At 43.3% G+C, this 71,655-nt stretch overlaps 2 protein-coding genes across 4 annotated transcripts; one reads left to right on the top strand and one right to left on the bottom strand.

Moving 5' to 3' along the window:
• Positions 1-36,097: 36,097 nt before the first annotated feature.
• TPRKB (TP53RK binding protein) lies at positions 36,098-42,162 on the bottom strand. The gene is made up of 6 exons (XM_065409926.1): positions 42,055-42,162; positions 41,788-41,896; positions 40,432-40,624; positions 39,481-39,603; positions 38,137-38,313; positions 36,098-36,736 (listed from the first exon to the last, which is right to left on the bottom strand). The coding sequence occupies exons 3-6, from the start codon at positions 40,573-40,575 to the stop codon at positions 36,650-36,652; spliced, it is 531 nt and encodes a 176-aa protein (XP_065265998.1). The 5' UTR covers positions 40,576-40,624; positions 41,788-41,896; positions 42,055-42,162; the 3' UTR covers positions 36,098-36,649.
• ALG10 (ALG10 alpha-1,2-glucosyltransferase) lies at positions 42,162-54,791 on the top strand. Of its 3 annotated transcripts, none has more exons than XM_065409919.1 (3): positions 42,162-42,465; positions 45,464-45,661; positions 54,186-54,791. In XM_065409919.1, exons 1-3 carry the CDS (start codon positions 42,301-42,303, stop codon positions 54,192-54,194), a joined length of 372 nt encoding a protein of 123 aa, XP_065265991.1. In that variant the 5' UTR covers positions 42,162-42,300; the 3' UTR covers positions 54,195-54,791. The 3 variants fall into 3 exon arrangements, with proteins under 3 accessions (XP_065265991.1, XP_065265976.1, XP_065265984.1); XM_065409904.1 differs by lacking the exon at positions 54,186-54,791 and adding an exon at positions 47,398-49,513; XM_065409912.1 differs by lacking the exons at positions 45,464-45,661; positions 54,186-54,791 and adding an exon at positions 47,398-49,513.
• The last annotated feature ends 16,864 nt before the right edge of the window (positions 54,792-71,655 follow it).

The following is a 71,655-nucleotide window of genomic DNA, read 5'->3' as shown; positions in this document are numbered from 1 at the left end:
ATTTTTACCTTTTGCTTTAATTAAAAGCCTTCTTTTTAAGAACCTGATTGATTTCTCCTTGTTTTAAGATCCAAAGGGGGTTTGGATCTGTATTCACCAGGAGTTGGTGAAAGGAAGGAGGGGGGAAGGGTCAATTTCTCCTTGTTTAAAATCCAAGGAGTTTGGATCTGTATTCACCAGGGAATTGGTGAAAGGTTTCTCAAGGCTTCCCAGGGAGGGAATTCTTAAGATGGTGGCAGCGGACCAGAGCTAAGCTGGTAGATAAGCTTAGCAGTTTTCATGCAGGCCCCTACATTTGTACCCTAAAGTTCAAAGTGGGGATACAGCCTTGACATGGTGGCACAGCGGTGGGATCGTTTTAAACCCAAAAGCCAGTAAGAGATTTTTTTTCCCTTCTAGCTGCTTGGAGAGCAGAGCTGAAGGTAGATGCATATCTTATCTCTCCTTGCCTGAAGGCAGAGGTGTTAAGTTTCTTTAACAAGGTCCTTTGTTAAGAGAAGGGTTCAATTAATGAGCAAACAACTGGTAAAGATAATTTACAAGCTGAATTGTGTTTTTTTTCTTTTTTACATCCTCGGAAGTAGCTAGTTAGAAACTCTCTGTTAACTCAGCAGCACTCAGCAGGAGCCTGAGCTAAGTACATCCCAGTTTCAGTCAACTGCAGAGGGGTGTGACCCAGCACAAGAAAACCAGGAAAATGACTACCAAAGAAGAAAAAGCTAAAGAGGAGGCCCACAAGAGAGCTATGGAGCTGAAAGAAAAAGAGATAGAGCTGAGAGACAGAGAAGAGAAAGCCAAAGAGGGGGCCCACAAGAGAGAGATGGAGCTGAGAGACAGAGAAGAGAAAGCCAAAGAGGAGGCCCACAAGAGAGAAATGGAGCTGGAAAAAGCCAAACAGGAGGCCCATGAAAGAGAAGAAAAAGCCAAACAGGAGGCCCATAAAAGAGAGATGGAGCTGAAAAAAAAAGAGATGGAACTGGAAGCAGCAAGGACTAGGCAGGGTGCATCAGACCATCCTAACAACTCCTCTCCAGGTACCACTTCCCATCCCAGGAAATTCCCCACCTACAAGGCAGGTGATGATACTGAGGCCTTCTTAGAAAATTTTGAAAGGGCCTGCCTTGGATACGACATCCCTCCAACCCAGTACATGGTAGAGCTGAGGCCGCAGCTCAGTGGACCCTTAGCAGAAGTGGCGGCTGAAATGCCTAAGGAACACATGAACAGTTATGAACTTTTTAAAAACAAGGCCAGACTCAGAATGGGGCTAACACCCGAGCATGCCCGTCGGCGGTTCAGAGCCCTAAGGTGGAAACCAGATGTGTCATTTACCCGGCATGCCTACCACATTGACAAAAATTGTGATGCCTGGGTATCAGGAGCAAATGTTAAATCTCTGGAAGACTTGGCTAACCATGTGAAGCTAGCCAAGAGGGTGGGAATAGTCACCCGCAGCCAGGCTAAGCAAGCTTTCACCCCCATCCCTGTTCCTGAGCCGTCCACCAGGACCCCGTCTGTGTTACCGGAGACCCAAACACAGGTGGTGGAACCGGATCCCCTGCCAACGACTGCAACAGCCGTAGTGGATCCAATCCCAGAGACCCAGCCAAAGCCAGTCCCAGAACCGGAACTGGCAACGCAACCAGCACCAGAACCATTGCCAGCACTGAGTCCAGCGCTTGCAACCCCGTCTACAACTCCAATGCCAGAGGGCACCAGCGAGCCTAAACTGGCGGAAGCAGCAGATAACCCTACCCAAGAGGCTCAGCCAGAGCCTGAAATACCACATAGTGCACCAGCGGACAGCGGTTCAGTCAATGGAAAAAGCCCCAGCACCTGCATCGCTTCCAGAGGGACCAAGCCCCAGTCCACAGTCCAAGGAGGAACTGATGTCTCCAGCATCAAGGGAACAGTTCCAGGCCGAGCAGGAAGCAGATGACAGCCTTCAAAAAGCTTGGGCAGCGGCACGGAGCACCCCACCGCCTCTCAGCTCTTCTAACCGATCCCGGTTTGTTGTAGAAAAAGGACTTTTATACAAGGAGACTCTTTCTGGTGGGCACCAGGAAGACTGGCATCCTCAAAGACAGCTGGTAGTTCCCACTAAGTATCGGGTAAAACTCTTGAGCTTAGCCCATGATCATCCCAGTGGCCATTCTGGGGTGAACAGAACCAAAGACCGGTTGGGGAAGTCCTTCCACTGGGAGGGAATGGGCAAGGACGTTGCTAATTATGTCCGGTCTTGTGAGGTGTGCCAACGAGTGGGAAAGCCCCAAGACCAGGTTAAAGCCCCTCTCCAGCCACTACCCATAATTGAGGTCCCATTTCAGCGAGTAGCTGTGGATATTCTGGGTCCTTTCCCAAAGAAGACACCCAGAGGAAAGCAGTACGTACTGACTTTCATGGATTTTGCTACCCGATGGCCGGAAGCTGTACCCTTAAGCAACACCAAGGCTAAAAGTGTGTGCCAGGCATTAGCAGACATTTTTGCCAGGGTAGGGTGGCCCTCCGATATACTTACAGATTCGGGAACTAATTTCCTGGCAGGGAACATGAAAAACCTGTGGAAAGCTCATGGGGTGAATCACTTGGTTGCCACCCCTCATCACCATCAAACCAATGGTCTGGTGGAGAGGTTTAATGGAACTTTGGGGGCCATGATACGTAAATTCGTAAATGAACACTCCAATGATTGGGACCTAGTGTTGCAGCAGTTGCTTTTTGCCTACAGGGCTGTACCACATCCCAGTTTAGGGTTTTCACCATTTGAACTTGTGTATGGCCGCGAGGTTAAGGGGCCATTACAGTTGGTGAAGCAGCAATGGGAGGGGTTTACGCCTTCTCCAGGAACTAACATTCTAGACTTTGTAAGCAACCTACAAAACACCCTCCGACACTCTTTAGCCCTTGCTAAAGAAAACCTAAAGGATGCTCAGGAAGAGCAAAAGGCCTGGTATGATAAACATTCCAGAGAACGGTCCTTCAAAGTAGGAGACCAAGTCATGGTATTAAAGGCGCTCCAGGCCCATAAAATGGAAGCGTCGTGGGAAGGACCATTCACGGTCCAGGAGCGCCTAGGAGCTGTTAACTATCTCATAGCCTCCCCCACCTCCAACATAAAGCCTAAGGTATACCATGTTAATTCTCTTAAGCCCTTTTATTCTAGAGAATTAAACGTTTGCCAGTTTACAGCCCAGGAAACTGATGACGCGGAGTGGCCTGCAGGTGTCTACTATGAAGGAAAAAGGAATGGTGGCGTGGAAGAGGTGAACCTCTCCACGACTCTGGGACGTCTGCAGCGACAGCAGATAAAGGAGCTGTGCACAAGCTTTGCACCGATTTTCTCAGCCACTCCAGGACGGACCGAACGGGCATACCACTCCATTGACACAGGTAATGCTCACCCAATTAGAACCCCACCCTACCGGGAGTCACCTCATGCCCAAGCGGCTATACAAAGGGAGATCCAGGACATGCTACAGATGGGTATAATCCGCCCCTCTACCAGTGCATGGGCATCTCCAGTGGTTCTAGTTCCCAAACCAGATGGGGAAATACGCTTTTGCGTGGACTACCGTAAGCTAAATGCTGTAACTCGTCCTGACAACTATCCAATGCCACGCACAGATGAGCTATTGGAAAAATTGGGACATGCCCAATTCATCTCTACTTTAGACTTAACCAAAGGGTACTGGCAAGTACCACTAGATGAACCCGCTAAGGAAAGGTCAGCCTTCGTCACCCAGGCAGGGGTGTATGAATTCAATGTACTCCCTTTCGGGTTGCGAAATGCACCCGCCACCTTCCAAAGACTTGTAGATGGTCTCCTAGCAGGATTGGGAGAATCTGCAGTTGCCTACCTCGATGATGTGGACATTTTTTCTGATTCATGGACAGAACACCTGGAGCACCTGAAAAAAGTCTTCGAGCGCATCCGGCAGGCAGGACTAACTGTTAAGGCTAAAAAGTGTCAAATAGGCCAAAACAGAGTGACGTACCTGGGGCACCAGGTGGGTCAAGGAACTATAAATCCCCTACAGGCCAAAGTGGATGCTATCCAAAAGTGGCCGGTTCCAAAGTCAAAGAAACAGGTCCAATCCTTCTTAGGCTTGGCCGGATATTATAGGCGATTTGTACCACACTACAGCCAAATCGCCGCCCCGCTGACAGACCTAACCAGAAAGAAACAGCCAAATGCAGTTCAGTGGACTGAGAAGTGTCAAAAGGCCTTTAACCAGCTTAAGGCAACACTCATGTCTGACCCTGTGCTAAGGGCCCCAGACTTTGACAAACTGTTCCTAGTAACCACAGATGCTTCCGAGCGAGGCATGGGAGCAGTTTTAATGCAGGAAGGACCGGATCAAGAATTCCATCCTGTCGTGTTTCTCAGCAAGAAACTGTCTGAGAGGGAAAGCCACTGGTCAATCAGCGAAAAGGAATGCTACGCCATTGTGTACGCGCTGGAAAAGCTACGCCCATATGTTTGGGGACGACGTTTCCAACTACAAACAGACCATGCTGCGCTACAGTGGCTTCATACCGCCAAGGGAAATAACAAAAAACTTCTTCGGTGGAGTTTAGCTCTCCAAGATTTTGATTTTGAAATACAACACATTTCGGGAGCTTCTAACAAAGTGGCTGATGCACTCTCCCGGGAAAGTTTCCCAGAGTTAACTGGTTAACAATTGTTCGTGAAATAAAACATATTGTTAGTTTTTATATAATCAGTAGTATGTCTAAAGGTACATGTGTTTTATTAACTCTGTTTTCTCCTAAAGCTCCAGGAAGAAATCACAGCCAGTGTGGAACCGGACGTCCAACACTATCTGTGATTTGGGGGGCGTGTCATAACTATAAAGGGAAGGGTGACAGCTCTCCTGTGTACAGTGCTATGGAATCCCTCCTAGCCAGAGACTCCAAATCCTTTTACCTGTAAAGGGTTAAGAAGCTCGGGTAACCTGGCTGACACCTGACCCCAAGGACCAATAAGGGGACAAGATACTTTCAAATCTTGGGGGGGGAAAGGCTTTTGTGTGTGTCCTTTGTTTAAGGGGTTGTTCGCTCTTGGGACTGAGAGGGACCAGACATCAATCCAGGTTCTCCCCATCTTTCTAAACAAGTCTCTCTTATTTCAAAATTGTAAGTAAAAGCCAGGCAAGGCGTCTTAGATTTACTTTGTTTTCTCAACTTGTAAATGTACCTTTTACCAGAGTGCTTATCTTGTTTGCTATACTTTGAACCTAAGACAGAGGGGATTCCTCTGAGCTCTTTAAGTTTGATTACCCTGTAAAGTTATTTTCCATACTGATTTTGCAGAGATGATTTTTACCTTTTGCTTTAATTAAAAGCCTTCTTTTTAAAAACCTGATTGATTTCTCCTTGTTTTAAGATCCAAAGGGGGTTTGGATCTGTATTCACCAGGAGTTGGTGAAAGGAAGGAGGGGGGAAGGGTCAATTTCTCCTTGTTTAAAATCCAAGGAGTTTGGATCTGTATTCACCAGGGAATTGGTGAAAGGTTTCTCAAGGCTTCCCAGGGAGGGAATTCTTAAGATGGTGGCAGCGGACCAGAGCTAAGCTGGTAGATAAGCTTAGCAGTTTTCATGCAGGCCCCTACATTTGTACCCTAAAGTTCAAAGTGGGGATACAGCCTTGACATCTGTATTGGAGGTAAGGCTACGCAGGGGAACCATATCTGGCCTGAATAAGCCTACACTAGTGATGTACAGCCAATATTTTATCAAGCAGCTCCCACAAAAGTGTTCCATTTCCCTGGTTGTGGATGGTGCAGAAAGGAGAGATGAGTGATTAGGGAATATATGCACTGAGTTTTCACTCAGCACAGTAGAGTGGCAAGTTGTAAGGGAGGATTTTACAGCTTCCCAATACTCCAGATATAGCTACACTACCCTAGCCCTGGTGTACACCAGTTAGCAATAGACCCTAAATGGCAGCGTTTGAAATCTGGCGCACCACATGCTCTGGATGTGCCTCTTCCCCACTTTGCCACTGAAATGCTCCCCATGCCAGGGCTGGATGAGGGGGATGGCACAAGCAATGCATATGGTGCCTTTCTACAAGCTGAAAGTTTCCCCTATGTCTGGGAAATTCTCAACTGGCCAAGTCTGGTTGATTTCTGCCCTAATCCCTGGACTACAGAGTCATTCCCACTCTCCCCCTGACCCAGTGACTTTTACATTATAAATAAATACTTAAATAGCCATTAGGCCAGAGGGAAGGGGAATGGGGAATGATTCTGTAGTCCAGGGATTAGGGCACCACCCACCTCAGAGGTGGGAGACCCTGAGTCCTGACCCCTTGCTCCAATCATACTTTCATTATTTATCCACAGTGGAACAGCTTCAATAGGAATGACTGAGAAAGACCCCTATCAGAATATCCATAGCTCAGTAGTTAGAGTGCACTCCTAAGAGGCTGGAGACTCCCTGTTCAAATCCTTTGAATTGAATCTGGGTCTCCCATGTCCCAGGTGAACGCTCTAACTATTTGGCTGGAAATTATAAGGTGGAGGCACCACCTCTAGAGCAGTCACACACCACTCCCTAGCTGCGCAGGTATATTGTTTCAGGAACCCAGAGCAGCCAGCAGACAGGTAAATCACCGCAGGGCTGGGGACAGCCCAGCCAGCGGCTCCTAACCTGAGCTGGGATCAGCTGCTAGTCCTGGCTGGGCTGGAGGCAGAAGAGGATGGGACGGTGACCGAACCCGTCACAGTGGTGGGTTCGGTCACAGGGACTTCCTCTTCCCCTGCAAGGAGTGGCTAGGGCTGTGTCAGACCCACCCCCATAAGCCTCCCTCAGATGCAGGAAGCTCAGCATCCTCCTCTGCTTCCTGCCCCCATCGCTCAATTGCAGGGGAGGGGGTCACTGTACATGGAGCTGCTCCCTTATCCACCCAACCCCCATGCATCCAGACCTCCCATACTCAGACACCCCACCAAGCCTTACCCCATACACCTAGAACCCCCCTAACCCTCCATACCTGAACCCCACCTCATTGATCCTCAACCCCTGCATCTGGAGCCCCCCTGCACCCACAACCCCTGCCTCCGGACCCCAACCCCTGCACCCAAACCACCCCCCCACTGAGCTCCCTGCACTCAAACCTCCACCCTGACAAGCCCCACTCCTCTGCACCACCCTGAGCCCCCACATCCAGACCCCCATGCATCTGACCCCAAATTAGCTGCACCCAGACCCCCACCCCACCAAGTCCCACTCCACCAGCACCCAGACTCCCCTGCTGAGACCCCCACACTCTGACCCCTCTGCTGAGCCCCAATCGCTTTCACTTGGAAGCCCCTGCAGAGTCCCATTGCCCCTGCACCTGGAACCCTCCCAACGAGCCTCTGTGCATCCAGAGCTCCCCAGACCTAGACCCCCTATTGAGCTGCCTGCACCCCCCCAGATTTTCCCACATGGAATCCTCTCACCCCATACCTTAATCCCCCCACACTGAGCCCCTCCACACTTGGATCCTGCCTGGTTGAGCCTGCCTCACACCTGGTGTGCCTCACGCAGAGGGGCAGGGCCCCAGGGTGTTTCTGGGGCAGTCCTAGGCCTTGTGCTGTGTCAGGGTCGGGTGCAGCCTCACCACTGAGTCCATGTCCCTGGGGTAGGAGTGGTGAGGCTATGCTGGCCATGACAAATAAAACTTGCAGAATTTTAAAATATTGTGTGTGGAATTAAATATTTTTTGGTGCAGGATTTTTAATTTTTTGGCATAGAATGCCCTCAGGAGTAACATATAGCATCCCTCAAAAAGCTTTGTTACCACAGATCCAAGGCGCCAGGATTTTGTCAGAACATCAGGAGGCTCAAAGATTAATCAGTCTGCCCTTTTAAGGCGTTATGGGATGAACACATTTGTCATCTCTATAGGTTACATAGCCATCTATTCATGGTACTTCTTAGTATTTAATTTTTCTGTCTGTAAAAGGGAGATAATGATACTGCACTCCTTTGTAAAGCACTTGAGAGCTACTGATCAAAAGTGCTAAGTATTAGGAGGAGTAGCAGGCAGAGCCTCTAGCGCTATCATCTTACACATAAAAAAATAATAATAGTAGTACTATAGGAAATGTGTGCTGGACTTCACTATCCAGAATCCTCAACAGTATGTTAGATGTGTCTGTTTTGTGAGTGGAAAAATGAAGTGTGATGGATGTTAACAGTACACTTCCAGATCTCTGACTTTCCTTACAAAAAATCAAATACTGCATGTGGAGAGTGTACCACAGTCATATTTTTCGGTGCCCAGATACAATGATATAAGGTATTCATAGAATGACTGCCCAACACCACATTCCCCTTTTTTTGCTAGTGTGTGCATTATGAGCATAGTACTTTGTGTTTAATACGATTGAGGGCATTCGGTAATAAGGAAAAAACTAGTGTCAGATGAATCATTATACTTCTTTGATTGATATACTAATTGTTCCTTTGAAGTTTCTACAATATTATTTTTGTTGCATTTTAAATATTAATAAAATGCAGCGTGGCATGGCATTTTTATGTATAGCCTACAAGTAGTAGCAGTCATCGTAGATAGATAGAGTGGAGGAAGTAAATGAGAATAGAGTAAAGTGAGAAATGGAGAGAGAGAAATGGAGCTTAGAGAGAGAGAAATGGAGAAATGGAAATACTCTATTGAGGTGGGTTACCTCTTTTATAGGGCAAATGCCGGACCTTCTTCCTCTTATGCCCAAATTTCATTCCTCACCCACAGAAATGTTAGGGTACACTTACCCCATAGGCTAGTATGTATGTGCGTATTGATGACAGGTATGTACGCACATCAGTCTCTTGTGGTGTATTTGTTAAGTCTGTGGGAAACCCCCCCTATGCCATTTTCAATTGTCCATTGGTTTAGATAAAAGGTCATAGACATAGGTGTGGGTACTTATCTATTTAGGTAACAAGCTATAGGTCAACTTTGCTTTCTGAGTAAAAGATCTTAATATAGATATGCTAACTTTGCCTTAGCTTAACATACAGGATATGGCCTGTAGGTCTCTTGCATTACAGCCAAACTTTAATATAAATCTATAAACCCATTACAATACATCAAATACTTAAACTCTAAGAAAAAATATATATATACAAGCAAGCAGGTTAGTCCTATAGGCTACATCTACCTCACCCTCGACTCCCTCCTGTGGTGGCTCGACCCTCAGGTAGTGTGCGTGGGAGTCCCTGTCACCAGTCCTCAGCCCATCCCTCTCGCTGGTGACGGACGCATTAGCCTGGAGTTGGGTTGCACATCTGGCACATGACATCTGGGAGACCTCAGGACACAAGGTCTCTGGTCTCAAGCGGAGCTCGCTCTCCACATCAATGTCAGAGAGCTGAGATCGGTGCGCCTAGCATGCCAGACTTTCAGAGCCCACTTGGCAGGGAGATATGTATCAGTTATGATGGACAACACCACAATGATGTTTTATATCAACAAACGGGGGGTGCACGCTCCTCTCCCCTGTGCCAGGAAGCCCTCATGCTGTGGGACTTCTGTGTAGCTCATTTGATACACCTGGAAGCATCGTACCTCCTGGGAGTACAGAATGAGTTGGCGGACTATCTCAGCAGGTCGTTCCATGGCCATGAGTGGTCCCTGCGCCCGGACATCGCGAACTCTATTTTCCAAGAGTGGGGGTTTCCCCAGATAGACCTGTTTGCCACACGACGCAACAGGAATTGTCATCAATTTTGATCTTTCCTGAATCACAGCCCGGGATCCATCATGGACGCGTTCCTCCTTCCTTGGGAGGGCCACCTCTTGTACACATTCCCTCCCATCCCTCTTGTTCACAAGGTGCTCCTCAAAGTTTGGAGGGATGAGGTCTCGGAGATATTGATAGTTCCAGCCTGGCCCCATCAACACTGGTACACATCGCTCCTCGAAATGTGTCTGGAAGCCCCAAACACCTTGGCGCTGTTCCTGGACTTGTTAACTCAGGACCACAGCTGTCTCCAGCACCCGAACCTCGAGTACTTGCACCTCATGGTGTGGAAGCTCCATGGCTGAACCTGACAGAGCTCGCTTGTTCTGACCCCGTCAGACAAGTCCCCCTTGGTAGGAGAAAACCTTCCACCAGGGCTACCTACCTGGCCAAGGGAAAGAGATTTTCAATCTGGTCAGCGCAACACCGTCCGTCTCTGATGCTCGTGTCCATACCCATTCTACTGGGCTACCTTCTCCACCTTAAGCAGCAGGGGCTGTCCATATCATCAATAAAGGTTCACTTGGCCGCCATTTCTGCCTTCCATCCAGGCACAGAGAGCTGGTTGGTCTTTGCCAACCCCATGGCCGGCTGTTTCTTGAAAGGTCTCAACAGGCTCTATCCGCACATCCGACAGTCTGTCCCGGCCTGGGACCTCAATCTGGTCCTTTCCAGACTAATTGGGGCTACCTTTCGAACCGCTGGTGACATGTTCTCTGCTGTACCTCTCATACGAGGTGGCATTTCTGGTAGCAATAATGTCAGCCAGGAGGGTGTCTGAGCTCAAGGACTTAACATCAGAGCCTCCTTAAACTGTGTTCTATAAGGACAAGGTTCAGCTCAGGCCTCATCCAGTTTTCCTCCCTACAGTTGTCTTCCAGTTTCACGTCAACCAGGACATTTTTCTCCCAGTTTTCTATCCTAAGCCGCACTCAAGCAGGAGGGAACACAAACTTCACTCGCTGGATGTTCGTTGGGCGTTAGCCTTTTATATCTAGTGAACCAAATCATTCTGAAAGTCCATTCAGTTGTTCATCATGGTAGCGGACAGAATGAAAGGGCTTCTAGTCTCCCCACAAAGGATTTTGTCATGGATCACATCCTGCATCCGGGAATGCTATAACCTGGCGAAGGTACCTGCCCCTCTGCTCACAGCACACTCCACCAGGGCACAGGCTTCGTCAGTGGCATTCCTGGCACATTCCAACCCAGGAAATATGCAGAGTGGCGACATGGTCCTCCATTCATACATTCACATTGTATTATGCCATTACTCAGCAGGCCAGAGACAATGCAGCCTTTGATAGAGCGGTGTTTCAGTCAGCGAACATTTAAGCTCTGACCCCTCCTCCAAACTTAGACTGGAAAATTGGAATTGATTTGAGCAATCACTCGAAGAAGAAAAAACAGTTACTAACCTTCTCGTAACTGTTGTTCTTCAAGATGTGCTGCTCATGTCCATTCCAATACCCTCCCTCCTTCCCCTCTGTCGGAGTAGCCGGCAAGAAGGAACTGAGGGGGTAGTGGGTCGGCAGCGCCCTATATCAAGCGCCATGAAGGCGCGACCCCAGGGGGTGCCCAGGCTGACCCTACAGATACTGTTAGGGGGAAAATCTTCCAGATGTCATGAACGCGGCACACGCACACCTAATTGGAATGGACATGAGCAACACATCTCAAACAACAACTGTTACTAGAAGGTTAGTAACCGTTTTTTATTGCATACAGTTATTTATTATGTTCTTCCCTCTCATTTCAAACCTTACATATTTTATTGTAAATAATTATTATTATTTGAATTGTAGAAACACCTAGGAGCCCAGTCGCTGATCAGGATCCCATTGCGCTCGGTGCTGAACAAATACAGAACAAAAAGATAGTCCCTGCCTCAAAAAGTTTACAAGCTAAGTATTAGACTAGTGACAGCAGGTGGGTGCAGACAGATGGGGGAGCACAAACAAACAATGAGACAATACTGATAATTGTTTTAATAGTTCAAAAATGTTAAAAAATTACCCCCAAAGATTTAATTGCCTAATACTTTGTTTTTTTGCATTTTAAAATTGGATATTAAAGGTATTGAAAGTGGAAGGTGGACTGAAGAATAAAGTTGGTAGACCTAAGGTACAAACACAGGGTGAAAAATCCACATTATGAGCTTATAGACTACTACTTTTTCTTCTTCTTTCACTCTTTGCTGTTCCTGCAGTTACTCACTACTCTCAGCTCCTTCCAACCCTTTTTACTGTTAACATTGCTTCCCATTTTCCCTCCTGCTGCCTTCTGCACTTCCTCATGCTGCCCTTTGTCTTTCACTTTGTGTTCTCAATCCAAACTTCTGCCACCGTCTACTCTTACCGCTACCATCTGTCCTATTTTCTGTCCTTCCTCATCCTATCCTCTGTCAACTACTCTGTGCTCTCCATCCAACCTCCCTTCACCCTCTCTTCTTCCTGCTACAATCTACCTTTCATCTTTTTCCCAGCTACCTATTTCCCGGTCTTTCCTCATCACATTCCCCAATGCTGTGAACTACTGAGTAGAACAAAGAAAGTGGAGCATTTAGAGTCGGCATATGTTACACACAATGTAGTGCTTTCTCAAGCCAGTGACAAATTTAAATGAAAAGAAGGTTTCAAAACATGAGAATGAATTTGTAAATGTCTCAGTGAAACACATACATAGCACAGTCCTCCTTCCCAAAGCATGACAGATATGTGGACAGAGTTGGCAACGGGCTTTGTTGCAAGGATAGGTTCCTGGGTTAGTGTTTTTGTTGTGTGGTGTATGGTTGCTGGTGAGTACACCTCTACCCCGATATAACGCTGTCCTCGGGAGCCAAAAAATCTTACCGTGTTATAGGTGAAACCGCGTTATATTGAACTTGCTTTGATCCACCGGAGTGCGCAGCCCCGCCCCTCTGGAGTGCTGCTTTACCACGTTATATCCGAATTCGTGTTATATCGGGTCACATTATATCGGGGTAGAGGTGTATTTGCTTCAGGTTGCCAATGCCTGAGATGATGGGGCGTCCAGGATTTCCAGGTTTATGGATCTTGGGTAGCAGATAGAATACCCCTGGTCGCTTACAGACAGCCCCCAACCTGAAGCAAATAAGCCAGTTGCCAACTCTGTCCATATATCTATTCAAGGGACACAATCATAGGACCTAATCACATCAGCCACACCATCAGAGGCTTGTTCACCTGCACATCTACCAATGTGATATATGCCATCATGTGCCAGCAATGCCTCTCTGCCATGTACATTGGCCAAACCGGACAATCTCTACGCAAAAGAATAAATGGACACAAATCAGATGTCAAGTATTATAACATTCAAAAACCAGTCGGAGAACACTTCAACCTCCTTGGTCACTCAATTACAGACCTAAAAGTCACAATTTTCCAACAACTAAACTTCAAAAACAGACTCCAACGAGAAACTGCAGAACTGGGAATTAATTTGCAAATTGGACACCATTAAATTAGGCTTGAATAAAGACTGGGAGTGGATGGGTCATTACACAAAGTAAAAACTATTTGCCCATGCTAATTTTTCCCCTACTGTTACTCACACCTTCTTGTCAACTGTTTGAAATGGGCCATCCTGATTATCATTACAAAAGTTTTGTTCTCCTGCTGATAATAGCCCACCTTAATTGATTAGTCTCATTAAAGTTGGTATGGCAACACCGATTTTTTCATGTTCTCTGTGTATATATGTCTTCCTACTGTATTTTCCCCTGCATTCATCCGATGAAGTGGGTTTCATCCCACGAAAGTGTATGCCCAAATAAATGTGTTAGTCTCTAAGGTGCCACAAGTACTCCCCGTTTATTTTAAAAGACAGGCTGCACTGTATTAGAGCTCTGTTTAGGTTTTCATATGCTGTGTTTGGTTGGACTGAAACAGCTCTGAGCTACACTTCATCCTTCTGTATTTTCCATTTCTAGCACCCTCCCCTGCACATAACTCCATGGGGCGGGCTGCTTCTGCAAATTTGGCAACATCTTAGCTGCTTCTGTTTATAAGGCAAGCTCCCAGCAGCTAGAAGGAGGAGAAAGCATGACTGAGATTGCTCATTATATTCCTCTTGAGCAGCTCCAGAGCATTTCCTGGGTGACTACCACGTTATTAAGTGCCAAGCTGGCTTTTTGTGTGCCCAGTGCAGATCTTTCCCTCATGTGGGAGGGAGCAAAGGGATAGAAAGGACATCTTTACCCACCTACACCACAAACACCTTCCCCCACCTCAGAGGGATTGGAAGCCTGTCTTCTTGAGAGCTCAATCACTGGGATATCATGAATGTTTCCAGGAGGTAAGTTACACATGTTACATTCCACCAGTCAGACAGGTAGCGGGGGAGGAGGGAGGACAAACTGCTTGATAAGGATAGCACTTTTCTTGTGCTCTTAAAAATGCTACTGGTAGGTATTATTATTAATTATTGGTATTTGTTGCTGTACAAGATAGAAGACAGTCCGTGCCCTACGGAGCACACATTAAATAGTTAATTTCAGGATAATAGGATCATTTTTCATCTATTGGAAAATAATGTATGCAGAGCTCTTGCTTCAATGGTGAAATTCCTTCAGCAGACTACATTTCCTATTAGCCTTCTGTCTTTAATCGTTAGCTCTAGAAACTCTTTCTGAGTGTATGACAGTCATATATCTTTGTGCTTAAGAAGTCTTTACCCGAAGCCTGTGTCTGCATTGGCTTTTTCCTTAAATCTCCCACTGTCGTACTACTTCTGGTGCCAGTGCTTAATTTGTAATAAAAGAGGTGCTGGGGCTCCAGCAATTTTTTTTACTTTCATAACTGATGCGGCAAGCCCAGAGGTGCCGGGGCTATGAACTGCCAAGCCTAGAGCCCTGGCAACCCTGGCACAAATTAAGCACTACCTGGTGCTAGTAATGGTGGGAACACTAGTGTAGACTAGAGTTTTACCACCATATAATCTAGTCCTTCTCAGAGCAATTTTAGGCATGATGATGGTTAAAACACTGGTGGCTGGTCTGCTCTGTCATTTCCATTGCATTGTATTCAGATGGAGTTGTGGATACTCAGCATTTCTCAAAATCAGGCCTATGGTGTCTGTAGTGGCCACCTAAAACTGAGGCACCAGTAGTCATAAGTCATCTATGAAAAATTTAGCCTTAATATCCCTGTGCTTCAGGTTCCTTCTCTATAAAATGGGGATAATAATATCTCACAAAAGTGTTGCAACATTTAATGTCTGCAAAGTGTTTTGAAACCAGATGCGGGAGGTGGCATAAAAGTGCAAAATATTATAATTCTCAGTATAGTTACCAGTGGTTATGCTCACAGCGCAGTTGCCACTGACTGGTATCTCTGGCCAAGGATTACATTGGCATGGAGATTGAAGTCTTTTTTCAGGAGTGTCCCCTGTACAGTAGAATAGAGTTGGAAATACATTGCCAGGGCAGCATGGGGAAGCTTACATGGCAATGCTGTACCTGTTCCTGTGGATAAAAGAGGATTTTGGTTTCCAGAGCTGTCAATCTGATGAACACTGAAAAACAAAAGAAAGAAAAATGTGTCACAAAGTTGATTTGAATCAAAGAAATGAATAATAATTTTTGCCAAGAGTACGGTATGTCGACTAACATTTACTCAGCCTCTTCTGCCTGTCAGTGTTACAGATGTGCCAAATGGCTGGCAAATGTTCTATATTTCCAATTATGGAGATTTCCCTACTAACTCTGTACAGTTTGAGGAGCTGTTTACCAACTCTGTTTAGTGGTTTAATTTGTCTCCTGGACTTCACTATCACACTCTAGTACTCTTAATAAAAAAGAGTTATTTTTAATCCTAGTCTTTTTGTTTTGGCAGAATACATTCTCTCCGTGCTCACAGACAGAAAGCTCCAGCAAGCACTGGGGAGAACTGGCAGAATTCCTGTGGCTCCAAACAGTGGTGTAGAGATGAACTAGCTACACTCCATACACTCTTCTACACAGTGATCATCATGGTTATCCTAATGGCAATTTGGGGAGCCTGGGCAAGGAAAGACGCCTACTCATAGCTGCAAAATGCTGTTTTTGATAAAAACTTAGAGACACTCATGAGGATTAAAAATACAAAGGAAGGGACAAAACTCATGGTCTTTGCAAATTATAGCTCATCTTTAATTTAAAGGCAGAACTGCTTCTGCCAGTGGATTTGAACCAGTGAACCCACTTTGTGGACAAAGTACAGAACACGACTTCAATGAGAAAGTGGAATATTAGTAATGTAACACTGTTCAGTGTAACATATGTAAATGAAACTGTATGTTAAATACAATCTGATGGGGGGAATGTGATTAATACTTTTGCTGGTCAAAATATTTTTACATCTGTCCCACTTTCCATTTTTGACTTGAGTTGCTCATTTGCTTGTTTTATATTATAGCAGGGAGTTGTGATAATGCTGGAGGGGGCCTACCTGATTATGAGCAAGCAAAGACCTCTGATCTATTATAATAATAATATATGGAGATATCCTATCTCCTAGAACTGGAAGGGACCTCGAAAGGTCATTGAGTCCAGCCCCCTGCCTTCACTAGCAGGACCAAGTACTGATTTTGCCCCAGATCCCTAAGTGGCCCCCTCAAGGATTGAACTCACAACCCTGAGTTTAGCAGGCTAATGCTCAAACCACTGAGCTATTCCTCCCCCCCGCTGAGTTCCCAACTCAGTTGCTAGAGAGAAGTGTTGTAGTTTGAGTTATGTAGTTCTGTTTGATTTTATGTTTATGTAAACATCTCTTTTTGTTAAAATCTGCACAGGCTCAGGAATAAACTGTGGGGAAAACTATATTTGTAAGAGTCTTTTGTTAATGGACCAGCTAGCCCATTAATAGTTTATATCAATGTGTGTAATCTCATCCTTAACCACTGCCTGCTCTATACCAATGCTTTATTTACCTCAGCCAGGTAATAGTGGCCCACATACCAACAACACGTTAATACATTATATGACTGCAAGACATTTTGAATACTTCATACATGAAACTTCAGAGATATATGGTTATATAAGTATTTTAATAATTAATGATTAGCTATTGACATTTTTCTTCAGAGTTTGGACACACAAATTTACCTATTTTAAAAGTATGACATTTTACATTTTGTTTCTTTACCCGTCACTTGTTCCTTTTTTAATAGGTGTTAATTCGTTTGCACAGTACGTGTGTGTCATAAATATAAAGGGAAGGGTAACAACCTTTATGTATGCAGTAACATCAAATCTCTCCTGGCCAGAGGTACAGAATCACTTACCTGTAAGGGGTTAATCAGTTGAATTAACCTAGTTGGCAGCTGACCAGAAGGACCAATGGGGAAAGAAGATACTTTCAAGTCTGGGCAGGGGGAAGGTTTTGTTTGTGCTCTTTGTTTTTGTTCCCTCTTGGGACAAAGAGAGAGACCAAGCAGGTAACCCAGCTCCTACTCAAATGATACATCTAAAATTACAGAAAATGTAAGTAATAGCAAGGAAATGCATTAGATTATCTTTTGTTTTAGCTTGTGAATTTTCCCTATGCTAAGAGGGAGGTTTATTCCTGTTTTGAAACTTTGAAGTTGAGCCTAGAGGGGAATCCTCTGTGTTTTAAATCTTTTTATTACCCTGTAAAATTACCTTCCATCCTGATTTTACAGAGGTTCTTCTTTTACTTTATAATAAAGTTCTTCTTTTAAGAACCTGGTTGGTTTTTAGTGTCCTAAAAACCCAAGGGTCTGGTCTGTGCTCACCTTGTTAACCTATTGGTTGGTATATTATTCTCAAGCCTCCCCAGGAAAGGGGGTGAAGAGGTTTGGGGGGATATTTTGGTGGGGATAGGGCTCCAAGTGGCCCCTCCCTGAATGTTTGTTTAAATCACTTGGTGGTGACAGCAATACCGTCCAAGGACAAGGAAAGGAATTTGTGCCTTGGGGAAGTTTTTAACCTAAGCTGGTGGAATATAAGCTTAGGGGGTCTTTCCTGCGGGTCCCCACATCTGTACCCCAGAGCTCAGAGTGAGGAGGGAACCCTGACAGTGTGTATCAAACAGTATTAATGTAGGCCCATGGAATTCAATGGAACATGAGCTCTTATACATCTATCTATCTATGTGGCCATACAGCTGCTGCTTTACTGGATGCATACCATATATCCATAATACACTGAAAAGGAATAAAAACAGGAAGCAGGCAAAACTTCTTCATGAAAGACAATATACATCAGGAAGAGTTTACCAAAACAGAGATACTGAAGTAAAAAGAAATATCAAGTAATTTCTGAACAGGAATAGAGGATAAGTAGCTATGAAGAACAAATGCATTAAAGTGAAGAAAACAAAGAATGGATATAATTGACCAAAGAGCCTTCTCTTGTTTCAAAGATCTTTGCTATTACTGTAGGTATAAATAGGCACATGAAATAGTCCCACTTATAACTAGGCAAGCAGTTCAATCTTGCATTTAGAATAAGTGACTGCAGGCAGGATTTCTGGGTTCAGTTATCAATTTATGGGTGTAAATCCTGCCTCAGGGGTACTGGAGGGTGGTCCACAGGTCCAGAGAGTACTGCAAGAGCTCCTGATGCTTCAGAGGAAATTATTAGATTTCCAGGACTGCCTCTCTTCCTACCTCTGATTGGTCTTTGGAAGGGGAGAAGCATAGAAGTTCAGAGGAGAGAGCAGAAGACCAGCAAGGTGCAGCAATAGCTTCCAGATCTATCTCATTGCAAGGATCTCTTTGCTGGTGCTGGAAAACAGATAAAGGCCTCTGGTAGTTTCTGTAAATTTCAGAGAAAATGGAGGCAGTACCACAAGCAACTTGGTATGGAGAGGTGAGGAGAAGGTCAGAATCAGCAGGAACTGGTGGGGATGAGATTTTGGGTTGGTGGTAAAAGAAACACGGCATGGGAAGAGGAGAATTTCAAAGTTATGCAGCAGAGGCCTACTATACTCTGTGCTTTCTGGCCTATCGAAATACAGCTACATCCATGTGGCATCTCTGCCGCTGACTCACTATATGGATCATGGGAAGTCACTTATCCTCTATGCTTCAGACTCCCCATCTAGAAAAAGTATTATATCTATATCATAAGACTGTTGTGAGGATGAATTATTGAACAATAATAAATAACTTTGAATTTCTCTGAAAGCTAAGTTTTTTATTAATATATCTTTCTATAGAACATGCTCTTAATTTGCTGTCTGGCTTTTGATCTCATCAGGGCAGACAATGTCCTTTATATTATGTAACTTTTTTAGAAATTCATAAACGCTAGGAAAAGATTACTTCACATTAGTATGATGATGAAATAATATTTGGCAGAAAAACAAATTATGGCAATGAAAAGACAAATGACTCAAGACAAATCCTATTAGTCTATGTGATTTAAAAGAATACCTTCAGAAGTATTGTAATAATAATGAAAGAATAATGTACTAGGTCAGATTCAGTTCACAGTTACAGTATTGCAATCCCATCAAAGCTCAGGGAGTTCCATCAGTGGAAATGAGAGCAAAATTGGTCCACAATTTTCAGTGCTTGCACTACAGTCTCAAATTAAATAAATTAATACCAATATTTTCAAGTGGCCTGATTTTGGGTGTCTCCTTTTTCTGATTGTCCAATTTGAGACACTCAGAGCCTGATTTTCAGAAGTGATGAGGCTCAACAACGCCAACTGAAGTAAATGGGAGCTGCAGGTGTTCAGGTTAAGGTGTCAGGTTGGATACCCAAAACATGGCACCAAAATAGTTTCCTATATGTTGGCTTAAGTGTTTCTTGATGGGGCACTTACTGAGAATATTCTTTTCTCAGGAAGCTGACCAACTGCTTCACTACAGCCTATTTAGAATCAAACAAGTATGCAGCCAATATTCATAACACCACACACAGGCATAAAGAACCAAGCCAATTAGGCCCCCTCCAATTCCTTCCTACTGCCCATAGGTGCTGGAACCAGGGGTGCTGGGGATGCTGCCACAACCCCTAGCTTGAAGTGGTTTCTATCATATACAGGGTTTACAGTTTGGTTCAATGGCTCTCAGCACCCCCACTATACAAATTGTTCCAGCACCCCTGCTGCCCATGGCAGTTGTTGGAGCTCTATCTCCTTGCTTCTGCAAATCTTTAGTCAAAACCTCTAAATAGTACCCATTGTATAGTTAGGGTTATTCAGTAGTTAGTTAATTAAAAAAATATTGTTTTGTATGGTTCCTGCACCCAGTCTGCGTACCAGACCCAGTACCAGAGATGTGCCATGCTCTCTGGGTTTCAAGCCCTACTACTCTTGTGATAAGGCAATGCCTAGTAGCGATCCACACTGGAGCTGCCTTAAGTGTTTGGGGGAGGCTCATTTGAGCGACAAATGTCGCATTTATAAGGGTTTTAAGACCCATTCTGAAAAAGACATCCACCAGATTAAAATATCTGCTGCTGGAATCGGCACTACATCTTCCATCTGAGACGTCTACGTCAGTCTGAGCACATCAGCGTCAGTCAGTAGTGCACCTCCAGTGCTACTAGTACCAAGAGGCAGTTCAGCATTGCCAGTGCTGAGGAAGAGGCTTTGAAAATTAGGCTTGATACTGGGTATGAAAGATGTGAAGTGGTCAAGCTCTTCTAAAGACTTAGGAGGGCATTCAAAGAGGAAGTGCTCCCCCAGAACACACCTCTAAACAGGGGAGTTCGTTGACTCCAAAGCCCAGAACAGCCCTGTTGAGACTGGCTTCCGAAGCATCTTCATCAGCATCTCCTCACGTGCCGGTGCTGCAGAGTGTCTTCCTGGTACCATCTTCTCCTGAAGCATTTGAGGCTGTGAGAGAGTTGTTAAACCTCTGGATGCCACAGTCATCAGCAGTTCAAGAGACTCGCCTGGCATGGGCAACCAAGGTACCTCCATCAGTGCCCCTCATCTCCACACTGGGCAGTTCTATCAGATTCAGCCATCAGGGTACTGATTAAGGCAGTACTATCTACAGGAAAACCATAGGTGATTTCCCCAGCTCCCCTTTCTTTGGAGTCTGAACATTCTTCACTGGTACATATGCGTACAGCATCACCATGGTCAGAAGAAGAGCTTTCCTCTTCATCAGACTCTGACATGGGATCCTATGTGCTCCAATCCAGCTGGTCCCATCATCAGAAGTATGTCATCTTCCTGCCCTGGTTTCAACCTCACTACCAGCAAGTGGTTTTTATAAGGGACCCTTGGGCTATGCACAGTTGGGGACTGGGGACATGCCAGTGGCGGTTTTGGAACCTGGGGGGTGGGGTTCTCCCTCAATCAAGAGTGTCCCCACAACCCCCTCAGGTAGCTACATTTATTGGTCATCAGGAGCATTGATGCAGCAAACACACTAGCAGCAGTACTGAGCCTGGCACTGAACAGATTCAGGATACCTCTCATGAGCAACCACAAGAGGAGCAGGAACTGGACCAGCCCCCGGTACTGTTGGCATACTTTTTCTCATCTCTTAATGAGGCAATTGTGGTAGAGCCTACTTCTCTGCCCCCTTGAAGATTTTAAGACTCACCAGGAATTGTTGAGGAGGATGGCTGTGGCCCCAGACATCCACCCAGAGGAGGTCCAAGAAAAATCCCACAAGGTGGTGGCCATTTTGACATCTGTGGCTCCAGCTAGAATAGCCTATAAATGATGCTATTTTAGAGCCTACCAGGGTCCTCCAGCAGACCCCAGCTTCCCTGTCTCTGACTGCAAGAAGAGTGGAGAGGAAATATTATGTCTCCTCTCAGAGGTTCAAGCAGCTATATAATCAGGTTCCCTTGTAATGCTGGCAGTCAATGAGAAAGAAAGACAAGGGCACTGGGCATTAATCCCAAAAAATAAAGAGGGTGTGAAGATAGATTTATTTGGGAGGAAGCTTTATTCCACAGGCAGATTACAGCTTCGTATTGCAAACCAGCAAGCTTTGCCGTGTCACTGTGATTTCACCCTGCGGAATACAGTTTCAAAGTTCAAAGACAAACTCTGAAATGAGGTGAAATAGCAGCTACAGTCTTTAATAGAATAGGGCAAGTTGGTCTCTAGAACAGCTCTATAGGCGAGCCTGGATGCAGCAAATTCTGCAGCTCACAGCATGACCTCTGCTTTCACAATGAGGTGCTCATCCTTGTTACACTTTTCTGGCCTCCTTCCACAGGTGCAACAGACAGTCCAGGACTTACCTTTTGAAGAGGCATTGCTCTTCTCATAAAAGATGGATGAGACTCTGCATAGTCTCAAAGACTCTAGAGCAACCCTAAAATCACCCCAGAAGTGAAGCAAAAGGTGTTCTGTTCTCATCAGTCCCAGTATTTTCAGGGATTTGCCTCTTGAGTCCAAGGCCTGTCAAGCAGAAGGAGCAGAGATTACAAAAGATGTTCACCATCTCCCCCTGCTTTGGCAGCCGCTGGTTCATCAAAGCAGGTAGTATCTTCCAAGAGCTCATTTTGATGCGCAGGTCAAGAGCAGACTACCAGTTCTAAGAGTGCCATCTTGTTCTTTTCCAATTTTTTGCAAACCACAAGTCCAGCTTCTGTCATGCTTGGGCCCACATCACAATATATTGGTGGGTTCTAAGCATGGTGAAAGTGGGATATACGCTCCAATTTATTTCTACCCCCACCCTTCCCTGTCCCTCTTCAGTGATGTCTCACATAAGGCAGTGTTATTCCAAGGCCTGGTCTACACTATGACTTTAATTCGGATTTAGCAGCGTTAAATCGAATTAACCCTGCACCCGTCCACACAACTTGCATCACAGCAGCCCCCACAGTAGATTTGCCCACTCCAAATTGATTCCCGACTGACTGGTAGCTGTCTGGCGTTGCAAGCTTCCACAGGGCTATTGCCACTCGCTTCTCAACTGTGAGGGCTGCTCTCATCTTGGTATTCTGGCGCTTCAGGGCAGGGGAAAGCAAGTCACAAAGTTCCAAGAAAGTGCCCTTACGCATGCGAAAGTTTCACAGCCACTGGGAATCGTCCCACACCTGCAACACTATGCGGTCCCACCAGTCTGTGCTTGTTTCCCGGGCCCAGAATCGGCGTTCCACGGCTATAACCTGCCCCATTAACAGCATGATCTCCAAAGCACCGGGTCCCGCGGTTCGATAGAATTCCATGTCCATATCCTCATCACTCTCGTCGCCGCGCTGCTGTAGCCTGCTCCTCGCTGCCTGGTTTTCCAGGTTCTTGTTCAGCATAAACTGTACGATAAGGCGCGAGGTATTTACAATGTTCATGACTGCTGTCTTGAGCTGAGCGGGCTCCATGCTTGCCGTGGTATGGCGTCTGCACTGTTCACCCAGGAAAAAGGCGCGAAACGGTTGTCTGCCGTTGCTTCCTGGAGAGGGGGGAGGATATACCCAGAACCACCCGCGACAATGTTTTTGGCCCCATCAGGCATTGGGATCTCAACCCAGAATTCCAATGGGCGGAGGAGACTGCGGGAACTATGGGATAGCTATGGGATAGCTACCCACAGTGCAACGCTCCAGAAATCGACGCTAGCCCCGGTACATGGATGCACACCGCCGAATTAATGTGCTTAGTGTGGTTGCATACATTCGACTTTATACAATCTGTTTTACAAATTCGAATTATATAAATTCGGATTAATCCCGTAGTGTAGACATACCCCAAGAGATACAACTGCTCCTCCTAGCCAGAGCTATAGAAGAGGTCTCTCCTTTGTTCGGGAGAAAGGGGTTTTACTCCTGATACTTCCTGACCCTGAAGGCAAAAGGGAATCTCAGGCCTATTTTAGATGTAAGGCAGTTAAACAAGTCCCTGAAAAAAAATCAAAATTCCAGATGGTCCCCCTAGCTTCCATTATTTCTTCCTTGGAGCTGGAGGACTGGTATGCTGCTCTTGACTTAAAGGACACCTACCTTCACATGGCAATTCATCAGAGACACAGAAAATTTCTGAGATTTACTGTCAGTGGTCACCATTATCAGTTCACAGTGCTCCCCTTTTGTCTCTCTGCTGCCCCATGTGTTTTTACAAAGTGTATGGCAGTGATAGCAGCTTTCCTTCATAAGTCAGCGGTCCGTATCTTCCCTTACCTGGATGACTGGCTGATAAAATGTCGATCCATGTCACAGGTGGCATACAGCATAAGCATAATCCAATCCACCTGCAATGTGCTCGGCTACTGATCAACACAGACAAATCAGTTCAGTCTTCAGTACAGAAAATAGAATTTATTGGCAAAGTCCTGGACTCAACAATGGCTAGGGCCTCACTACCTCAGGCCAGTTTTCATGCAATGCAAAGCCTCATTCTGGATTTAAAGTCTTACCCTCTCACCAACTTCAGAAACTGTTTAATGCGGCTGGGGCACATGGCAGCGTGCACTTGTGCAGTCCAGTATGCCAGACTGCATTTCATAAGGCTGGTTGGCGGAGGTGTATTCTCCATGAAGGCACCACATAGTGCACATGTTAGTGCATGTTCCAAGTCATATCTTATCCTCCCTAGATTGGTGGATAGACCCAACCAATGTCTGCAAGGGCGTTCCTTTTGCCCCAGCTCAAGCTCTTACCTTAGTCATGGATGCCTTGGACCTTAGTTGGGGGGCTTACCTGGAACCCCTGCAGAATCAAGGTCTCTGGTCTCCCCAAGATCTCTATCTATACATAAACATCAGGAAGTTGTTTATTAGCTTGCATGGTGTTCCTTCCTCATCAGGGGAAGGGGCGTATTGGTGCTGACTGACAATATGACTGCAATATTTTATGTAAACAAGAAGTGGGGAGTCCATTCCTCAGTACTGAGTCGGGAAGCAATACTACTCTGGGATTTCTGCATTGACAACTCTATACTTCTGAAAGCGGCTTACCTCCTGGGGATTCAGAATATAGTAACAGATCACCTGAGGAGGTTGTTTATCAATCACAGAGAGTGTTCCCTTCACCCAAACATATTAAGTTTCATTTTCCAGCTCTGGGGAACTCCCCAAGTGCACCCTGGGTTTGTTGATGGACCTTTTTCTACTGCCATAGTGAGAGGGTCTGCTGTATGCTTTCCCCCATCCCTCTTCTGCCCAGAGTTCTAGGCAAGGCCATGCAGGACAAGGCCCATCTTACACTGATTGCTCCATCAACAGTGGTCTCAATCAGTCCCCCAACATCACTCTCATTTCACACAGACCTAATTTTACATAATCGCAGTTGCCTCCTTCTCCACCCCAATCTTCAGGCCCTTCACCTGATGGCCTGGAGGCTTCATGGTTAGCATCAGCGGAGAAGTTCTACTCTAGAAAGGTGCAGGAGGTATTGCTGAATAGTAGAAAACAATCAACTAGGACAACTTACTTTGCTAAAGGGAAGAGGTTTTCCCTCTGGTCACGACTTAAATGAGTCTCCCCTATTCTTGCTTATATTCAGTACATGCTGGACTATCTTCTGAATTTGGTGATTAGCTTGATCAGGGTACACCTATCGGCTATATCGGCATTTCACCCTCCTGTGGATAACCGCTCCCTTTTTTCCAACTCAATGGCTGTAAGATTTTTAAAGGGTTTGGATAGACTGTTGCCATATATACAGAACCCTATTCCACCATGGAGCCCCTTACCACAGCTGATGGGTCTTAACACAGCTGATGAATCTAGTCTTAACATAGCTGATGGGTCCTTCCTTTTAGCAGCTCTCTTTCAATGAAGGTAGCATTTTTAGTAGCCATTACATCGACCAGGAGAGTGGGGGAGTTGAGGGCACTAGTATCAGATCCTCTATATACGTTTTTTACACAGATAAAGTTTACCTTCATCTCCATCCAAGTTTTTTTATGAAAGCAGTCTCCACTTTTCATATCAACCAAGCAATTTTCTTACCGACCTTCCAAAGCCTCATGGTAATAAGGGGGATGCGAGACTGCATACTGTAGACACTAGAAGAGCTTTAGAGTTTTATCTGGAATGGTCTAAACTTTTCAGGTCTTCGTCTCAATTGTTCATTGCATTTGAAGACAGAAAGAAGGGCAATCCTGTTTCCACACAAAGGATTTTTTCATGGATATCTGGCTATATTTACCTGTATTACTTCTTGGCTAATGTGAAGCCGCTGGATAGAGTATTGGGTCATTCGACTAGATCCCAAGCAACCTCTGCAGCATTTCTGGTTAACATGCCCATATTAGACATTTGCAAAGTGGCAACCTGGTCATCATGTCACTTCACACGTTTGCCTCTCACTACACTTATCTCTCAAATCTAGAGACAATGCTAAATTTGAACAAGAGGTCCTCCAGTCCATGTCCAAATAGACTCTGAACCTGTGACATCCCCCATCCAGGATGCCACCTGATGTGCTGGGGTTTCATTGAGCCTGCCTGCTCCACTAGCGTGGGCTCCCTCTCCGTGTTTTGCTGAATCAGGCTCTCCGGCCTCTGGCAGCACACACACACAGGTAGGGAAGCACCAGCTGTAGAATCGCGCAGAGTCTGCAAGCAGCTTTCTATGGGGAGATTCAGCTAGGAAATTTCCCAGCACTCAAGTGCACACCCCCTTTTGGGGAGTAAACCCAAAATAATATTGTCTTGCGCTGTATAGAAAGTTCTGCACAGCGCAAGCTCATAAAAATTCACCCTGTCCCTCAATTCGGAGAGAGATATGCACAGCTTCTGCCCTCCCCGCCCCCAGATATGAATTACACAATCTAGGTTATGTTATAAACAAGAAATAAGTTTATTAACTATAAAGGTCCATTTTAAGTGATTATAAGGGATAGCAAAGAAAACAAAGCAGATTACCAAGCAAATAAAACAAAACACGCATACCAAGCTTAAGTTCTTAAAGAGACTGGTTTCAAGAAGTAATTTCTAACCCTAAATGTTGTTTTACGCAAGTTGCAGAGTTTCTGTAGCTTAGAGTTCCAGTTATTTCTCTTTACAGACTAGACTCCTGTCTTAGGATGGACTCAGCCCTTGCCTTTCCCACTGCCCAGTTCCTTTGTCTCTTCAGGTACTTTCAGTAGTCTTTCTTCTTGGGCAGGAAGGCAATGGAGAAGAGTCCTGTTTGCGTTACTCCCCAGCCTTAAATAGAATTTAAGGAATAAGGCGGGAAGCCTTTGTTTCCAGTGGAAAAGTACCAGCAGTGTCCAAGATGGTGTTTAGTACCAGGTGACATGACCACCTGACCTTGTAGTGTCAAAGCAACATACCAGGATACTTCTCAGGAAGGAGAGAGATTAGTATCTTCAAAGTCTTATTGTTTCTTCCTAATGGCCCATCAAGGCTGATGGCCTGTTGTCTGGTGGGTGTTTCCCAAGTTTATACCCAGTTGTAATTGTTACATAGCCAATATTCCTAACTTTAGATATAGAAATGATACATGCATACAAATTGGATAATCACATTCAGTAAATTATAACCTTTCGGATGATATCTTATAAGACCCATATTGCATAAAATATATCTCAGTTATGACATATCCATTTCATAAACATATTTCCATAAAGAATATGGGGTGTAACGTCAGGTGTGGCTCGGCCCTTTATGCCTGCGAATGATGCATGAGGCAGCTGAGGGTGCTCATGCTGCCCTGACAGGTACCACTAAAGGAAAAACTCTCTGACAACTGTGCACTGGAGCACACAAACACCTACAGTGGAATGGCCATGTGCAACACATCTTGAAGAACAACGTTACGGAAAGATTGGTAACCATTTTTTTTTCTCTTTGAAAGGATTGGATTTCATGATATTTTCCAACTTTACTTCACTCCTTCATTCCTCTTTAATCTGAGGACTAACTGCTCCTTTAATCTGAGGACTAACTGCTCCTGGCTGAGGGGTTACTGTTGAGTATCAGATACTCTTCTCAGGGAGGTGAGGGCACTCCCTGATGAATATCCTCTCTGTTTTGTAAAGAAGGGTGTCTGCATATTGATTAATGACTCCTGTTCTATTTCTACATTACTGCATCATTCCCTGCTGGATGGGAGGCTGGCAGTGCAGTGGAATGGCCAGAAATGTCAATTCTCAAAGAAGCCTTAGAGCTGCAGGTTCTCATAGATTGTGGCCTTTCCATGCTTCTCCAGGCCTTGCAGCACAGCTGTCTGCCCTGACTAGAAGGCACACACTTATACCCTCAACTGTTATGCTGTGCTGAAAAGGGAACACATTGTGTTGAGCATCTGGATGAATTTTCACATTGTGGCCACAGCAGTGGTAGAGGTGACTGTAATAGCTACTGTGTGACACCTATCCCATTCTCCTGACCTAACTCTCCTTTCACAGGTTTTGTGGAGGGGAGCTTTAAGCTCTTTAGGAGAGTTCCAAGCCTGAGCCCAGACCGGGAACTCAAATCCAAGTCACATGGTGAAACCATCTGTTTGGATTTTTGCTTGAGGTGTGTGAAAATCTGTGTTATATTTAACAGCTGAATTCTGGATTTCAGGCTATTCATGTCTAGTGTATTCAGCCACCCAAACATAACTATGCTGGATGTGTTTCTTTTAAAACTGATAAATAAATACACTAAATAAATAAATCTCATGCCCCACAGCGCAAAAATTTCCACTGGGCTCTAACATTTGATTCTATAAAGGATTTATTGCCTTTTTTTGTTAAAAGGATAAAATACATCATTCAGTTCTCAGAGCAAATCATAATACAGCACTTAAACCCAAGAGACACAACAGCAGCATAATTTAAATATTATTAAAATGGTTCATAAAAATGCACACAATCATAAGCTGTTTATACTTTTCGCACCTATGGACATGACTGACGAAAAAGAGAAAATGTGAACACAAGTTTGGAAAGTATGTGTCAGTTATTACGTAGTGATCTTTTTATTAATTCGTCTGTTTATGTTAAACAGGCTTGGACTGATTTTTTGCACATGTTCAAAAAAGGATGTGATTTGAACATACCTGTCTGCTGTTATTTTAAACTACCAAAAACGACGTCAGCACTTCAGCCAACAAGCCTGGTGATATATTCCATGTACCATTTGCTTTGTCAGACAATGAAAACAAGTCTTTAATTTTCCACAATAATAGTCCCAGGCTGCTCTTGTGAATGTTTTATTTCAGAAGCTTCAAACTCTTCCCTACACCATCTTCAAATACTGTCTTACTTCTCCCTTTTTTAAAAAAGACAGCATGTTCCAAAACATAATATTTAGCACAAAAATAGGTATGGTTCTTTTCTGTTTGTACCTTTTCTTTTGCCAAAACTTTGTTGTCATCTTTGTACGTGGGTCCTAATTTATAAATATTGTCTCTCAGGGCCCTCTGCATTTCTGTTTGTTTCCCGAGACCAAGATTTTCAAAAATAGGAGCTTATTTTTTTCTACTGAAGTGAATGGGAACCATGTCAGCATTGGAAAATCACTTATTTAGGTGCCTAAAATAGGGATTTAGGAGCCTAACATTAGAGTCTTATTTTTGAAAATCTTGGCTTTACTTTGGAACTAGTATGAAATGAGTTTTAAATTTGTTAATCATCTAATTTCATGATACTTATTTTGTTCTGTGTAAATTGGCATGTCTTTCATGCACCTGAGATGTGATGCAAATCAAATCAATGGCAAGTTCAACAAAAAGGAGGACACGTTATGTTCTGCTTAATTAAAAGGTGGGGGAAGAGGAGACCCTAACAGATTTCAGATCACAAAAACAGGAGAGTTGTCAGAAATCCGGAAGGGAGAGAGTTCCATATTAAATATAGGAATAGAAGATGCACCCTAACCAGATCAGGACATCAGTTCATTACTTTCAGCAGCAGCCAGTGCTCAGACTAGAAAAAGAAAAGTGAGAATAAGCTTCACTGCATTCCTACCTCCTTCTCCCTCAACACACACACCCTTTTTCAACCATTAGCTGTCAAAAAGTTGAGGCATGACCCATTCATCTGCACCTTCCTGTTAGCCTGTCAGTATCTACTTCTCAGTGCCTCAGAGAATGGGGGGAAATGGAAAAAAAATGCAGACAATTGTGCAGTGCTATACATGACCTTTTATAAGGAAAGAAATACAGCCTAATGATACTCAATCATAGAATCATAGAATATCAGGGTTGGAAGGGACCTCAGGAGGTCATCTAGTCCAACCCCCTGCTCAAAGCAGGACCAATCTCCAACTAAATCATCCCAGCCAGGACTTTGTCAAGCCTGACCTTAAAAACCTCAAGGAAGGAGATTCCACCACCTCCCTAGGTAACCCATTCCAGTGCTTCACCACCCTCCTAGTGAAAAAGTTTTTCCTAATATCCAACCTAAACCTCCCCCACTGCAACTTGAGACCATTACTCCTTGTTCTGTAATCTGGTACCACTGAGAACAGTCTAGATCCATCCTCTTTGGAACCCCCTTTCAGGTTGTTGAAAGCAGCTATCAAATCCCCCCTCATTCTTCTCTTCTGCAGACTAAACAATCCCAGTTCCCCCAGCCTCGCCTGATAAGTCATGTGCTCCAGCCCCCTAATCATTTTTGTTGCCCTCCGCTGGACTCTTTCCAATTTTTCCACATCCTTCTTGTAGTGTGGGGCCCAAAACTGGACACAGGACTTCAGATGAGCCCTCACCGGTGTCGAAAGAGGGGAACGATCACGTCCCTCGATCTGCTGGCAATGCCCCTACTTATACAGCCCAAAATGCCGTTAGCCTTCTTGGCAACAAGGGCACACTGTCAACTCATATCCAGCTTCTCGTCCACTGTAACCCCTAGGTCCTTTTCTGCAGAACTGCAGCCTAGCCATTCAGTCCCTAGTCTGTAGCAGTGCATGGGATTCTTCTGTCCTAAGTGCAGGACTCTGCACTTGTCCTTGTTCAATCTCATCAGGTTCTTTTGGCCCAATCCTCTAATTTGTCTAGGTCCCTCTGTATCCTTTCCCTACCCTCCAGAGTATCTACCACTCTTCCCAGTTTAGTGTCATCTGCAAACTTGCTGAGAGTGCAGTCCACGCCATCCTCCAGATCATTAACGGTAAGGACTGCTGCCTAAATAGAGATGCCTCCATATGATAGGTGGTGTTGACATAGGGACTTGGTGACTATTGAAAACAAATGGTCTTTCCTCTAAAGACCCTTTCTAATACAGGTTCAATTAAACAAAATTACTTCAATGACCCTTTCCAAGCATCATTTAAAATCAGTTCACTTTAAGACTTTTCAGATACTCTATGGCGGTGATTTCTCTCCATCAATTCTATTTCATCTCCTTTTGGGGAACAAACACTTTAAGCCTTTTGTCAGTGGGAGACCTTTCAGTCTTTAGTGAGCTATCAGGTTTGATGTGAATGAAGTAAGGGAATTTGAGAATCAGTTCTGATTTTAAAAAAGGCATCTTCTCTCAATAGGGAAATCTGATGAATTAGGATTAGGATAATCAGGACACCCCCACTTAAAAGAATTTTACTATATAATCAAAACATTTGTCTTTGAAAATTAGGGTGAAAAGCATTTGTAGCGCCATCAGCTAGAATGTGATGGAATCTCTCCCCCTCCTCCTTCCCCAGATATTGTTCATGTGAGGCTGACAATTTGCTATTCAACTTCAGAGATGCTTTACAGAATGCTATGCTGAACAGTTTGGATTTGTGCATACTTCCCTCATTGTTAACTGTAAAAGTCAAAATTTGAGGTCTAATTCTTAGATCTGCTATGGCCCTTCCTTGTGCTGCTTTGACCGTGAAAGGAGCCTAGTTTAACTGGCCTCCCAGCATTTTCCCCAGTACAGGAGAAATCACCATTTGGTGCAGAGCAAGTCAGCCACCCTACCAACTCTCTGGCATACAAAGTGTGGCTTGAGCCTCACCGTGCTCTGATTATTCATGGCTATTAGAATAATAGAATATCAGGGTTGGAAGGGACCTCAGGAGGTCACCTAGTCCAACCCCCTGCTCAAAGCAGGACCAATCCCCAGACAGATTTTTGCCCCAGATCCCTAAATGGCCCCCCTCAAGGATTGAACTCACAACCCTGGGTTTAGCAGGCCAATGCTCAAACCACTGAGCTATCCCTTCCCCCTAAAATGACCCCTTACCCGCCCCAGAATCGGTGAGTTGCCAAGGTGATGCAAGGCAAATCCTGGGCAGACTGCAGCTTGGACAAACCCAAGAATCGGGGCCTAAAGTTATCTACAGACAGAAGTGATGCTGGTGGGCAGAGGAAAACATTTAAAGAGTTTGCAACTCCAATGCAGCCTCCTTTGGTTGAAGGTACATACCCACAAATGGTTAATTCAGTCTGTAGTTTAGGAGTACTTTTCACTTCCCACTGACATTTGATTTCACATGGTACCAACGATTAATGCTTCCTCCAGTTAGTTAGGAGACTGTTCCATCCTGACACAGGATGCCCTGGCCTTAGTTAGTCACGCCTTTGTCACTTCTTGGCTGGACGACAGCAGAGCAATATAGCTGGACATGAAGCTTTTGGCATTCAGGGCTGCCTGGGGGAGGGGGGCAAGTGGGGCAATTTGCCCCAGGCCCCACAGGGGCCCCCACGAGAATATAGTATTCTATAGTATTGCAACTTTTTTTTATGGAAGGGGCCCCCAAAATTGCTTTGCCCCAGGCCCCCTGAATCCTCTGGGGAGCCCTGTCGGCACTGCGGAAACTCCAACTAGTACAGAATGCTGCAGTGCACCTCCTGAGCAATACAGGCGACAGTGAGCACGTCCAACTTATTCTCCACTCCCTAAACTGGATTCCCATAGAAATTTGAATTAAATTCAAGACCTCGGTCCTTACCTTCAGGGTGCTCCATTGCCTGGGCCCAGGATATCTAAAAGACTGCCTAATGCTCCAGCATGAAGACTGTGTTCAACAACTCTGCTCCTCTGGCACAATAGAACTCTCTACTATAAGGATAAAGCTCATCTGTGCAGGAAATAGAACTTCCTTGGGAGCTGATCCAAGACCGTAATGAACTCCCCCAGAAACAAAGAACCATCCCAAATCTCACTACCTTCCAGGTGTTTTCTTCGACCTCACCTTTTAAAAATACAAATACACAGCAAAATGTATACACAGTAGATTCTTCTGGTTGATGGCTACATTCTTCTGAGAACCAAGCCCCTCCCATTAACATCAGTGTTAATAGGATTCCGATGTTGGCAATGGCATACTGCTTATTAACAACGTTTTGGGCATGGGTGGCCATTGCGGGAGGCTAGCCCCTGGCCCCTCCCCTTGTTCCCAAGGCCCTGCCTCTCCCTCTTCCCATTTGTCCCCCCTCCCCGTCAGGAGCCCAAAGCACCCCCACTGCAGCCCCCAGCGCCTGGTGGCACAGCTGCAGCGCCCCCTGCCCAGGTGCACCAGGCAACCAGCCCCAGAGTGCTGGGCAGCAGCGCCGTCAGCCCCTGTGCGCTGGATGGCATGGCCACAGTGCCCCCAGTCCCAGTGCGCTGGGCAACACAGTCCGAGCACCAGTCCCTGCAGCAGGCCAGCCAGCCCCAGCCCCAGCCGAGGGCCAGGAACTTCAGGAGGGGACCTGGGTGTGGAGCGTAGATTTGGGGAGGCACAGCATCCCCCAGCCTATGATACCTGCTACCCATCTTTTTGGGGGAAGAAAGGCCCCAACTGCAGTCAGAGGAGACGCTAGGACATGCCTTACTAGGCTGCAGCTCTGCAAACTTGCCTGCTACTGGTGCTCAGCGCTTCTTTCTGGGGCTGTGTGATGCTGGCAGACCAGGTGCCAGCGCTTGCCAAGGCTTTAGGCGTCAGTTGCACACTGACAAATTCATTTCTGGAAACTAGTCTGTTTCACCTGTGTGTTAGTATGGTTGAGATGGATACTGAACTTGTAACAATGTTTAGACTTTATGAAATGCTTGTAAATTGCTGCATGCAATAATCTCACTTATTATTTCTTTATCACATGCTATAAGGTAATATTTAAGTTCCTGCTTTATAACTGTAAAAAAACATTTGCTTTGAAACTGTGAACCAAGTCAGGAGAAATTGTCTTCTAACCATCAAGGAGGCCTATCAAAACTAAATGAGCCACTGTAGGACATCACAATACAAAGGCTTTATTAATTGCCCTTTCAAACCCATGAAGAAGCTATGTGCAAAAGGGCTCTTCCCACCAGCTTGAATTCTGGAAAAAGGAAATAAAATCAGCTCACAAGAAAATTTTTACTTTTTTTGTTCTGTTTGCTGTTTGGACTCTCACTGGGCCAGAGCTATGAAAGAGAAACAGAGATCCCCGCACTCAGCCTGGCTTAGCCCTAAAAGAGATTCAGAGCTAACAGATTACTATAGCTGTCACCTTTTAAAACCACAAAATGTTACTCATTTGTGTATGTTTGCTTGCTTTAACCTTTTAATAACTCTCTAATTTCTTTTTCCTAGTTAATAAATCTTTAGTTTATTACAGAATTGGCTACAAGCGTTGTCTTTGGTGAGAGATTGAAGGTACACATTAGCTTACCTGGGGTAAGTGACTGATCCCTTAGGACTGAAAGCAACCTTAAATTTTTGTGATTTTTGGTATATAGCAACCAACTACCACCAAGTCCAACTTTCTTGGGAGGCAAGATAGACTGGAATGCCCAAGGAGACTGTCTGTGACTCCGCAGTAAAACTGTTGTAGTGCTTTAGGAGTAAACTTTTGTTACTGGATTGGTGAAATCTAATTATAGAACATACAACCAGCCTGGGGTGTCTGCCCTGCTTCTTGACAGTGTGCCCTGAGGTTGGCACCCGCGCTTGTGATCCACTCCGGACAGCGTGGCAATTGACTGCAGCTAAGCAAACTTGCCCATGTAGAGGAACTACAGAGGAGGTAAGTTAAGGGAGGGGAGGCTGTGGGCAGGGCAGTAGCAGAAAAGGAGGCTGCAGCTTGGATGCTGAGCTGCATGGTAACCCTCATTGCATCTTGCCAGGAGACTGCATGCAGGGAAGCAAGTGATGGGACATGCTGAGCCCCAACGCATAGAGAAAGGAGAGGTACTGTATAGCCCCATGGGACCCCTAGCACCTTCACTCCCCACAGAGAACCCTGGCATCCAGGCTGCAGTCCTCCTTCCTACTGCTGCTTTGCCTGAGCTGGTTTGCAGCCAGGGAAAGCACATCCCAGAGCTACCTTCCCCGGCTGTAGTCTTGCAAACCTGCCTTCCACTTATTAGCAACTGCTGGATAATAACTTTTTGCTGAAGACTGAGGACTTGCTAATATGTGGAATCTACTGTATTTAAAAACAAACAAAAACCTAAAACTCTACCAAAATAAGACATTCCACAGGACATGCTTCTCCCCTTGGGAGAGGATGAGAGAATAAATACATGACAAATGCATAGTCACATTGCTTAATGCACAACTGCAGAGTGCTCAGGTACTACAGTGATGACTGCAGTATAAGAACTATATAGAATAGAATACTTACCCAAGCACCAAAACAAAGGCAGAGAAAGGAGTTAATAAAGGATGATGAAAGAGGCACCTGAGGGAACTCAAGCAGTGTGTCTTCATTTCAGTCAAAGACATCTTTGGAGGAAAATTATTAATAGTGGGATATATGGGAGGAACAAAACTGCAACTATGAGCCATTCATATGGGAGTGGTGTTAGAGAAATAAATTGTCAAAGAATGATATGACAAAGGCATAGAAAGAAGATAATTATTTATTCAAAAAAGCAGAGCAAGCAGAATGTCATGGGTGAAACTGCAGGCGCCCTTAGAAGTTTAGATGGATTAGTAGAAGATCCACTGGCTTTCTTACTACATGCTATTCTAGTTTTGTTACAGATATCTTGAAGGCTAGAACCCTCCAACTTTCTTTTCGCATGCTTCTACATTCTTCTGCTTCTTTCATCACAAGCTGAATGGAAAAAAAATCTTTACCCATGTCTATCCTGACTATTTTGAGTTCTCAAATGGTGAGCCACAATAGCTGTATAGCTAGACTGCTGAGAAAACCTTCCATATGACAGGTTGTATCAGCTCCTGACCTTTCACTGACACCAGCCTCAATACCCCTTGCATCTCTTCTTGCAAACGTCTCTGTGGCTTCTTCCTTGTTAGCCCTAATGCTTGGAATGTCTTCAAAAAATTTGTTCAGGGCTCCACAATTACCTCATTCAAATCCTTCCTAAAAACTAACTTCTGCAATATCATCAGCAAATAAATGAGTGCATTTACATGAAGTAGTTTATGAACCAACTAAATGTGCATAACTAATACAGAATAGTAATGTAAACACATCCCCATGACCCGCTTCCTTCCTCACCTCTCCCCCTTCCATAGTGTACGTTATCCTCATTTGTCAAATCTCTCATTTGGATTGTAAACTCCTTGGGGCAGGGACCTATTTTCTATGTGTGACACTCACATACACTTGTGAGTGTTAGGAAATCACAAGAGGCAGTTTGTATATGCTCTCCTAGTGCATGATGATTAGACAAGTATGATACATACATAAACACTAAGCAGCTAAAAATGTCTCCGTATCATCCTTTATTCTCCGTGCTCATGCAAACCAAGTCATTGCAGGCCTTGGGGATAATAAAAATAGTTTGCACCGTTAGTGGCATATCTGATTATGTTAAAGCACTTTACAACAAAGGTAAAGTAGTAATAGATTTTGAAACCTTATGTTTATGACCAGTTAAAAGATATTGGGAAAAATTATTTAAAAAAATATTTGTAAATAAAACAATGGGTAGAATATGTACAAGTTGTGAGAATTCAAACTCTGCTCAGTACTGCACTATGTGACGCATTTCTGAAGTTGAATGAAGCTTAAGATAAAAATATTGCTTCAGTGTTCCTTTAGTGGTTTATGTCCTGTCAGTTTCTTTCACAGAATGTTTTAGTGACTCTTCTTACTCTTCCAAGCAAAATAAAATAAAGGAGTGCAAAGTATTTTAGTATTGAGACAGAGTCCAAAACTAATAAGAATGGTTGCAATAGTTGTTCCTGTAGCTTTAAAGTGGATTTTTTCTTTTATTTGAATGTTTTCATGCAATATCTTTTGTTGACATTCTGCAAATGATGCCATCAAGTAAGGTGCCAATTTTTTCTTCCTGTGGAGTAAGTTTGTACATCTGTGGAAACAAAACAAAACAAAACAAAAAACATGTAAAGATTATACAGAGAAGAAAAAAACTGGGCATGTACCCTTTTTCTTAAAAAAAAAACCTCCCAAAACAACAAAACACATTTCTTTATAAAGAAGATATTTAAGTATTTTTGAAGATTTTTTTCCTTTTTTTTTTACATTAGAAATGTAGATCTTGTCTTTCAGGCTAGACTTAATGGAGACTGAGGAACTAGACACATTTTTACAATCACAGGAGGCAAGAGAGTGAAAGGTAAGAAATGGAGGGAATGGGACTTTTAGCCCGCACTTAAAAGCTCTATGTTTTTTTGGTTTGCATCTAATTAACTTTATTAACATAATGAGCATTTTGGAAACTGGGACTGAAATCTTCACCTCCCAAAACTCCTATTGTATTCAATGGGACCAGGATTCCGCACAGGATCAAATATTTAAAATTGACACCTTTGCCCTTCATTTAAGTGAGAGGGCTCCCAACACACATCTCAAAGATTTATTAAAGTTTCTCCAGCAATAGCAAGGAATACTAGACTTGACATTCTTGGTATTTCTAAAGGTTAAAAAAAAAAAGGAGATTTAAAAAAAAAAAATTTGCCCAAGCCTTCTTTACATATTATAGAAAAGAAAAAAGGGCACACACACAGTTTTTAAATGTCCTTTGCTGGTCAGGTTTAAATATGAAAATGGGTTTGCAACCATTACTTTAAATAGATTTATTATATTATGAAGAATTTCAGGCACCGAACATCTATTTTATTTTCTAGCACAGTTAACCAGACTCCTGTTTTGGTTTCCAGAAGTCTGTAACACATCAAAAAAAAGCAGCAAGGACTTAAAATAAAGGCTATGACATTACTGCAAAATCTTTTTATTTCTAAAGCAACTGCCAGCAGCCTGTCAACTCAATACTACTATTTTAGGGCCCTCCAATTGGATTATTCACATGCTTAAAGTTAAGAAATTGTGTAAATCTTTGCAGTATTTGGGCCTTATTTTTAATTCCATGCATCTTCCCTAGAGAAAAACAGAAGGTGCAAACCTGCTGTTGTGAGAAACCTCAAAGGACTCAACCTAACATTCCTCGTGTACCCAAAACTCCCATTGAAGCCAGTGACAGTTTTGGATGCTGCTGGATCAACATCCATTGAAAAATGAAATTCCCTGAATAGAAAACAGAAGCAGCAGCAAACAAATACTCCATTTCCACTTAAAATAAAAGTTTCCAATCACTTACACAAAAACCCACAAGGTTAAAGAAAAGTAGTGAGTATTCACACTACAGATTTGGGAATCTTTAGAAGCCAATTTGGATTTAATGAGCTAGTTAAGTAAAATATCCCAGCCTTAGTCATATTTCACATATTCCTAAAACAAGCCTTTACAAACCTTTTTAACTTTGGCTATGTCTGTTATTTTGTGGAGTTCTGTTAGAGAAACCTGCTGGCCTTCCACTTGAGATATTATGCTTTCCAGATTTACAGTTTTTTCTTTATCTTCAATCAGAACAATAAGCACTGCAGAATCATTGTCTGAAATACCAAACTTTTTCAATGCATCTGAAATCTAAGATAAAATGAGAAATATTGAAATTGTATTGGTCATTTTCTTATTACATGGAAGCCAGTGACCAGTATAATCTTTTCAGTCATTTTGCTAAATTTTCCAATTGTGTAAACTGGCATAGTTCCACATCTGTGGAGCAGTGCCAGTTTATAGCAGCAGAGAATATAGACCCAATTTTTACTTTGGTAAGTCATATGGTTTTGGTGTCCCAAATACCTTTGTGTCTAAAGTGTTTAAGAAATTTTAGGGGTTATTTTTTTTGTCAACAGGACAGTATGTCCCTAAATGATCAGAAAACTAAAGTAATTACCTTTGGCCACAGACCAAAGTTGCGTAAATGGACAATGACCACTGTATTGAACAAATCAAGTCCTTTTCTTATCTGGGCTTTTTTTTTTTACATGCAGCAATGAATAGGATAAGCATATACAGAAGGTTAAGGAGCATGCCTTAAAGTCTATACAAGCAGTTCTTTATTTTTTTCATATATACGGAGATAATTTAATTGCTTCAGTGCACAGAGTATTTAGGGCAAAGTTTGTGCTCAAATATTCAGTGGTACAGAAATTTGGGACTAGAAAATTGTTCTGAGGTCATTAGAGATGATGCAAAATATATTTTTGAGGGAAATGTTTGGTCTTCCTAATTCTGTCCCAACTCTTTTACTTACGGCAGAGGTGAGTGAAGGCTTTATCTCAACCAAAAGCACAATGCCTCTATATTAATGACTGGTTATGCATTCAGAATGTGAATTTACATTCTGGAGGAACACCTTCATAAGTCTAAAACTTTAAAATTGCCCTTGCTTTTGCAAATCCACTAATTTTTGCATTCCTGGAGTTTTCTGGAACTTAGGGTATAATAGAGAAATATGTGGAAATCTTAATAATAAGCTAATTAGAAACACAATTTTCAAACAAAGGGGGCTTTCTTAAAAAGGAAGTGAGCTCGCACTGAGAGGCACAATTGTTTATGCACATGTAGGTCTAGCCATGTTGAAGATTTGCCACATTACTTATTATTTTGTAGCATTTATTGTCATCAGAGAAATAAAAGTTTTTCCAATTTTGGCTCAAGTCAAGTGAATGCTTATTTTCAGCTTGGCTGGGTGGATTTTGGAAAGCTCATCTGGCAACGGAGACATTTGCTCAGCAAAGAAAATCTTACATTGTTGTTTGGGGAAAGGTTGAAAATAATTTCTGCATTAAGAGTTCTAGTCTTCATTTTACCAATCCTGCGTAGGTGAACTGCTTTGTTTGTTGCCACAAGAATCTGAAATGGATCAACAATCTGCAGAACAGAATAGGAAAAGATTAAAACTATAAAGAATTAGTTTTGCCCCCCCAGTCAAAATCATATCATCTTAATAATGTAAACTTTCTCTCAATTACTTCTTTTTTACTGTCCTAAAATCTGCCATCCTTACATTGAGCAATAGATTATTCTGTGAGTTGTCCCACTGAAGTCAATGGGACTACTCACTGAGACAGGTAGTACTCAACCTGTTAGGATGACTGACTGTGTCCCTTAGTGATCAATGAATAACATCACTGATTAAACTGTCTCAAATCAAAGAATTTAAAGGAATCAAATCCAGCAATCTAATGGGTCAAGGTTGTTTAATAAAGTTCTTTTTCTCTCCAGTAACCATTGCTTTGCTACTTCTAACAAAAGGTAATGTCAGGTTCTGAAAATAGTTATGGAGTGAAAGAAGAACAAAGGCTTTAGATGTTAGATATTAGGACATGAAGACTATTCAAACTATTTCTGGAACTAAATCTTTAAATGATTAGCATTTACTTTGACAGATGGAAGTAAATCATTCAAATAGCTACATCTTCTAGGAGGTGATGTGAATCAAAGACAGAAGGCTGTAAACTCTTAAAGCCTAATCCTACAATCAGATCTGCATGGGTGGACCCTTACACTTGTATGAAGTCCAAGTGAAGTCCATGGGGCTGTGGATAGGCACAGAAGTCCAAGCATGTGCAGAAGCTTGCAGGAATACAAACATATCGAGTTTCGTATACAGTTCTTAACAGAGGAGGAATTATAGCTAACAAAACTGTAATACAATAGAAACAGTTACAATGGGCAATTATTTGGTGATTTGCTTACCATTGCAGGATTTATTAATGCTCCATCAATAGATCCTTCCATTGCTTTTTTTCTTAGAGCAACAGCATTTTTGACATCGTTAAACAAAACAAGAGTCACACGACAGTCAGGAAATAGTTCCAGTTGATGTGTGAAATGCTGCATCTTGTAACAAAGAGTGAGTTTGCCTTGAACCAGTATAAAACAGCCAAACCTAGAGTATTTATAAACATAATTAATGCACAGGATTCATAATACTTAAGATAACTTTGTCTCTTTCAGAATAATGTTTCTTAATGAAGCTTAAGTAGCAAATATCATAAAATATGGGTCATTTCACCTTGAAATATGTGTTTACTACTTATGCTAAACAAGTGGTTTTCAATGTTTTTTCATTTGCAGACCCCTACAAAATGTTGAATGGAGGTGTGGACCCCTTTGAAAATCTTAGACATAGTCTGCGGACCTAGGTGGGTCCGCAGACCACAGGTTGAAAACCACTGTTCTATGGACCACCTTTTGCAGAGCCCTTAGATATAGTCTGCAGACTCCCAGCGGTCCACGGACCACAGGTTGAAAACCACTGTGCTAAACAATCTATTCCACCTTGTATTTAGCTGTGACACTCTGATTAAGATTCCCAGAGCTGAAGAAGAACTCTGTGTAAGCTAAAAAGCTTGTCTCACTCACCAATAAAAGATATTACCTCACCCACCTGGCCTCTCTATCATCCTGGGATCAACACAGCTACAAAAAAACATTGCATAAAATAACCATTCCTGTGTGTTAAGACAGGAATTTTCAAATATTTTCTTAGTATGGACCACATTTTAATACAAAAATTGTCTCATGGACCACCACCTCTCCTATTCAGGATTACAAATCGCTTCCCCAGCCATTCACAATCAGATGACATCTCAGTCGTTTATATGGAAAAAATATTAAGAAAGTTGGGAGATGAAAGTTTTGCAGATGGAAACCAGAAGGAAGCCCAGGCAGCAGTACATGACCAGTCACTTGTCCACTGAAAGGTCCCAGTCCTCTAAGGTCTTAACAAGGCGCTGCCCTGCCCTTCTCCTAAATGGGAGTTGAAAGCACTCTGGGACCTTGTAAGAGAGGCCTTTGGTGACTATGATCTGATTCAGTTTTACACATGCTTTCTTTCCTCCTTTTATCTCTTCTTTAATAAAATAAGTAAATGCGATCATTATGCAAAAGTTAACATATTGTAAAAAGATTTGTAAAATGTTCCATTTATTATTTTTACTCTGACAAAAAAGTTAAATATTAACTTTAGAAATTGAATCCATTGTATGTGATTAATCTGAATATGCCCAAGAAAAAAATATCGTATCATTACTAAGAATTTTTTCTTACCCCAAAAAACAGAAAAAAGTTTAAACAATATTAGCTCCAACTATCATCAGCTCCAGGCCGCCGGAGGTTGTAGGTGGGTGTGTCTGAGCCGAGGTGGCTCTGCAATGCTCTGGCAGGGACAAAGAGAAAAGCTTTATGTCTTACAGCTCCTGTCACACTTCACCCCGGGCGCCTCCCATCATGGGACACGGAGGAACACTCAGACCTGCACAGGACTCAGCCCTCTCCAGGGCCCTCCTGCAGGCCCCTGCCTGAGGCATCACCCACCCCGGAGCGCTCCCGCAGGGGCTGTTCAGAGCAGCGGGAGCTTCAGCAGCCAGCCCGAGTGGGCACCTCTCCCACCCCCGGTCTCCGCGTCCGGCTCAGCAGCTCCCTCCCCGCGCGTCTGTCCGTCCGACCCGCTTCCTCCTCCGCGTGCTGCGGGCAATCCCTTCCCTTCCTTCCCCGGAAACCCAGGCTCGCCCCCCGCCCCGAGCTCCAGCTCGGCAGGCTCCGTTCCGGCCGGCCCGCGCCATGGAGCGCTCCGAGGCCTATGGCTTCTCCGCCGCCATCAGCGGCGCCTTCCTGCTCTCGTGCCTGCTCTTCTCGGCGCTGAACCGCGAGCAGCGCGCGCCCTACATGGACGAGGCCTTCCACATCCCGCAGGCGCAGGCCTACTGCGAGGGCCTCTTCCAGCAGGTGCGTACGGGGCTCCCCGGCCCCGCCCCGCTTCCCCCAGCACCGCCACATCCACCCCCGCCGGGGCCGCTTCTGAGCCCCGGACCAGTGTCACCCCCTACCCAGGGTGCCGCCTGCCCCTCTAGGCGGGCCCCAGCTCCCCCCGCAGCTGGCAGGATCCCGGCAGCCCCTCCAGCAGGGGCACGGGTCGCCGTCGTGACTTCCTCCCGCAGCCTGCGGAGAGCCGGCTGGTGCGCTCGGTTTGTCTGTGGGCAAATGCTGCCCAAACCCAAGTGTTTCCATTTCCACCAAGGTGTGTGGAAACACAGCCCCGCCATAGAATAGAATGGCAGGGTTGGAAGGGACCTCAGGAGGTCATCTGGTCCAACCCCCCCTGCTCAAAGCAGGACCAATACAGATTTTTGCCCCATATCCCTAAGTGGCCCCCTCAAGGATTAAACTCCCAACTCTGGGTTTAGCAGGCCAATGCTCAAACCACTGAGCTGCCTGCTGTGTGGCTGGGAGCATAGTGCTCAGACAGGCCTGGGAGTTGGAGCTGTCATGGGTAGGGTGACCAGACAGCAAATGTGAAAAATCGGGATGGAGGTGGGGGGGTAATAGGAACCTATAGAAGAAAAAGACCCAAAATCGGGACTGTCTCTATAAAATCGGGACATATGGTCACCCTAGTCACGGGTGCCAGGCTGCAAGCCCTGGACGTCCCAGCTTGAGGTAGACTCTCAAGGTGCCCTGTTCCTTAAAGTCTCCTCTCCCTCTCCAGTTACACTCAAGTGAAGGGAATGATAATACTCAGAGCACTATCCTCCTGTAGTTTCTCTGTCGCCATCCTGGCATGGTATAATACAATGCGTTATGGTACCTCCATAGGTGCTGGGGATGCTGCAGCACCCCCTGGCTTGCAGTGGTTTCCATCATATACAGGGTTTACAGTTTGATGCAAGGGCTCTCAGCACCCCCACTATACAAATTGTTCCAGCACCCCTGGATACCTCTTTGTTTTTTGGTATCAGTCATTGGTCTTTTTGGATGGGAGTGGTGGAGCTGTCTTTGGCTATGTCTACACACTAAGCACCACAGGCGGGGTGTGTAGGGTGTCTTTAGCTACAGGGCACAGTGGAAAGCAGACTTCACCCACAGTATGGTGTATATAGCTATGCATATCAGTAAAGGGCTCTGGTGGCATTGGCAGGAAAAGGCTTCAGCAGCTCACCACTGCTGCAGCTGTTCACTGTGATGAGGAAAGACTCTGGCGGGGGGGATGCAATAGGAAAAGTAGGCTTTCCCTGCTGCCTCCTCCCTGCTAGAGTCCTTCCTAGCTGCAGGGAAAGACGCTAGCAATGGGGAGCCGGAGGAGCCTTTCCCTGCTCCTGAAATCTCTCCCTGTGGCAGGGAAAGACTCCAACAGCATGGAGCTGCCGGGTTCTTTCCTCGCTGCCTCCCCCCTGCCAGAACCTTTCCCTGCTGCGAGAGTCTTTTCCTGTGGCCGGGAGAGGCTCCAGCAGCAGTGATGCATGGCTTGGGCAAGTAGAGAGCCATGCAGGGTATGTACTCGGGTACTTACTAACACCGTTCAGGTGTGTCTTTACTTGCCTGAGCCGTATCTTACCGTCTGTGCTGCTATATATACCCGTTCTAGGGGGGCTACCTGTGTATTTATTCTATATGCCACAGAAAGAAATGTGCAGTGTAGAATATATGCCTCCTATCTGCTGGAGCAGATTAAACTGCTTTGGCACTCAAATGATGTGATAAGTGGAGATGAGCTTTTAACAATTCTTGCTGGTTGGTGGACTGCACAAATTATTTCTGAGGGGGAGCAATTGTCAGGCCTTAGCTTTCGACAGAAAAATGTGATATAATTATAGTCATAATTTCCCAGCTAATAAGTGCTTGTTAATAACAATAGTTTGAGGAATGCATGCACAGTACTTATGTTTCATTTAAGGGTGACCACAAAGAAGGAAAATATTGCTTGGGCCCTTTTTTGTTTATGATATATAAAGAAAGCTTGGAATTCTTTTTTAAATTAAGGATTTTTTCATGCTTGTTATTTTTACTTAAGATATATCAGCAATACCAAGAATGGTCTGCCCTGAGTTTGGATAAGCTGGGGAAATAGATGGTAATTGTTCTCAGAGGTTACAGAGGGGTAGAAAAAAATGGAGGGGAAAAAAAAGATAAAGTAAAAACGAAAGAGAATAAATCTACCCTAGACATCATTGACAAAGAGAAATAAAGGACAAAGGTAGAGGGAATGGGGAAAAAAGAAAACAAAATCAAAACCATTTAGTCCACCTTCTGCCAGGATTGCAGGGTTATTCCATTTAGAAAATCTATCCAGTCAATCTCCAAAGCAACTAGGCATCTACCACTTATCTATCTCTTTTCTTCTAGTTGTCTGTTAGGTATTAACAAAAACTAAGATTTTAAACAGTCTGAATAGATGTCTGGTTTCTACTTGCAGTCAAGTTTCACTTGCTTGGTGCACTTGATGACATAGTCCTCTGGTTGGTTAGTTGGTTGTCCATAAAGTTTTTAAGAAAACTATTATGGTAGGGAAACCTAAATGTCTAGTCATGTTAAAAAAACAAAACAAGCAGAAAAATATACTTTTTTATGGATGGGTTAGTGGAGAGGGAAACATTTGTATATAGCATAAAGAAGCAAAAAAAAGGGCACAGGTGCAATTTCTTTTCCTTTTCATGTTGTCTTTAGCTCTTCCAGACAAAAATTATTGTTTTTTTATAAACCAAAATCCATAGAACCCTAAAAAAAAATTAAAACTTTTTTTTGTGATTGAATGTAGAGTGAGACTGTTTTTGTTTACTGATCTGACTAATATTGACTATAAAGATAACCAATAACTTAATGGAAAATTAATGAGTTGGAGAGTAAGATAGAACTGCTTATCAACCTATTATTGTTTTTAATTGTTTCTGTGATGCATCTTTGGGTTTTCCCAATCCTTTAATCCCCTGTTTGTTTGGTTTTTTTTAAGTGGGACCCCATGATCACTACATTGCCTGGCTTATACTTGATGTCTGTTGGAATAGTGAAACCTGCAGTTTGGCTCTTTGGATGGTCTGGAAGTGTAGTGTGCTCTACGGGAATGCTCCGATTTATTAACCTCCTTTTCAGTGTTGGGAACTTCTACTTACTGTATTTGCTTTTGTGCAAGATACATCATAAAAACAAGGTACACTCCGAATCCATTAGAATTACATCCAGTAATACATACAGTTTTTTGATGAGACTCTAAGCTATTCCCTTACTGTATGAGGAGTTTCAGATCTCTTCAGTTTTATGCAACAAATATTTATATCATTTAGATTATTTTACCGGCTCCTTCCTTTTTCTCTAAAAACAGGTTTTTCCCTCTCCCTTAGGGGCTTGATCCTGTAAAGTTTTACACTTTACACATTTGAATAGTCCTATTCAAGTTAATGGGACTACTGTATTTATAAAGTTAATATTAATAGATTTTTATAGCCTGAAAGGGACCATTATGATAATCTAGTCTGACCTGCATTCCATAGGCCTTAGAACTTCACGGAGTAATTCCTTCATCAAGCCCATAACTTGGGGTTGAGCTAGACTAGTGATACTCAGATTGAGGCTTGTGAGACCCAAGTGTCTTTTTAATGTGTCTTCTCTGACTCTTTGCAGCACATAATATTAAAACACTGTGTGATTTAATTATTAACCAATCTAAGTTATTAACCAATCAGGATGCTTTTACTATGTTATTAACCAATTGTAGTTGATAAAATAATAATACTTGGTCAGTCATTTTGCTGTGAGAATAATTTTATATATACATTCACACACATACACAATATTTCCCCTGTCATACTATTTAAATATGAATATATAGTACTATAGCAAACAAAACAATGAATTCACACTACTGTGGTTCTTTGGGGTAATGTTAATCACTAATTTGGCTCCTGAACCACTGAGGTCTGAGTATTACAGAGCTAGAACTTACTGTCTGGAAAAACATCTAATTTTGATATAAAGATTTCAAGTGACATTCCTAGGTAAATTGTGCCAATGGTTAATTACCCTAATTAAAAACGTGCATTTAGTTCTAGTCTGAATTTGCCTAGCTTCAGCTTCCAGCCTTGAGATCAATTTATGCCTTTGTTGGCTAGATTAAGGATCCCTTTATCATCAGAAATCATCTCTCCATGTAGATATTCTCAATCCAGGATAAAGTCATCTCTTAAAAAACACATGCATAAATCTTTACAAGGTCAGGGTCTAATTGAATTATTTATTAATTCTTTTGGAATAGCTTTGATTTTATATTTGTAGGTGGAAATATAAATATAAAGTAACTTATATAAGTGAAAGCGTTGGCTTTAGTATTTTCAACTGGACTTTTTTTTTCAAAGTTTCTTTACTAGTTTATAAAATAATAATGAAAAGGAAAATAACCACAGATTAAATAGGCTTAAATGACGCTCTGTGGCCAGTTTCAGCAGAAGTTATGGTAACTGTGCTGTCAGAGAATGGTGCATTTTGGATGTCATAGGGAACTGGAGTAAGATAGTTGCAGGATAGGGGCCTTAGATATGCCATGACAGACACTATATAAACACCTAAGATAGAATTGAAATTAATGTAATTTTCCTATTTTCTTCACAGTTTACTTTTAAATCACCAGCAGTGCTCTAATATTCTACATTCTTATATTTCTCTTACGCTTTATTGTCTTATGTTCCATATTAGTGTAGCAGAAGGTTGACAATGAATTGAGTGCAGTGTGCATACTGGTGTAATAAAAACTGATTCTACTCAGAAAATATGCTGTTTTATGGTACTGAGGATTCTAAAGAATGGTACCCTTTAAATAATTGTGATTTTTGTTCTATATTATATATAATATATACTATATTACTGATAGGTTTTTTTTCTCCCTTTCTCTAGACTGTGTCTGGTTTCCAGAGAATCTTATCTACGTTAACCCTTGCAATGTTTCCTACCCTCTATTTTTTTACATTCCTTTATTATACAGACACAGGATCAGTGTTTTTTACTCTGTTTGCATATTTAATGTGCCTTTATGGTAACCATAAAACTTCAGCCCTACTTGGGTTTTGTGGCTTTATGTTTCGTCAAACAAATATTATATGGACTATTTTCTGTGGGGGAAGTGTGGTTGCACAAAAGCTAAGTGAAGCCTGGAAGACAGAATTACAGAAGAAAAAAGAAGAAAGGATTTCAGCCATGAAGGGATCATTTTCAGAATTAATCAAAGTATTACAATTTCTTACTGAGTACATCATGTCATTTAAAAACCTAGTAACTCTTATTGTTCTGACCTGGCCGTACATCTTCTTAGTAATTGTGTTCTTTGCTTTTGTGGTAATCAATGGTGGAATAGTTGTTGGTGACAGGAGTAGCCATGAAGCCTGTTTCCACATCCCTCAGCTGTTCTACTTTTTTTCCTTTACTCTCTTTTTTTCCTTTCCTCATCTAATGACACTTAATAAAATTGAAAATTTCCTTCAATCAGTACGGAAGCACTTGATTCAATATAGCATACTCATTGCCATCTCTTTATTCCTGGTCTGGAAATTTACATATGTTCATAAATACTTGATTGGAGATAACAGACATTACACATTTTATGTATGGAGAAAAGTCTTCCAAAGACATGACCTTGTGAAATACATATTTGTTCCAGCCTATATATTTGCTGGCTGGAGTTTGGCTGACTCTCTGAAATCAAAATCTATTTTCTGGAACTTAATATATTTTGTATGTGTATTTGCTGTCACAGTTCCTCAAAAGCTACTGGAATTTCGTTACTTCATTTTGCCATTTTTAATATATAGGCTCAATATTCCAGTTCCACCTCTTTCCAGGCTTCTTCTTGAGCTGACTTTATATGTTGTTGTGAATGCAGTAACCTTTCATCTATTTCTGAACAAAACATTTCAGTGGCCAAATAGTGAAGAAATCCAGAGGTTTATGTGGTGATTTTGTACTCTTTAAGAAGACTCAATTCTGTGCCTTTTCTGCAATGAATAAGTGACTACAGGCCCTAAAATTAAGTAAAGTGTATTGCTATGTGTAACTTTTCTGTGGACAGCATAGGGCAGGGATTGGCAACCTTTGGCCCGTGGCCCGTCAGGGAAACCTGCTGGCGGGCCGGGACAGTTTGTTTATCGGCAGCGTCCGCAGGTTCGGCCGATCGCAGCTCCCACTGGCCGCGGTTCGCTGTTCCAAGCCAATGGGGGCTGTGGGAAGTGGCGTGGGCCGAGGGATGTGCTGGCTACGTGCCAAAGGTTGTCGATCCCTGGTGTAGGTACTGAAGTGAGTTGGATGTTTATATTCCTGGAAATGAATATGAGATCTGATTTACTCTTTCTACATGATAGGGTATTACACCAAATTTATAAGGCTATAGGGTCCTGGATTTAATAAATATGGCATCAGGGAAAATTCAGAAGTGTTTCCAAACATTCTGCAATTAATGTGAAATGAGGGAGATGTTTACAGTCATAATTCATAATAATAATGTTGTTCTATGGTAAATACTTATAAAACTGTGTTTCCTCTAGTGGGGGCTCTGGAAAAAGATTTATCTGCTATTAGACACCAAGGAAAAAAGTAACTGATACTTGGAAATGTTGGAGTAAACGTTAAATTCTTGGTTGGAGACCAGCACAAATAAAACTTTTAAAAAAATTGCAAATTAATTGGTAAGCATTCTGATTTCAGGTTGTAGGGTTTTTTCCAAAGTATTTCAGCAGTTAAATATTTATCTAAGTTATGACCGGTTTTCATAAACAGTAAAAATCTGCAGCGTAGGTCATTTCCATCCATATCTGTTAGAGATCAGGGGTTAAATCCAGGGAAACCAGGATTTCACCCCAGATTCTTCAGGGGTAAAATTTTTAAAGTTCCTACTTCCCAATTACTTTCACTGAGATTTAGGCTGCTAAGTGCCTAAGTCACTCTTGAAAATGTGACCTAGGCTCCTAAGTCACTTAGGTGTTTTGAACATTTTACCCCAGATCAATATTTATAAACTCATAATGGATGAACCTTCTTTTTGAGAAATAAATGTAATTGTACAACAAAAGATAAATTGCATTTGATAACATGACGTGTTCAAAAGGGAGCAGTTTCTAAAACACATCATTACACTGTGGAGTTTAGTATAATGAACACTCTTTAAAATAATAGGCTTTCTATGTCCTGAGGTTATGTGCTTAACAAGTTTGCACTTAAGTGGGATGTAAGTGTTCTCCCAAGTAGAACTGATTGTTTCTAAGAGCTGACATGTAATCTTAAAAAAGTACCAATGGCATTATTTAATTGTACTTTTACATGTTTTTCATATATATAGAAAGGTGTACTGTATATGGAAATTTTTGTTTTTAAAAAAGCACCTTTGTGTATTTTCAGAATCAAAGAACGCTGTGTCTTTTCCCCTCAGTAAATTACTTTAATTAGACTTGCAAGTATTCTTTGGACATTTCTAATAGCTTATAAAGCAGCTTTATAAATAAAATGCCCAAGAGTGAAGTGTCTCCAAGCTACTCTCTGTTCTGGGACTGAAATATTGCAGTCAGGTCTGTGTACTCACAGCAAATTCAGCCTATAAAACCTATTCGACCGCCATTCCAGTTATTCTGAAATGGAATTGTTTCTCAGAAGGTCAGAGCTGTGTAGTTACTGACCCACAGCTGTCATTTCTCAGTTGTGCAGCATGCCAAATGTTGCACTCTGGCTCGGAATCCCATCCCATCCATACTCGCCCACCACTGCCCCACTTCTCTTGAGAAAGGCTTAGAGCCATCCTTCAGTGAATAATTTCTTTGAGTATTGTATTTAAAGCACTCCCCTGCTTCCTGCTTTCTTTCTTGCCCTGCCTCCAATAACAGTAATTTATTGTTAATCTGTATGTAGCATTTGAATAGGGAAGCCCACTCAGATACTTCCACATGACAGAGCCAACTAGGAAAGAGATAGCAGAAGCATGAACTGGGTTGCATTTCAAGCATCAAGCACATCATTACCTCCAAGCCCAGCTCATACCACTGTCTTAATTTATGATTTCAGTTTGACAGTTTATGGGAGAGAATCATTCATGGCTCCCATCATTCTGCTTGTTTAATTAAAACAGTAATTAATGTTATTATGTAAAAGGTGTGTGTGTAAGCTTTAAATACAACTTTAAACACACACTCCTTAATTTTGGTGTGGGGGGAATGGAAGGGCTAACCATGGGGGTTCAAGTAGTTTTTTGGCTAGAATTCTAACCTCTTCCTGATTGAGCTTTTGTGACTGTATGGGTTATGGGATAGCTGGCTTTTCCTTGATTAGATTAAAGGAGAGTGGGTCTGAATTTAAATAGTCCATGTACACTTATTTTCTGTGTAGATCTCTCTTGATATTGTGATATCTGAATGCCTTTCAGATAAACATAAGGATTGAGAGAGCTCAGTTGGGTTTCAGCTGTAAAGAAAAGAGTGAATTTAAATATAGAAAAATTGTGATGCAGTCATATTCTTCTGGTCCTGTAAAGAGAAGGGAACCCAATATAGAAGCCCCCTGAACTCCGAGCACTATGCATTTTCTGATGAGCCTTTTAGTACAGGATATTAGTAATCAAGCAGTTCATGAATGACTTATACATAGGTCTTAGGAACTACTTAAAATAAAAAGGATGAAGTTTACAAACTGAAACATCTCAACATTTTAACACCATGGATTTTCTTCCCCAGTGAAATGTGTTAATTGCATTTTGAATGAATACTATAGGGTGCTACTTCCTGTTCTTGATGCTCTGAAGTCTCCCTAGCCTCTGTTTGCCAGATGCTGGGAATGGGCAAAAGGATGGATCACTTGATGATTACCTGTTCTGTTCATCCCTCTGAACCATCTGGCATTGGCCACTGTCGGAAGACAGGATACTAGCTAGATGGACCATTGTTCTGACCCAGAATAAATGGCTGTATTTATGTATCTTACTAATTTAGAAACAGGATTGAATTGAAATACTTACTTTTTCATTTAAAAAAAAAAGGCATTTGGCATTCTTAACAGCTCACAGCTCACTGTTAAGAACAGCTCACTGTTCTTTCAAATAATGTTCCCAACCAGGGGAGTTTTGGTATTCATGCATTAGTAAGTTACTAAAACAGAAAATGAGAGAGAGACATTAAGGCTTTCAAAATACATTCACTTTGTATACATATGTACACATATACATCACTTTTGCTGATGAGCTAAAGGCTCTTTATTGGATTTAATTCAATTTCTTCCTGAACAGCAAATTTAGAAAACAAATGTAACATTATTTTAGCAATACTGTATTTTTCAGAAATAGAGATGGTCGTAGTCACAGTGCTATCAGTTATAAGGAAAGGTTTCAAGACTTACTGAAATCACATTTGAAATTCTGCAACTACCATTAACAATGGCATTGTTTTAATCTATTGTTAGTGGACCAAGGTTCCCTGATTTTAATAATCCTGGAAAAGAATAGTTTCTGTTTTGAAAAATTCTAATCTTTGTCTTTTGCCCCTAAAATATTTCAGTTTTTGAAATTTATTGTGGGAGATAATACCAGCCTGTAATTTAAAAAACAGAGGGGCACATCCTCAGCCCCAAAATATCTTGTAGGTGAAATGATTTACTGAAGCATTATAAAAATGAATTACTGTAAATGTTTCTAATGAGGCATCCATTTAAAAAATAATTTCATCATGCTAATTTGTTGAAGCAGGTGATTTTGTCCAGGGTGGCAGCTAACGTCATGTTTTAGCAGCATCCAAAAGCAGTAGCTCTAGATTGATTGATTTTTTTTTTTTTTATTAACTAGGAAAGTGAAGGGTGATCTTCCACAGTCAATGTTGGGAAAATCAAAATAACTTGCATCTCAGACAACAGAGAAATATATAGAGAAAAGACTGAGTTTTGAACCTTTGAGGTTACTTCTGCTGAATTATACATGAGGGGAAAAACATGTGGATCCTCTTAGCTCCACAATGTATGTAGTTTAAAGTCAAGAGAAGAACAGGTACAATTGATTTAGCTACAATAATGTGTTTGCTTTATTATAATGTGGGAAAATATAGCACATATTTTACATAAAAATAATTGTTGTGATCATCAAATAGAGGCTGAACTACAGGATGGCTTTGCATACAGTTCTTAATCAGCAAAATGAGATTGTTGTTTCAGAAGATTTACAGGGGTCTTTTGGACAGCAGTGTGTGACTAGTCCTGTAGGAGTAATTCTATTTTCTTTTGCTTAGGAGTGTTACTTGACTTGCCTCATTTCTCTTTAATCCTTCAACAACCCATAACTTTGGTTAATTTCGGATGCAAAATCTACTATAGATAGGTGCATTTGTAAAATTTTCTTTATTGGAGACTATACTAATAACTTTTGTTAGTAAATAGCTCATACCATGTACATAATTTCTGGTCAGAATTATTCTCTGAAAATGATGTAGCCCATTTCTGTAATCTTTGAGGAGGTATGGTTAATTTTGTTTTGTGATACACACTTTTAAAAATCCTCACAAGGTGGCAGTCTTGAACCATCTTTTTCAAATTACCAGATATTTATTTTAATGATATTTTGAATTACAGTGTCATGTTTCCTACCCTAGTTCGTGTTCGAGAGTTAAAACATTTAAAGTACTTTAGCACATATCCTTATGTAACTTTTTCAATAACTTGTGTAGCTACAATGTTTGTGTTCTTAATTTGTTAACTTTTTTGTTAGGATTTTAAAAGCCATGTATTTTTGCTTATTATTTTAAAAATATTTGTTTTAATTCTAGCAAGATTTGGTATATTGTGTCTGTGAAATCCTTGATCTCTTTTCATACTTGATATTAGAAGAAACAGAAATTAAGCCTGAAAGCTCACTGTTGAAATGAGGTACTTATTTTACATAGTATTTTATGGTGTGTAATGTCAAAATAGCTTTTTAGTAGGAAACCTGTTTAATTTCCTAACTGATTTCTTGAATTAACTGTTTCCCCCATCTATATATTTTAGACAGAGAGCCATTCTTCCATACCTGAGATACAAATACAGCAAACAGACACATTGAGAAAAGAAAGCAAAGTAATTGTGTTTGTAAGACTGGCACAGGTGGTGTCTTCTTTTGGTTGGACTATGTGCTTTTGAAAAATGTATACTCAAAGGGCTTTGAGACATATGGTAGACTTATTATGTGTTAAATGTCACTTAATTTTTGATGTACTTGAAATATGTAGAGCCAGGGAGTTCTCAAGAATATTTGCCTGCATATCTCTAACTCTTGTGCTGTATTAACAATCTTAATTTTTTTAAAAAGTTTTGGCTCACTAATGTATATATTTTGCTTTAGTGTCTGCCCCTTAGGTGCATTTCAGTGAATTGTACAATATTTGCTTACAAAATATCCTTAGTAAGAGTGGTTTAGAGCTCAGCCAGCATAACCAGATGGGTTCTGCTCACCCTTTCTAGCAATAAAGTGTTTGTTTATAAGGCATGAATGCTTTCCTAGCCCAGGCATATGGACATTTGGATCTAGATAAAATGCCTGTGGGGCCTCACTTTTCATCTCTAAGGACTTTGCAATGTGCTGAACTCTTTGAACTTCCTTTGTCTTCAGTGAGAGTTTGAGATGCTCCTTGCAGGAGCTAAAAGGAAAGAATGAGATTTTTCAGAAGGAAAACATTATTGTAATCTTGTTACAGATGGAATGAGAGTTGGTACTAGGAGCAGAAGTGGAAGGAGGTGATTCATGCTGGTTTTCGGATACCTTCTCCCATTGGTGATGCACAATGATTGGGTCATGTATATAACCACGTGGGGGAATTTGTCAATCTACTTGTGGTTGAGAGCATCTGGAACTTTCCCTTTGGAATGGGAAATACTCCTGGAACAGGTCTGCTCACTTGTGTGACTGACCTCACTGAATGTTTGTTTTGTAATAGTTCATCAAATTATTTTTCTTGTATTTAACTATAGTTGTTTTAGTAATCTGCCTCTTTGCTTTCAAGAAAAGTAGTATGCTAATTGGACTTGTGACTGCCATGTTTTTGTTATATATTTTTTCATATTGTTCATCATCCAAAGACTAATGTAGGTGTTTTATAAAGTAATAAATAAATACAAATTCCAAGTCTATTTTTATATATATGTGTGTATATATATATAATCTCCCTTTCAAAGATGTCTAGCCATGAGCATATCGTTTTTCTGTGTTTTTAAATAAATAAATGGTTCTTTGCATATTTTACCAATTTTTGGCATTGTGTGCACTGTATGTTTGATTAAAATTGCACTGAATTCATTAACAATATTGTTGTACATCTTTTCAGTGATGTAATCACTCTTTAGCTACCTTCATATCTGTTTTAATAAGATGTGAATTCCATTTGTCCCCATCAGGTCTCCAAAATATATTGTTGTGGTGGGGTAGTCTGCCCCTTAAGGGCATTTCAGCTACCAATCAGTCCTCCCTATCACATGCATGGCCTTTAAGAGCTTAGGGGTGGTCTTACACATAAGGACTGAGAAGATAGGACAGAGAGGAAAAGGGTCCTGGGGAAAAAATAGCAGTTAAAAGGAATCCCATTAGTGTATCTTTAAGGACCTGGAGCCTTGCAGAGAAGGTGAGGCAGGGATCCCCTCTCACCCAGGCAATAAGAAATGACGTGGGAGCAGGAGCCAGCATAGTGCTGTCTCCTCCCACACAGCAGGGCAGGTGACTAGATAGTGTAGGGAGAAATAAGGCTTCTGCAGGGCCCCTGAATTAGCAGGGAGAAGATAGCCTCAGGGAAAGGTCTGCCTGTTGAGCCCTTCCAGCCTGAGGAGGAAGGACTGATTTGTAAGTGGGCCCAGCTGGAGGAGAAGCTGGCTTAAGCCCTGCAGCTGGCATGAACCACAGCTCCAGCTCTGTAGAAGAGAGCTGTGAGAAACTATAAGCACAGTTTTGAAGACAGTCTAGTAGGTGCCAGAGAAGCTGAGGGGAGGTCTATTTTTGTCGTGATCTGCTTTTGGGGTTGAATAAACTAGACACTTGAAGGGTGCTGTTCAATGTACAAGCCTCATGGGACTAATTAAAAACACCTGGGAAACTGAGGTAGAGGTGCAATGGCAGCCCTGTACTGAGCTGCTGGGTGGTGCTCCAAAGGTGAGGGGCCCCCACTACAATTGCTATAGAAAAGCTTGTCATTTACCCAATGTAAATAGAATATTTTTGATGATTAAAATTACAGCCTTTGTGGATAGCAGAGTATTGCTTAAAACCCAGCTTGATTTAGAATACACAAGTCATGTCAATTTTATTGGGATCTCTTCAGATATCTAAAAATGAGCAGTGACTGGTGGAATTAGTATTTATAGGGGGCTTCAAGAGAACACCAGTAAGGGATGTTGTTGATTTCAGAGCTGGCATTCTGTTCTCTGAACTGAAGAAATGCTACGACATTGTGTTATGGAGCATGCTTTTTGTAGGAGTAAGAACATTAACCCCTGTCTTAGGCTAATTGCAACTTGGGTAATTAGGCTTTTTAAATTACACTTGCAGTTTGTTGGCTCTTTTTCACTTCCTGCTGTAAGCAGTTACATTGCTGACACATTTCACCCCAGAGGTTCTACATTTCAGTAGTGTTTATTATAACAGTGCCCAAAAGCACTGATCAGGATGTGGGCACATATGGTACCTGCTAAAGTAACACAGAGGAAGACACAGTCCCTTCCCCAAAGGACTAAGGCCCAGATCCACCAAGGAATTTAGGCACCAAAGTACCAGATTTAAGCACTACTGTAATCCACAAGCCCTCTGTTCAGCTGCTGCCTGACCCTGTAGGTGCCTAAAGTCACTTGGGGCCTAAGTTTTCTTAATAAAGTTCCTCAAATGTCTAAGTTGCTGCCTCTGGGCATGTACACTGCTGCCTCATGCTAGGTGTCCAGATGCCTTTCTCGTGCTTAAGTCCCAGTGCAGTCCACAAACAATGGAAATATTAAATGTTCCTCTGCCTAACTCATGTGTGATCTAATGGGCATGCCTTCCAGAGTGGGCCCCATTCAAAATCTGCTCAGAGGTAGAGGTGTCATGTGATACTATGTCCCATATTCTTCATAGAAATATTGTTATATTATTATAGCATATCTAAGATGTATTTTATGTAAGATGGGTCATGTGAGATATCATTGGAAAGGTTATGAATTACTGATTATGATTATTATATTTGTATGCATGTATCATTTTTGTATCTGACATTAGGAATATTGTCTATGCACCTATTACAAATGTGTTTACACCTGGGGAAAGCCCACTAGACAGAATGCAATCAGTCTAGATTGTGGGCTGGAAAGGGCCATTAGGAAAAACAATAGGTCTTTGAAGATGCTAATCTCTCACCTTCCTGGAAAGCCTTCCTGTGGACACTGCAAACAGACTGAGTTGGGGCTGCAGGGTCATGTGATCACATCACCTGATACTGGACTCCATGATAAAATAGTACTTTTCCACTGACCTGGGGTGGGAATCACACTGGAAGACAAAGGATTCCCGCCATATGTAAAACCTGTTTAAGGCAGGGGAGTGCCATAATCGAGGTTTGTTCTTCACTGAATCCCCACCAAGGATGACTGCTGTTAACATCTAGGAAACAAAGAAGGGGCGGGGGGAGAGAGAAGGACTGAGCCCAGGCTGGAAGGGTGTCTAGCCTGTGAATGAAATATCTGAAGTTTTAAGCTGCAGGTCAGTGCAGCTGGCCTTCAAGAATCTCTGCAATCTGCCTAAAACAACATTTAGGGTGAGAATTTGCTACTTATCCTGGTTTCTCTAGTATCTTAAGCTCAGTTTGCAGTTTTGTTTATTTCCTAAGGTGATCTGCTTTGATCTGTTTGCTAACCCTTATAATCACTTAAAATCTATCTTTTGCAGTTAATAAACTTGTTTTTGTTTGCTCTAAAACCAGTTTGTGGAATTCATAACTGGGGGAGGGGGCAAAAGACTGTGCATATCTTCCTCCACATTGAGGGAGAGGGCAAATTTCAATGAGTTTATGCTGTATAGTTCTCTGTGCAGCGCAAGATGACACAATCTTGGTTTTACACTCTAGAGGGGTGTGCACTTGAGTGCTGGGCAATTTCTTAGCTGAGCTTTCCCATGCAGTGCTGATCTCAGCATCTGTGTGAAACTGCAGCTGGGCGTGTCCCTACCTGTATGTGTGCTGGTAAAGTGCAGTCTGAAGCCTGAGGGCTTGGCTGGCTTGCCTCAGCAATATAGTGTGAAGGGAGCCCAGGCTGGTGGAACAGGTGGGCTCAGTGGTACCCCAGTTTCAAGTGGCATCCTTGGGGAGCCCATCACATGTCCCACCTTACAACTTTTTTCCTCAGTGCTCTAAATCACTGGGAAACACAGGTTCAATTTCCCCCTCTGCTGAAGAAGGAAGAAAGACTTTGAACAGGGGTTTTCTACCTCTTAGGGGAGTGTTCTAACCACTGAGCTATGGGATATTCTGATGTGGGAGCTCTCCCAGTCCCTCTTGTTGAAGCTGTTCCACTCTGTATGAATTAGTTATTGGGCCAGAGAGAGAGAATGACACTCTGGCCTGGTGGTTCGGGTGCCCACCTTGGAGATGGGACACCAAGAGTCCAGACCTGCTCCAAATACTGTTTCATTATTTATCCACAGTGGAACAGCTTAATCAGGAGAGACTGAGGGAGCCCCACATCAGAATATCCCATAGCTCAGTGGTTAGAGCACTTATTTGAAGGTGGGGAGCAGGGATCATAGAAGATTAGGATTGGAAGAGACCTCAGGAGGTCATCTAGTCCAACCCCCTGCTCAAAGCAGGACCAACCCCAACTAAATCATCCCAGCCGGGCCTTGAAAACCTCTAAGGATAGAGATTCCACCATCTCCCTATGTAAGGTGACCAGATGTCCCGATTTTATAGGGACAGTCCTGATTTTTGGGTCTTTTTCTTATATAGGCTCCTATTACCCCCCACCCCTGGCCCGATTTTTCACACTTGCTGTCTGGTCACCCTATCCGAAGGTAACCCATTCCAGTGCTTCACCATCCTTCTAGTGAAATAGTTTTTCTTAATATCTAACCTAGACCTCCCCAACTGCAATTTGAGACCATTACTCCTTGTTCTGTCATCTGCCACGACTGAGAACAGCCGAGCTCCAGCCTCTTTGGAACCCCCCTTCAGGTAGTTGAAGGCTGCTATCAAATCCCCCCTCCCTCTTCTCTTCTACAGACTAAAGAAGCCTAGTTCCCTTAGCCTCTCATAAGTCATGTGCCCCAACCCCCTAATCATTTTCGTTGCCCTCTGCTGGACTCTCCAATTTGTCCATATCCTTTCTGTAGTGGGGGCCCCAAAATTGGACACAATACTCCAGATGTGGCCTCACCAGTGTTGAATAGAGGGGAATAATCACTTCCCTTGATCTGCTGGCAATGCCCCTACTAATGCAGCCCAATATGCTGTTACACTTCTTGGCAACAAGGGCACACTGTTCTTGTCCACTGTAATCCCCAGGTCCAGCTTCTCATTCACTGTAATCCCCAGGTCCTTTTCTGCAGAACTGCCGCCTAGCCAGTCGGTCCCCAGTCTGTAGCAGTGTATGGGATTCTTCTGTCCTAAGTGCAGGACTCTGCACTTGTCCTTGTTGAACCTCATCAGATTTCTTTTGGTCCAATCCTCCAATTTGTCTCGGTCACTCTGGACTCTATCCCTACCCTCCAGCAAACCTACTTCTCCCCCCCCAGTTTAGTGTCATCCACAAACTTGCTGAGGGTGCAATCCATCCCATCATCCAGATCATTAATGAAAATGCTGAACAAAGCCAGCCCCAGGACAGACCCCTGGGGCACTCTGCTTGATACCGGCTCCCAGCTAGACATTGAGCCATTGATCACTACCCATTGAGCCCGACAATCTAGCCAGCTTTCTATCCACCTTATAGTCCAGGGGTCGGCAACCTTTCAGAAGTGGTGTGCCGAGTCTTCATTTATTCACTTTAAGGTTTCGCGTGCCGGTAATACATTTTAACGTTTTTTAGAAGGTCTCTCTCTATAAGTCTATATATCATATAACTAAACTACTGTTGTATGTAAAGTAAACAAGGTTTTCAAAATGTTTAAGAAGCTTCATTTAAAATTAAATTAAAATGCCCAGAAAGGTGGCTGGGTGAGGAAACCCTAGAGTTCCAGACAAGGTTTTATTAGGGAGGAAAGAGTTAATAGGTAGGGCTTTGCAGCAGCTGGGGCCCATTAGGCCCTCAGGAAGACAGCCTGGAGCATATTAAAGGAAGAGGAAGTTCTGTGATTGCTGTGAGAAGGAGTTATATACTTATGCTGAAAGAAGACAGTTGTAATTCTTCTCCAACAGTTGTGGACTCTGTTTAACTCCTGATGAAAAGGGAGGTTTTTCCTACTGTCCTTTCCGGAAGCAAGAAGGAGTGATAGGCTATTAGCTGAAAACATTTTTAGGAAGTATTATAAATGTTAAACTGTGTCATTGTTTGGGTTTTTTTGTAATTGATTCATGTTTGTACTTTTGCTCTTTCCTGATGAATAGGAGAAACCAGAGACTTTGCTTGACTCTAAATAAAAGGTTTGGGGATTTTTTTTTTTTTTTTTTTTGGTCTTATGCTCAAGGGGGAACTTTAGGCTTGTGTTCAGGCTAAATGCTACAATTTTTCTGTGTTGATTATAAAATGTTTTTGTTTTGTTTTTTTAAATACCAGAAAGTAGTGCTAAGATTGAGTCTTATCTCCTGCATAACACTATGCCTTCTTGACTTGAATTATTTCCACATTATGTAAGTGAGTGTGTAATGCTGACAGACACTGGTCCTCTGCAGGCAGGATCAAACCTGGGACCCCTGGAGTTAAATGCATGAGCTTATAGCCATATGGCTCTTAGCCAAGACTGTAGCAGACTCATCAATCTCTTGTTGGGCTAGGTGCCCCTAGAGGGGGACAGAGCACCACACCAAGCAGGCATGGGTTACATGTACTGAGCTTTAATATCTTATGGCTGAGATAGAGCATATCTTCTAGACAAGCATGCACCAAATTTGAAGACTCTAAGTAATGATGAATTCACTATATCATGAAGTATAGATGCCAGTTGGCTTAATGTTCATTGGCTTGGCCTCTAAGTGCTTCAGCACTTAAGTTTTTTATGTGCATTAACTTTTAAGTGCTTCTTTGGCTGACCGATCAGCCACTTTACCTTTATAAGCCTCAGAAGACCTATGCAGGAGAGGAATCCTCCAGTGTAACTCTGAACAATCTGGAAATCTACATGATTGAAATGCTTGTTTTTGTGTGAGTGTTCATTTTTGTTTGGTTAACCATCAAATGGTATACATTTTCAGAGTTCCTTCGGTTTCTACAGAGACATCCAGCACCCCCAACTATAAAATTTAATTTTATACTTAAGGTTGCCTTCTGAACATAAGGATTATTTGATTTAAAAATTCTCATTAACATTATTAAAGAAACCTTAGTATACAAGTATTGAAATGACCAGTGTATGTAACTGGAATACTTTAGCTTTTTATAGTTGATTAATTCAGTTCATGACTATATTGATATGGAACTTTACCATATACATTCTAGTAACTGTAATGCTGACCTGCATTCTGCTTCTGACTTGTCATGTACATACATTTCAGATCTTGCACCATACTATATTATGGAAGTCCAAAACTCAATTTTGCTTTTGATGAATTCTATAAGTTATCTATATTTGCTCCTGAGGTGTCAAAACATTTTAGTAAGTAATATAAAAGTTGGATCTGGATTTCTTTGCAGTTGATTCACGTCTTGTCTTTACTCTTTACCACAAAGATGTTAGAAACTTTCAAAAAGCTGTTACTTATTATGGAAGTTGCAAATAATTTACTGTGCAAGTCATATGTTATAGCAAACTTGATTCATCCAAATTTTCTTGCTAAACTCTTGGCAGTAAACAAACGTTTAAAGCCTGATGTATGAACTCTTGTAGTCTGCAGCTAACTCTGAAAGCAACTTCTTGTAGTGAATGCTTTTCTTTCAGCAAATAGGTTTAAAAATTTCTGACAGCTTTTGCTATGATGGATTTCCAGTGGTGTATGCTCTTTGATAGTAGTTTTCTGAGCTCTGTTTCACAGAACACTACTTTCCTTACTGAAGTTATATATGGTGGCTCTCAGATAAAGAATTGCATATTTTTATGTTTTTAAAGTGAAAAATTGAAGTGTATCTGCACATATAGAGAATGTATTACTGTGTGGGCATTTTTAAATCATTAGAACTGTCCTAATGCATAGTGCAGGCATACATAAGACAAAACATTTAACTAAAATAATACTAATGGTCCAACCTAAAATGTCAAAGGATATAGATAAAAGCCCCTTCTCCAACCTTGCTTCACCCTATGTTCACAGATACATCATAATGATCTTGTATTGCATTTAAAGAACCTAATCATGCTCCTTTTAAAGTCAGTGATGAACTTGTTAGAATTAGGCCCATAAACTGCAACAGGGAAGAACAATGGTCTAACAGGTTGGAGAAACATTTCAAAGCATTGTTCAGGCTTTAAGTTATGTAACGCTCACTACAATCAATAGGAATCATAGTTAAAATTTGTACAAATGTGTATAAATAAAATATGTATAAATATCTTCTTGCTGTATGTTTCAGTCTATGCATCCGATGAAGTGGGCTGTAGCCCACGAAAGCTTATGCTCAAATAAATTTGTTAGTCTCTTAGGTGCCACAAGTACTCCTGTTCTTTTTGCGGATACAGACTAACACGGCTGCTACTCTGAAACCAGTTAAAATTTTGTTACTCTGAAAACATATGTGCATTTATAATATGAGCCATCTTCTAGAGCAGGGGTGGAAAAACTTTTTGGCCCGAGGGCCACATTGGGGTTGCAAAACTGGATGGAGGGCTGGGTTGGGAAGGCTGTGCCTCCCCAAACAGCCTGGCTCCCGCCCCCTATCCGCCCCGTCCCACTTCCTGCCCCCTGACTGCCCCCCTCAGAACCCCCGACCCATCCAACCCCCCCTGCTCCTTGTCCCCTAACTGCCCCCTCCTGGGACCCCCCGCCCCTAACTGCCCCCTCGGACCCCATCCCCTATCCAATCCTCCCTGCTCCCAGGCCCCTGACTGCCCTGACCCCATCTACATCCCCACCCCTTGACAGGCCCCCTGGGACCCCACGCCTATCCAACCATCCCTGTTCCCCGTCCCCTGACCACCCCCCAGAACCTCCGCCCCATTCAACCGCTCCCTGTTCCCTAACTGCCCCCCGGGACCCCCCGCCCCTTATACAACCCCCCGGCCCACTTACCACTTACCACTTACCATGCAGAGCAGCATGTCTGGCTGCCACGCCGGCTGGAGCCAGACACGCTGCCACTGCTCGGCAGGAGCGCGCAGCTCCGCCGCCCAGAGCGCTGCCCGTGCGGCGGCGTGGCTGTGGGGGAGGGGGAACAGCGGGGGAGGGGCCAGGGGCTAGCCTCCCCAGCCGGGAGCTCAGGGGCCGGGCAGGACAGTCCAGCGGGCCGTAGTTTGCCCACCTCTGTTCCAGAGCCCTGAACATCCACACCAAAGCAGGGGAAAAGAAAGTACAAATTAAGTTGTCTTTCCCAGCATCCCCACAGGAACTCGCCTGAAAGCCTCCTGGATCTGTCATATTCATGGTATTTGAGGTTGCATGTTTCTCTTTCTCAAATGTTTAACTGCCCATGTATTTCCAGTAATGTATCCATTGGTACACACTACTTTTTCTTCTAGAAAATACTTCTCAAGTAACAGTAGAAACTTGCTAAATTTTAGTTCTATGCAAAATATGGAATCACTGGGTCCAAGCAGATAAAATGTCAATGCAGTTCTACCGTCATTTGTAATGGTTTCTCATGAGATGGATCTATTAGCATTGCAATGTTATTTTCACTAATGATGTTATATAATGCAAATCTAAATTAATAGAAACTTGCCCTCTAAAAATGTAATATACAGCATTGTCAATAATTCCCCTTTCAGATACCCCTTCACATTTTTAGATTGCAGGCACAAAGCCCCTCCCCACCACCGACCAACGGAGAAGGACATTAAAGATTTTGGACTTGCTGTGTCCAATTCAGGGTGTATAATGGTCACACCATAATGGAAATAGAAGTCACAGCAGAGAATCTTTGAACTAATACCAGTACTATGTACAAATAGTGACAAGTGCAAAAGAAATACAGAAAATTAAAATGGGTACTTAGCAGCTATTCATCTGTTAGCTTGGGAGATGACAGACAAAGGAAATACCTTTTGGGTCAGATTTTTAAATGTATTTAGGCACCTAACGATGCAGATAGAGGCCTAGCTGTGTGCTTAAATACATTTGCAGATCTGACCCTCTGTGGCTGCTCCCTCGCTGGTAGGAGCAAAGCTTTCAGATAGGAAGCTCTCCGGTGTCTTGATTTTCATAGCTGTAGTAGTCTTCCCCAGCTGTCTGTCTGGCCCATTTCACCTATGATGAGCTGACAGCCCCTTTGTCATATCCACTGAACAGTACAGTCATACATGATGATTGGGCTGAGATTCCACCCTCAAGTAGTGTTATAGGCAGCCATGTAATTAGCTCTTAGGGTCTGTCTATGCTGCAGCCAGAGGTGTAATTTTCAGTTCAAGATAGGGTGGCCAGGTGCCCAGTTTCTGACTGGAAAGTCTGGTTGAAAAGGGGACCTGACCATGTCCGGTCAAATCTACTGACCAGACACCAAAAGTCCAGTTACTCTGCATAGGAGAGGCAGGGAGGCACCGGATCATGACCCATGCCAGCCCCTACTCAGTCGAGGCTGCCTCCTACCTGCGTTGGGTGGCTGCAGCTCCCAGCCGCAGCGCCGCAGGTGAGTCCCTCCTGACCGGGGGAGGGGGGAAGAGCAGCGAGTGCCATAGGAAGTAGGGGAAGAGGAGTTTCCAGGGAGCGGGCCTTGGGGAAGAGGCGGGGCTGGGGAGGTTGCAGCACTGCTGCTGGAGTGTCCATCTTTAAATATTACAAAGTTGGCACCCTAGAAGCCTCAAGTAGACATACCTGTGTTAGCTTCAGTCAAGCTAGCATGCTTAAAAATAGCACTGTGGCTGCAGCTATGCCTGTGGGGCATGGGTTAGCTGTCCAAATTCCTACCATGGGGGTCAGGTAGGATTGTAGTCAGGTGGCGTGCAGCTATGCTGCTATTTTTAAGTATGCTAGCCTGATCAAAGATACCATAGGTACATCTACATGAGCTGGAAATTCTACCCTCGGCTGCAATGTAGGTGCACCCTTAGATGATCATGACCCAAGCCTGTCTTCCTCATCTGAATCAGGCACAACTTCTACAGCTGCTTACTCTGTCCCATTTTTAGGTGCCATGGCAATCTACCAAATTCCACTTGACTGTCACGAGACCCTAGATGCCTGAACTCACTCACCACCTAAGTTTTGCAATAGACGTTCCCTCAGTGCCTAAGTTTCTGCCTCTGAGCATGTGTGCTGCTGTTTCACTGTAGGCATCCAGCCACTTATCTCCCACCAAAGCCCCAGAGCGCTTCTGTCAAGGCTGTATCCCTACTTTGAACTTTAGGGTACAAATGTAGGGGCCTGCATGAAAACTGCTAAGCTTATCTACCAGCTTAGCTCTGGTCCCGCTGCCACCATTCTCGATGGATTCCCTCCCTGGGAAGCCTTGAGAAACCTTTCACCAATTCCCTGGTGAATACAGATCCAAACTGCTTGGATCTTAAACAAGGAGAGATTGACCCTTCCCCCCTCCTTCCTTTCACCAACTCCTGGTGAATACAGATCCAAACCCCCTTTGGATCTTAAAACAAGGAGAAATCAATCAGGTTCTTAAAAAGAAGGCTTTTAATTAAAGCAAAAGGTAAAAATCATCTCTGCAAAATCAGTATGGAAAATAACTTTACAGGGTAATCAAACTTAAAGAGCTCAGAGGAATCCCCTCTGTCTTAGGTTCAAAGTATAGCAAACAAGATAAGCACTCTGGTAAAAGGTACATTTACAAGCTGAGAAAACAAAGTAAATCTAAGACGCCTTGCCTGGCTTTTACTTACAATTTTGAAATAAGAGAAACTTGTTTAGAAAGATGGGGAGAACCTGGATTGATGTCTGGTCCCTCTCAGTCCCAAGAGCGAACAACCCCTTAAACAAAGGACACACACAAAAGCCTTTCCCCCCCCAAGATTTGAAAGTATCTTGTCCCCTTATTGGTCCTCTGGGTCAGGTGTCAGCCAGGTTACCCGAGCTTCTTAACCCTTTACAGGTAAAAGGATTTTAGAGTCTCTGACCAGGAGGGACTTTAGTACTGTACACAGTATGGCTGTCACCCTTACCTTTATAGTTATGACACGCCCCCCAAATCACAGATAGTGTTGGACGTTCGGTTCCACACTGGCTGTGATTTCTTCCTGGAGTTCTAGGAGAAAACAGAGTTAACAAGACACATGTACCTTTAGACATACTACTGATTATATAAAAACTAACAATATGTTTCATCCCAAAAACAATTGTTAACCAGTTAACTCTGGGAAACTTTCCCGGGAGAGTGCATCAGCCACTTTGTTAGGAGCTCCCGAAATGTGTTGTATTTCAAAATCAAAATCTTGGAGAGCTAAACTCCACCGAAGAAGTTTTTTGTTATTCCCCTTGGCGGTATGAAGCCACTGTAGCGCAGCATGGTCTGTTTGTAGTTGGAAGCGCCGTCCCCAAACATATGGGCATAGCTTTTCCAGCGCGTACACAATGGCGTAGCATTCCTTTTCGCTGATTGACCAGTGGCTTTCCCTCTCAGACAGTTTCTTGCTGAGAAACACGACAGGATGGAATTCTTGATCTGGTCCTTCCTGCATTAAAACTGCTCCCACGCCTCGCTCGGAAGCATCTGTGGTTACTAGGAACGGTTTGTCAAAGTCTGGGGCCCTTAGCACAGGGTCAGACATGAGTGTTGCCTTAAGCTGGTTAAAGGCCTTTTGACACTTATCAGTCCACTGAACTGTATTTGGCTGTTTCTTTCTGGTTAGGTCTGTCAGCGGGGCGGCGATTTGGCTGTAGTGTGGTACAAATCGCCTATAATATCCGGCCAAGCCTAAGAAGGATTGGACCTGTTTCTTTGACTTTGGAACCGGCCACTTTTGGATAGCATCCACTTTGGCCTGTAGGGGATTTATAGTTCCTTGACCCACCTGGTGCCCCAGGTACGTCACTCTGTTTTGGCCTATTTGACACTTTTTAGCCTTAACAGTTAGTCCTGCCTGCCGGATGCGCTCGAAGACTTTTTTCAGGTGCTCCAGGTGTTCTGTCCATGAATCAGAAAAAATGGCCACATCATCGAGGTAGGCAACTGCAGATTCTCCCAATCCTGCTAGGAGACCATCTACAAGTCTTTGGAAGGTGGCGGGTGCATTTCGCAACCCGAAAGGGAGTACATTGAATTCATACACCCCTGCCTGGGTGACGAAGGCTGACCTTTCCTTAGCGGGTTCATCTAGTGGTACTTGCCAGTACCCTTTGGTTAAGTCTAAAGTAGAGATGAATTGGGCATGTCCCAATTTTTCCAATAGCTCATCTGTGCGTGGCATTGGATAGTTGTCAGGACGAGTTACAGCATTTAGCTTACGGTAGTCCACGCAAAAGCGTATTTCCCCATCTGGTTTGGGAACTAGAACCACTGGAGATGCCCATGCACTGGTAGAGGGGCGGATTATACCCATCTGTAGCATGTCCTGGATCTCCCTTTGTATAGCCGCTTGGGCATGAGGTGACTCCCGGTAGGGTGGGGTTCTAATTGGGTGAGCATTACCTGTGTCAATGGAGTGGTATGCCCGTTCGGTCCGCCCTGGAGTGGCTGAGAAAATCCGTGCAAAGCTTGTGCACAGCTCCTTTATCTGCTGTCGCTGCAGACGTCCCAGGGTCGTGGAGAGGTTCACCTCTTCCACGCCACCATTCCTTTTTCCTTCATAGTAGACACCTGCAGGCCACTCCGCGTCATCAGTTTCCTGGGCTGTAAACTGGCAAATGTTTAATTCTCTAGAATAAAAGGGCTTAAGAGAATTAACATGGTATACCTTAGGCTTTATGTTGGAGGTGGGGGAGGCTATGAGATAGTTAACAGCTCCTAGGCGCTCCTGGACCGTAAATGGTCCTTCCCACGACGCTTCCATTTTATGGGCCTGGAGCGCCTTTAAGACCATGACTTGGTCTCCTACTTTGAAGGACCGTTCTCTGGAATGTTTATCATACCAGGCCTTTTGCTCTTCCTGAGCATCCTTTAGGTTTTCTTTAGCAAGGGCTAAAGAGTGTCGGAGGGTGTTTTGTAGGTTGCTTACAAAGTCTAGAATGTTAGTTCCTGGAGAAGGCGTAAACCCCTCCCATTGCTGCTTCACCAACTGTAATGGCCCCTTAACCTCGCGGCCATACACAAGTTCAAATGGTGAAAACCCTAAACTGGGATGTGGTACAGCCCTGTAGGCAAAAAGCAACTGCTGCAACACTAGGTCCCAATCATTGGAGTGTTCATTTACGAATTTACGTATCATGGCTCCCAAAGTTCCATTAAACCTCTCCACCAGACCATTGGTTTGATGGTGATGAGGGGTGGCAACCAAGTGATTCACCCCATGAGCTTCCCACAGGTTTTTCATGTTCCCTGCCAGGAAATTAGTTCCCGAATCTGTAAGTATGTCGGAGGGCCACCCTACCCTGGCAAAAATGTCTGCTAATGCCTGGCACACACTTTTAGTCTTGGTGTTGCTTAAGGGTACAGCTTCCGGCCATCGGGTAGCAAAATCCATGAAAGTCAGTACGTACTGCTTGCCTCTGGGTGTCTTCTTTGGGAAAGGACCCAGAATATCCACAGCTACTCGCTGAAATGGGACCTCAATTATGGGTAGTGGCTGGAGAGGGGCTTTAACCTGGTCTTGGGGCTTTCCCAATCGTTGGCACACCTCACAAGACCGGACATAATTAGCAACGTCCTTGCCCATTCCCTCCCAGTGGAAGGACTTCCCCAACCGGTCTTTGGTTCTGTTCACCCCAGAATGGCCACTGGGATGATCATGGGCTAAGCTCAAGAGCTTTACCCGATACTTAGTGGGAACTACCAACTGTCTTTGAGGATGCCAGTCTTCCTGGTGCCCACCAGAAAGAGTCTCCTTGTATAAAAGTCCTTGTTCTACAACAAACCGGGATCGGTTAGAAGAGCTGAGAGGCGGTGGGGTGCTCTGTGCCGCCGCCCAAGCTTTCTGAAGGCTGTCATCTGCTTCCTGCTCGGCCTGGAACTGTTCCCTTGATGCTGGAGACATCAGTTCCTCCTTGGACTGTGGACTGGGGCTTGGTCCCTCTGGAAGCGATGTAGGTGCTGGGGCTTTTTCCATTGACTGTGAACCGCTGTCCGCTGGTGCACTATGTGGTATTTCAGGCTCTGGCTGAGCCTCTTGGGTAGGGTTATCTGCTGCTTCCGCCAGTTTAGGCTCGCTGGTGTCCTCTGGCATTGGAGTTGTAGACGGGGTTGCAAGCGCTGGACTCAGTGCTGGCAATGGTTCTGGTGCTGGTTGCGTTGCCAGTTCCGGTTCTGGGACTGGCTTTGGCTGGGTCTCTGGGATTGGATCCACTACGGCTGTTGCAGTCGTTGGCAGGGGATCCGGTTCCACCACCTGTGGTTGGGTCTCCGGTAACACAGACGGGGTCCTGGTGGACGGCTCAGGAACAGGGATGGGGGTGAAAGCTTGCTTAGCCTGGCTGCGGGTGACGATTCCCACCCTCTTGGCTAGCTTCACATGGTTAGCCAAGTCTTCCCCCAGTAGCATGGGAATGGGATAATTGTCATAGACTGCAAAAGTCCACATTCCTGACCAGCCCTTGTACTGGACATGCAACTTGGCTGTAGGCAAGGTTACAGACTGTGACACGAAGGGTTGAATTGTCACTGTAGCCTCCGGGTTGATGAGTTTGGGGTCCACTAGGGATTGGTGAATAGTTGACACTTGTGCCCCAGTGTCCCTCCAAGCGATAACCTTCTTTCCGCCCACTCTCAAGGTTTCCCTTCGCTCCGAGGGTATGAGAGAGGCATCTGGGTCTGGGGTTCTTTGGTGTGATTGGGGTGTAATGAACTGTAATCGGTTGGGGTTCTTGGGGCAGTGAGCCTTTATATGCCCCAGTTCATTACATTTAAAACATCGCCCTGCTAAGGTATCACCGGGGCGATGTTGGTTGATGGAGACTGGTGTGGTGGGGTGAGAAGGCGTCTGGGGTTTCCCTTGGGATGTGGGTGGGGCCTTGGGTTGTCCCCGGTGATAAGGTTTTGTTTCGGCTTGCCCCTTTTGATATTCGCTCCAACTGCTACTAGCTTTTTTCTTTTCTGTCACCTCCACCCATTTGGCTCCAATCTCCCCCGCCTCGGTTACAGTTTTGGGCTTCCCATCTAGGATGTACCTTTCTATTTCCTCAGGAACACCCTCTAAAAACTGCTCCATTTTTACTAGGGAAAGCAGATCTTCCAGAGATTTAACATTTGCTCCTGATACCCAGGCATCACAATTTTTGTCAATGTGGTAGGCATGCCGGGTAAATGACACATCTGGTTTCCACCTTAGGGCTCTGAACCGCCGACGGGCATGCTCGGGTGTTAGCCCCATTCTGAGTCTGGCCTTGTTTTTAAAAAGTTCATAACTGTTCATGTGTTCCTTAGGCATTTCAGCCGCCACTTCTGCTAAGGGTCCACTGAGCTGCGGCCTCAGCTCTACCATGTACTGGGTTGGAGGGATGTCGTATCCAAGGCAGGCCCTTTCAAAATTTTCTAAGAAGGCCTCAGTATCATCGCCTGCCTTGTAGGTGGGGAATTTCCTGGGATGGGAAGTGGTACTTGGAGAGGAATTGTTAGGATGGTCTGATGCATCCTGCTTAGCACGTGCTGCTTCCAGTTCATGCTTCCTTTCTTTTTCTCTCGCCTCCTCTTTGGCTTTTTCCAGCTCCATCTCTCTCTTGTGGGCCTCCTCTTTGGCTTTCTCCTCTCTTTCATGGGCCTCCTGTTTGGCTTTTTCCTCGAGTTTTTTAATTTGAAGTAGTCTCTGATGTTTTTTCTCATTTTCTTCTGCTTCTAGTCTGGCCAGTTCTAGTTTGCTAGCTGCTTCACTGGTAGTCATTTTCCTGGTTTTCTTGTGCTGGGTCTCACCCTCTGCAGTTGACTGAAACTGGGATGTATTTAGCTCAGGCTCCTGCTGAGTGCTGCTGAGTTAACAGAGAGTTTCTAACTAGCTACTTCCGAGGATGTAAAAAAGAAAAAAAACACAATTCAGCTTGTAAATTATCTTTACCAGTTGTTTGCTCATTAATTGAACCCTTCTCTTAACAAAGGACCTTGTTAAAAAAACTTAACACCTCTGCCTTCAGGCAAGGAGAGATAAGATATGCATCTACCTTCAGCTCTGCTCTCCAAGCAGCTAGAAGGAAAAAAAAATCTCTTACTGGCTTTTGGGTTTAAAACGATCCCACCTCTGTGCCACCATGTCAAGGCTGTATCCCTACTTTGAACTTTAGGGTACAAATGTAGGGGCCTGCATGAAAACTGCTAAGCTTATCTACCAGCTTAGCTCTGGTCCCGCTGCCACCATTCTCGATGGATTCCCTCCCTGGGAAGCCTTGAGAAACCTTTCACCAATTCCCTGGTGAATACAGATCCAAACTGCTTGGATCTTAAACAAGGAGAGATTGACCCTTCCCCCCTCCTTCCTTTCACCAACTCCTGGTGAATACAGATCCAAACCCCCTTTGGATCTTAAAACAAGGAGAAATCAATCAGGTTCTTAAAAAGAAGGCTTTTAATTAAAGCAAAAGGTAAAAATCATCTCTGCAAAATCAGTATGGAAAATAACTTTACAGGGTAATCAAACTTAAAGAGCTCAGAGGAATCCCCTCTGTCTTAGGTTCAAAGTATAGCAAACAAGATAAGCACTCTGGTAAAAGGTACATTTACAAGCTGAGAAAACAAAGTAAATCTAAGACGCCTTGCCTGGCTTTTACTTACAATTTTGAAATAAGAGAAACTTGTTTAGAAAGATGGGGAGAACCTGGATTGATGTCTGGTCCCTCTCAGTCCCAAGAGCGAACAACCCCTTAAACAAAGGACACACACAAAAGCCTTTCCCCC

The sequence above is a fragment of the Emys orbicularis genome, chromosome 1 (assembly GCF_028017835.1).
Source record: "Emys orbicularis isolate rEmyOrb1 chromosome 1, rEmyOrb1.hap1, whole genome shotgun sequence".
In the NCBI taxonomy this organism is placed as follows: Eukaryota; Metazoa; Chordata; order Testudines; family Emydidae; genus Emys; species Emys orbicularis.
This window is presented reverse-complemented; position numbering and strand designations above follow the sequence as displayed.

What these genes read in the sequence shown, in the direction of transcription:
- TPRKB (XM_065409926.1), bottom strand. Translation starts at nt 40,575, where the DNA reads ATGCAGCATTTCACACATCAACTGGAACTATTTCCTGACTGTCGTGTG. An exon ending in CATTAATAAATCCTGCAATG is followed by an intron (nt 39,604 to 40,431) that starts GTAAGCAAATCA and finishes TCTGTTCTGCAG; the next exon opens with ATTGTTGATCCATTTCAGAT. An exon ending in ACCTTTCCCCAAACAACAAT is followed by an intron (nt 38,314 to 39,480) that starts GTAAGATTTTCT and finishes ATTTTATCTTAG; the next exon opens with ATTTCAGATGCATTGAAAAA.
- ALG10 (XM_065409904.1), top strand. Translation starts at nt 42,301, where the DNA reads ATGGAGCGCTCCGAGGCCTATGGCTTCTCCGCCGCCATCAGCGGCGCC. An exon ending in GCGAGGGCCTCTTCCAGCAG is followed by an intron (nt 42,466 to 45,463) that starts GTGCGTACGGGG and finishes GTTTTTTTTAAG; the next exon opens with TGGGACCCCATGATCACTAC. An exon ending in AGATACATCATAAAAACAAG is followed by an intron (nt 45,662 to 47,397) that starts GTACACTCCGAA and finishes CCCTTTCTCTAG; the next exon opens with ACTGTGTCTGGTTTCCAGAG.